This window comes from Pistacia vera, unplaced genomic scaffold, assembly GCF_008641045.1.
Source record: "Pistacia vera cultivar Batoury unplaced genomic scaffold, PisVer_v2 Contig478, whole genome shotgun sequence".
Classification (NCBI taxonomy): domain Eukaryota; kingdom Viridiplantae; phylum Streptophyta; class Magnoliopsida; order Sapindales; family Anacardiaceae; genus Pistacia; species Pistacia vera.
In genome coordinates, this window is record NW_022196310.1 from 457,578 (window position 1) to 529,666 (window position 72,089).

General features: G+C 34.3%; 3 protein-coding genes across 3 annotated transcripts in view; 1 reads left to right on the plus strand and 2 right to left on the minus strand.

The window, feature by feature from the left end:
• Positions 1-8,709: 8,709 nt before the first annotated feature.
• Positions 8,710-20,692, minus strand: LOC116146462 (tRNA (guanine(10)-N2)-methyltransferase homolog). Its single transcript, XM_031431860.1, has 6 exons — positions 20,337-20,692; positions 18,654-18,865; positions 10,999-11,316; positions 10,792-10,866; positions 10,311-10,385; positions 8,710-9,521 (listed from the first exon to the last, which is right to left on the minus strand). The coding sequence occupies exons 1-6, from the start codon at positions 20,539-20,541 to the stop codon at positions 8,967-8,969; spliced, it is 1,440 nt and encodes a 479-aa protein (XP_031287720.1). The 5' UTR covers positions 20,542-20,692; the 3' UTR covers positions 8,710-8,966.
• A 32,631-nt stretch (positions 20,693-53,323) lies between these two features.
• On the minus strand, positions 53,324-63,893 carry LOC116146405 (F-box protein At3g54460). The gene is made up of 11 exons (XM_031431809.1): positions 63,244-63,893; positions 59,589-62,198; positions 58,909-59,122; positions 58,523-58,810; positions 58,377-58,436; positions 58,159-58,289; positions 57,249-57,363; positions 56,267-56,413; positions 54,392-54,513; positions 54,165-54,271; positions 53,324-53,689 (listed from the first exon to the last, which is right to left on the minus strand). The coding sequence occupies exons 1-8, from the start codon at positions 63,723-63,725 to the stop codon at positions 56,273-56,275; spliced, it is 4,041 nt and encodes a 1,346-aa protein (XP_031287669.1). The 5' UTR covers positions 63,726-63,893; the 3' UTR covers positions 53,324-53,689; positions 54,165-54,271; positions 54,392-54,513; positions 56,267-56,272.
• A 5,849-nt stretch (positions 63,894-69,742) lies between these two features.
• Positions 69,743-72,089, plus strand: part of LOC116146412 (reactive oxygen species modulator 1-like) — a 3,509-nt gene continuing 1,162 nt past the window's right edge. The window contains exons 1-2 of the mRNA XM_031431813.1: positions 69,743-69,815; positions 72,002-72,039. Coding sequence (XP_031287673.1) covers positions 69,743-69,815; positions 72,002-72,039 — 111 coding nt within the window. The remainder of the gene's footprint in view (positions 69,816-72,001; positions 72,040-72,089) is intronic.

Here is a 72,089-nt window from a genome sequence, read left to right on the forward strand (position 1 = left end):
TTCCTGGCAATCTCATCTGAAGCTCTTTAAACTTTGCAGTTGTGTATGCACTTTGAAATTGTTTCTCAATGGGGTAATTAGTTATGCATGGTATCCAAGATTAAAAGATCTAAAATCAGCCTCCCTTTCTTTTTCCACTTTAGCTCACAATGCATTATCATATTGTTCCACAAATTGTTTCAAAGTGGTTTTAGAATTGACATAACCATCAAAAAATACATGCATACTTTCACTACGTTGGGTAGTAGACATACCTGCCCAGAAAGTATCTTTAAGAAATGCAAGCACCCATCGTACTCTTTCTTTGTACAATCCACATAACCATGCATTATCGTGAAGGTTTGCACATCAACAAATTGGTTCCACGCTCTTCGAACTCTTCACGCGTAAAGGAATCATACACAACATTTTGCAACTAAACTTGATAGTTTCATATTCCTTATACCCCCTTAACTTTTCAGGCAGTTTCTTCATTTATGCCACAAACACCACCCATGTCTTGTACCAGGGAAACAATCTCAATTGCATTTTGCATGGCCTTATCTGATCAGTGATTATTCCATTAGGAGCGACATCCATGCATTCAAGCCAAGAATGAAATAGCCATACAAATGTCTCAGTGTCCTCATGAGAAATTAACCCACAACCTAACAACGTTGAATGTCCATGATGATCAACCCCCACAAAGCAACAAATGGTGTCATACTTGTTCGTCAGATACGTTGTGTCGAAGGTGATAACATCACCGAATTCTTTATATGCACTCCTACATCTAGCATCAACCCATAACACATTCTGTGATCGACCTCTTCATCTACATCAATCATGTACCAGAAATTTGAATTCTCCTTTTGCATTTCCTAAACTACTCAAGTACTGCAGAAGCATCTCCAACTCCAAGTCATAACTTTCTCACTTTTCAATGTAGTTCCTACAATCTTTTTCTAGAAACGTCAAATTCTCTACACCTCTGCCTCAACTGAACATGACTGAAAATTCTTACACGGTTTAATCCCAGCCACATCATTAACTTCAAGTCGCCTTTCACATAAGGTTGTATCGTTCGGTTAACCTTGAAATATCTTCTTTTTGTCGGACTTGTAAGATCATGGTTATGTTCAAGTACAACTGATTAATTTCCCATTTGCATTCACCATTCAAAGCTGCACTAATCCGACTCTTACAATCTGTTTTGGCAACAGGTTGTTTTTTTAAGGTATTTCTGGACTTACATCTCTCCTTTCCAGAACAAGAACATGCCACTGTCACATATCTCATCTCTCTATCTTCGCCTTTCTTTGACGTACGTACCATTGCTTCAAATCCTATTTTGTTACCATACGCTTGTATACTTCACCAGACTATCAACTGAATCAAACATCATTCCAATATGAGGCTCTACTTCTTCCTCTTCACATCCCATATCTTCTAATTCATCACGTTCATTTTCCTGATTTATTAGTTTTATAATACAAATTAGAATGTACTAATACAACACATCAAAATAAATAAACAATACGATACAATAAATTTACCTCAATATCATTGAAATGAGCAAACTGGACTCTTCCATATTCTGAGGCAAACTGACTCTTCCATATTCTGAGGCAAACTGGACTCTTCCATATTCTGTAATTTAATGCAAATCCAATACTAGTGTTCACGTTCACGAAATTGATTCATAACAATCAGCAACAAATTTTCTGTATCAGTGTTTTTCTATTGTAACATATATTCAATCCAAAATATAATACAAAACTAAATAAATGGATAAGTTATATAAAAATGTTCACGGTAAAAAACTAAATAAATGTATAAATTATATAAAAATCGTTATTAACCTGCACAAATCTCTCTAATCTCCCTTTGAACAAATCTCTGTAATCTCCCTTTCCTGTATCTCTCTTTCGACTGTAAAAAATTGGCTATGGTTTGATGAAATGAAGTTTGATGAAATCAACAGATGATAGCTTTCGTTATTTTCACGGTAGCTGGAAAATGAGGAGAAAACGTTTGTTGCGGGAAGAAATGGCTGAGGAATGCAGACGCAACACTGAGACGAGGAACAGACGGCAACGATGAAGCAGAAGGGGACGACGAATTTGGCGCTGGTTTTCTTTCGCTTTAGCTCTTGTAATTGGAGAAGCTATTGGAGAAGCTAATGTAAACAAAAAAACAATTTTACTAAAACGTGAAATTTTTTTTTTTAATTTTTAATAACATAATGGACGCCGTCCACAATTAATGGATGGCCGTCCACAAGTTAGGGACGATCGTCCAGTGTTTAAAAAATTTTTTTTAAGAATTAATTTTGGACGGGCGAGCAAAAATTACGGACGCCCATCCAAAATTAAGGGACGGCCGTCCACAATTGGTGGACGGGCGTCCCCATGGAAATTTTTTTTTTTCATATTTGGGTGAAGGACGGGCGTCCATTATTTGTGGACGCCCGTCCAAAATTAATGGACCGTCCATAATGGATGGACGGCCGTCCCTAAGCTTTTACAAATTTTTTATTTTATTTTAATAGGGACGGGCGTCCATATTATATGGACGCCCTCCATATTTGTGGACGCCCTCCAAAATTAATGGACGGTCGTCCCTAAACTTTGACAAACTTTTTTATTTCATTTTAATATGGACGGACGTCATATATATGGATGGCCGTCCCTCGATATGGACGCCTGTCATATTTGTGGATGCCGTCCAAAATTAATGGATGGCCGTCCATAATGGATGGACGACCGTCTCTAAACTTTTATAAACTTTTTATTTTATTTAATAGGGACGGGCATACATATTATATGGACGGCCGTCCCTCGCATATGGACGCCCGTCCATATTTGATGGACGGGCGTCCATGTGAGTGAATGGCCATCCAAATTTGATGGACGGCCGTTCACTAGAAAAAAAATTATAAAGAAATGGGAGAATGCGTTCCAACTTCCAAGTCGGCCGGTACAAAAATTCGGTGCAAATATTTCGGTGTCCGTAGTGTATTGGCCCTGTCCAATTGCCTTCAAAAGGCAATTGGACAGGGCAAAGGAACACATGTTCTATAAGTCAAACCAGCCCCTACGTTTTCAATTCTACTATTTACAGGCATCAAATTGATAGAACAGCATCAAACTAATGCAAAGTTCTCCACCAACTGCATTTCATTTCAAGAATCAGGATGTGCTCACAATTTACTAATTAAACCTTGCAAATATTAAAAACAATTTTCATTGATCTTAACCAAACTAGACACAATTTACATAATTAAACCTTGCAAATATTAATACATTAGAAAAAGAAAAGAAAAAGAAAAATAATAGCTGATTCACAAAGAAAAGAAGTCTGTTACTGCATAATGAACTCAACAGACAATAGAATTTATCCAAAAGCTCAATCAAACTATAGAAACACAACTAGGTAAACAAAAAATGAAGACATACATATTTGTGATACATGCAAAGAAGTTCATTAAACCCAGAAAAAAATCTACAAAATGCCTGCATAAGATATAATCATAAGCTCAAAAACACACAGAAAACATCATCTGTCATAAACCCATCAAACACCAGACAAAAAAAAAAAAAAAAAAAAATTACTATGGAGTTGTCCTCTAGTGAATGTGCAACATTTCAATATGTGATTGCATCACAAGCAAACACGTTCTTGACTTCGTCAAAACTAAAAGGATGGGGAAAAAAAAAAAAAAAAAAAGAGAGAGAGAGAGAGGTAGAAAAATGTATTAGCAATACAGTAAGCAAGTACAGTATCCTATGTGTTTGATTACGGAAACAAATGTTTCAAAGGTATTCCAATGCATTAAAATATCATATTATAGCCATTTGCACTCAGATCAGTAACTCTAAGCATTTAAATAGGACAATTTCAAGCTTGATCAATCAATGCACATGCATCCATTGATTTCTAACTACAGGAATCACATGTTAACCATGACTCATCAACCTTCTCTAAACTACCAAACGCTAAGAGGTGTTTATCAAATTATTTTGTGCATAATATGTGCCCAAGTCAAAAGGCCAGAGTTAGATTCAATAAACAGAAACATTACACGCCAAACTTTACAGTTTTCATACACAAAGCATCCAGAATTCATAAATGCTTACAGTGCACCTAGACTTAGAAATTAATGACATTTTGGTTTCTTTAGGGACTAATCAGTAACCGTGTAGTGCAATAGTCAATTTGTGAGCTAATGAAATTTCTTGACATATCATCTGTAAGCTAATATAAAATATTGATAAGTGGCAATTAATATTGGCAAATAATGGCCTGCAAGAACAATGAACTCTAGCAAATGTCTTCATAAAGAAGAAAGAGTTTGCCTGTTCAAATACGACAGAAAAATTGCAAAATAAACAATGATGCAATACAATTGTGAAATCAAGCAACAAAAGAATAAACAATGAATTTCTGAGATATCATAAGTATTAAAGTTCCTTCCACATATTTAATGGCTAGGTACTGAGGCTTCTCCTAATCAGACATAATCAGACATTAAATACAAAAGAAAGACAAAAATATTGGGAGTGTGAATAGCCTTTCACACCACATCAATGGCATGTTTAAAAAGACACTTTCTTCTTTAGAAGCCAAGATATGATGCTGTGGCCAGAAATGATATATATTCCTTTTTGGTCTAGAAATAAGTGCCAAGAGAATTTAGGATACTCATCAGTCCTTTATTTAATAGTTTTAACCAAATTTGAGGCTAAGGGTATTTAATAGGTTACTGATTTTCTGGAACGGACTGTAGGTCCATTAAGTTAGATTCAAGTCTAACGTGGAATTTTAAGCGTTTATTACTCACAGGTACTATTCCATATCAAGGTAAAGCACATAGACTTGGTGATTTAGTATACACCGACTCTATTAATGGACCACAATCCTGCTAAGCTGTAAACAAGAGGTTTTTAATTTCTCTAAAATTCTTTTAAGAAAAAGGAGCCTATATCTAAATACAAGAAAGCATTCTATATCATCTCCCCTTCTCATTATTTGACCAAAATGAGAAGGTAATAGACTATCTATGGCAATGATATGCAAATCAGATTATATTGACAATATATGTAAGATAATATGGCTGTAAAAATTTGATATGTTATGGACCATTACTATTGTATTTATGGAATTAGAGCTTTAGTATATTCTTAGACTATCTATTAAAAATTTTAGCGCTACGACGGTGAGTACTAACGCTTAACAAGTATCTACTTTCATAATAAAATATATCTTGCATTATCAGGCTACTGTCTCTTATAGTTTTGGCGATTAAAAGAGCACCGCTGTGCTCAATTAACAATTTACAAGAACTATATATATCACAAAAGCTTTCTTCCTACTAAAAGCTCCCTGCATTTCCAAGCCTCTAAGAGATTCCAGGGAACTTTCAAATAGCTGCCTCTTTGAACAAACCAAAATGAAACTGAATCAACATGACATCAACATACTGTCCACACAGCGCAACATAAAATTAGCTGCAAATTATAAATTGTAATACAAAATTATATGAGTGACAGGAAAGATACATCATTTCACATTGTAACTAACCTATTAATTTACCATAGTGCTTCTTTATTAACAAGAACTAAATGAGGAAAGTGTATGCCAATATTATATTTTCAACATGTTAGTTAAAACCCTTACAAACAGCAAATGCAAACATAAACCAAGGATTCAAGTCAAGATTTATATATTACTGATCAGCATTGATACCAATGTCCCTACATTTTCCTATTTACAAGTCTAATACTGTCAAAGTTCTATAAGTCTTACACGAGCTCCACATTTCAAAATACAAATTACTGTTTTCTTGTAAGTTTCATGTCGCTCTTCAAAATCAATTTCAAAATCTTTTTGTAAGTTCATCCTGCAACCCAAAATATTTAAGACAAGCTATTCACACTCTCAATAATCAATTCAAGCAAACCAGCCCCACCGTTGGCTGGACTTATTCATTACAACCTCTAGTCATAATCAACTCTTTTAAGAGCAACCCTAAACCAAAAAACAAACAAAAAACTTAAAAACAACCAAACTGCAAAACCAAAAACATTCATTACACATCGTCATCACCTTAGTTCAGTCATCCTCCATCATTGTCGTTACCCCCGACCCTAAACCAACAAACACAAAAACTATAAAAACAACCAAACATGCAAGTAAGAAAAACGAAGAACAAATAGAAAAAACCAAAAACTTAGAATGCACTAAAATACGAAAAAAACCGAAGAACAAACAAAAACCAAGAAGAAACTTTACCCTCAGTTTTCGTTGTTCAGTCGTCGTCGATGATTTTATGTTAACAACGCCGGCCTTAGTTCAGTCGTCCTCCACGTCGTCGTTACCCCACAATTCTCTCGTTCAGTTTTCGTTGTTCAGTCTCGTCGTCGTCGTTGTTCAGTTTTCGTTTTCGTTGTCGTCGTCGTTGCCTCAGTTCATTTTCGTTGTTCAGTCGTCGTCGTCGATGATGGTCCCCAAACAATGGCGCTGCTTCTTTCACACCTTCCTTCAGAGAGTTAGAGAAATGAGAAAGAGAGTTATAGAGAAATCAGAAGTAAACGAGAGGCAAGCCAACATTTTTTCTTTTTTTTTTTTTTTTTTTTTTCTTAAAGGCAACTTAATGGGACACTTGTTAATTCTAAAGGAATCTTTCGAAAGAAGTTTCGTTCCAGATTTCGAGGAGATATTTTGAAAGTTAAAATTTTGGGACTTTAAAATTACTGTATTACCCTTTAAAAACGGACATCACTAAGGTACAAAATGGAAAGTACTTATTTGTCCATTCTAAACCTTTGGATACTCATTTATCGTACGGAAAACCTTGGATACCTGTAAGTCATCTGGCCCAAAATAAAAAATCTTTGGATCCCATTTATCGTATACGGAAAACCTTGGATACTTGTAAGTCGTCTGGCCCAAAATATAAAGAGTAGTGTTATTAAGTTCATTAAAACTCTTTCTAAACCTATTTTAAATAAAATTTAATAGTGAAAAATTATTTAAAAATACTCTATCTTCTTCATTTTTTTTTATAGTGGCATACGTATACAACTATTTTATACAACCCTAATGAGTAACTCGCGTTAGTCAGCTAGGTCCGTTTGCCAAATATAAATTGAAAATCGCGATCTCTACTTAGATTGTATAGTTGAATATATTTTATTGTTTATTCATCTAATCTTCAATTGATTCTAAATTCTGAAGATATAAACAAAGCATTGCTTAGATCAAAATAAAAGATCGTTATTGGATGGGAAATAATGCATATCGTTAATGAATAATAAGATATGAATTGATATTTATTTGATTGCTTTTTTAAGGATTTGGAAATTTGAGCAATATAAAACTCAAAAGAGACAAATAAAAAAAAAAAAAAAGGATAACCATATTATCTTAGATTTTTAGTAATTAATGATTTTAATTGATTCTGGTAAAGTTTATTTTACTTGTATCCATTTTATTTGGACTCCATAAATTTGATGCGAGTATGGTAAGAATTAATAAGAGAAGAAAAAGATAAGCAATTTGTAATATGAATATTGTATCATTTTATTATTAGGCTTGGAAAGAAGTTTAATGGAGCTCCTCAAATAACAACACTCAATAAAATAATTTCTATAATATATGACTTAAAATAAATAGATTATAGTAATAATAGGAAATTAATCTAATAAGAATACTCAAGTGCTTAAAACTTATAATCAAAATCCAAAATAATAAATGTAAAAGTGTTGTTATTTAGCGACACTTAAAACTCTTTATGAGTTTCTATAGATCGAACTATTAAAATAAATCATATTAATAATAAGATTACAAAAAAAAAAAAAAAAAAAAAAGACATCAACAATTTAAAGTGATACAATTCTAAACACATCTAAATCATTAGATTTGAATCAATTATCAATCACTATATCATCATATAATTCAAATGCACATAGCCGAAAGTGTATCACAAGGATCTTTTTTTATCAAAATGATCAAATATAGAGTAAAATAGTTTATTTATTTTACAAGGAAAAAACACAAACACAACCCAAAAGTGATATCACATATCACAAACAAAATGACCAATTCTTTATTTATTTCCTTTTTGTTTATCAGGGGAAAACACAATTACATTGAATAAATTGCATATATATTTGAGTGAGCAAAATAAGGTTTTAAAATAACTTGTAGAATACATCTTTATCAATTTAAATTCACTTTAAATCACACAACACAAATGAATCACATTATTTACTAAATGAATATAGATTAGATGTATAATTCATGAACTAAAATAAATGTATATATATTATTCATTATATTTCATTAATCAAAACTCTTGAAATGCTAAGATTCATGAATTCTATTATCTTCAAAGTTCATGACTCTCATCTAATAGAATAATGGTATTTATTTAAAAAAAAAATAATTTGTGAAACACATTCCAACACGACTGCCTAATTTATTGAAGATAAACAAATATTTGAAATTAAGATTTAAGAGATGCTATTGCTATGTATGATCAAGAATTTCAGTAATTAAATTAGCTACTATTTTTATATTTAATTTTGTAAGTCATCTTGTACAGACTTATATTGAATATTCCAAGTCAATCAAATGTAATATGTCATTTTAGCATTTTAATTAGTTTTTTCCTCTTTAAACACATTTCATTTCAAGTTGTTATAAATAAAAATATAGAAACCGTTGTATCTCAAAAGTCAAAAGCGTAGAGGAAATTAATTAAATTCTCAACACCAGAAATGGGAACTTGATTGCTACATATTCATACATGTTATATAAGGAGGTTACATGATGAAATCCAACTAAGTACATCGTACTCAATGCCAGGTAAGAGTCTTTTGATAAATAATAGAAAGTTCATCATATGAATCACTATCAAAATTTGTAGTCAATGCCATAGTTGCCGACAAATCAACTGCCTAAAACCTGCATCAAAATCAACACTAAACATATTTCCCTCTGTACTTCGGCTTTGGTTCTTTACTTAATCTGGAATCAGTGCTTGCAGTCAACTGTGCATCTGCCGGAGCAAAAACGGAAGAATGAAGATTACCATCTTCTAACCACTTTAAATGGTTCTCCCTAAATTCCAAATGTTTTATCCTAGCTGCCAAAGCATTTTCCTCTGAATATGGACCTATCTTCACCATGGTTAGTAAAATCCGACTATAACGTGAGCTTAGGATCTGTTCGGAAGAAGCAACCAATTTAAAACATGGGTGTTCTGGGAAACAGTCTTCCGTTGAATTATCTTCTCTTAGTACTGGGTAGAAGTACACAAGCCTGCCACCCATTACTAGCATCCTACCGGCCAGGTCAAGCAAATCATGAACGCACTCAGATAAGCAGTATGGAGCCGTCGATGGTATGTGGCCGACCCTCTTGTCATCAGGAACAGTATAAGGATCTACAGCCCCCTTTAGCAATTTCCGGCCACCTGATTTACGTCCACCAGCCCGAACTCCATAAGGTGGGTCACAAATTATGGCATTAAACACCTATACGACAGAAACATTATTTTTTAATGAAAGCACAAGATGCACAAACTGATGGTAATAAGCGATTATTGCAACTTATGAGTTCCAATGGTGATTAAATTTCCGAAAACTAAAATTCTGAAATGCCGCCATCAAGGTTTTTAGACAGAAATTCCATGCACTAATAGTTCAAAAGATAAATCCATGGTCTCCAATCTAGTAAGCTCTGGTTATTCAAAAATGATAAATTTGTACATGTCTAAAGAACATTGACAGCAACATGTTGCAATAAATTAGAATTGCATTGTATTCAACTCAATTTGCACCTCCTCTTACTCCAGCTCATTTGATTAATGCATTATACATTTACCCTTCTCAATCACTCGTGAAACAAAGAATCTTGGAAAACAAAAATTTAATGATTTGATGCTTTAAATCCAATAAAACTTTTATATATAACCAGAACCAAAAAAAGAAAAAAAAAAAAAGAAAAAAAGAAAACCTATTATAAATGCTTATGACTTTAATTTCCCAACTTTTGCATAGAATAAATAACACATAGTAGTACGAAGTAGTATTTTCTAGTGGTGCGATTACAGTTACAGTGTATAAAACAATTTTCAGACCCTCATGCAAGATGCTATCAAGTTTATTCTTAGTCACCACGTGCTATCAACAAAATAAACGAATAATAATTATTGGCAAAAACAAATCAATTCAAACTTGAGTAATAAAATCAATACAGAAACAGATATAGAAAAAAACACTTGTATTGTGCATAGCAGGAATAAGAAACTTTACAAGATGTACCTCTTTTAATCCAGGACGCCAGGGTGGAAGGTTATTATCTGCCCTTAACAAACCAACTGGCATTGGCAGTCCATACTGCAAAAAATCATAAACAAATGAGTAAAGTTATTATCTGCCCATAACAAACCAACAGGATCTGCAATCAATACTGCAGAAGTTCATCAACAGATGAGTGAAGTTATACAGTTCATTGCAGCTATTCTTTTATTTATTATTTTTAATTAAAACATTGCAGCTAAGTGGTAGAAACCTAGATTCCATTTAACTTGCCTCAAAATGGAATGAGCTAATATTATACAAGCAGTGAAAGCTAATAACCTCAATACTCGAGTTATTAATCACAACTTCATATAAAAGGATGGCTTTGATGGCGCAATGCATTGCTTGTTATACACTGTGGTCAGAAATATTTCAAAGGCAGGGCTACAAACACAACATTCAAATGAAGAAAAGAAAAAGAGTAACCACATAGCATAGTCACCTGCTTGAAATTGCTCCAAACATTACAATCAGGGCCACGCCCATCACGAACCACTCTAATGTCAATATCTGCACCCTGAATAATTTACATCAGGTACTGGAGTAAATATAATAAGCTACAGAAAACAAACAGTTCATACAACTTCCAAAGGGAGAAGTACCAAGTGAAAAATAATTCAGAGTAAATAACAGAGCATTCAATGCAAACCATTGTCATTGCACCAAAGTGTGCTGCAGCAACAAGAATACTCCCAGTGCCAACAAAAGGATCATAAACAAGTTTCCCAGGTTCGACGAGAGCTTGGTTGGCCATTAAGAAAGCCATTTCTGCATCCATTGCTGTGGGACCAAGATAAGTGCGACTTTTTAACTGATATGTGGGTAAAAGCTTCCTATCAGCAGCACCAACTTCTCGACCAAAAAAGATTCTCCTTTGGACTACTGGTGGAAGCCCATTATTAACTCCATAGTCATCAGTTTCTATGAGCCAGAACTTATGCTCTGGATTTTTTAAATTAACCCGGCCCTGCAATATTAATTAGTCATAACATCAGGGATGATAAACAACCACTGGAAATCATCTACCCTGTAAATTAGGGTGTCAAATTATAATCCCTCCACCCAATAAACTGTCTCAAAGTTTCACTTTCACAAGCTTTAAGGAAGTACTTTAAAAAACTTGAATTTCCAAATCTAACTCTCTTGTAATGTTGTGAATAAAGGAAAGCGAAACAACTAAGATAAGGATAGCTTTGAAACTCAATGGGCAAGATGTTGATAACTTTAAAATTGGAGAAAAAATAAATGTCAAATTTGAATAAAGAATTTTTATTTTTTATTTTAAATAATTAATAAAGAAAATTAAACAAAAACATTGGGATGGAATAAATATCACAAGACTAAGAAGTACATGAATAGGCCTGATATATCCTAAATGCATTTAACGTAAGGGAAACTTTTGCTGACCTGCCCCACTGTATGACATTAATACACTTAAAANAATTGTGAGAGTTTAGGGCCAATTTATAGGAAAAAAATGGGAAAAGAAAATGACGAAAAAGACCCCTCCAACGGCTATATTTCAAGGGTAAATGGGTAATTTGAAAAAAAAAAAATTTCAATTTTTTTTTATTTTTTTCGGCCAACCCGCCAGGTTGACAACAGCCAACCCGCGGGTTGACAACAACCAACCCGCGAGTTGTTTGTCCTTTCTTTAGAAAGGACAAACAGCAACCCGCGGGTTGGCGGGTTGCCATTTTACAACCCGACCCGCCCGGGGGTTGCTGCCGGGTTGGGTTCAACCCAACCCGTCTTATTGGCGGTTCGGATTCAACCCTCTTCATTGTGTGCTTGGTTAGGGTTAACCCGTCTAACCCGACCCATGTTCCACCTCTAGTCCCGACCACTGTTTTAAAATTTGGACTGGACTAGATCAGTAACCTCTTCGGATTGGTTTAGGTTCTAGGAGGGTATTTGCTATATTTCAAAATTATAGGGACTAACTTGTTAGGGCTTTTTTTATAAATTAAAATTTTAGGAACTAATTTACAATTTTTAGGGGTGTTTTTGTAATATACTATACTTTAAAAGACTAATTGAAATTTTAAAAATATTTTTGTTGCTGGCGTCACTGGTCCAACCGATTAGATCGGTCAACTCGTGACCAATCACTTTGTCGGGTCTTATAACAGTTCGGATTTTAAAACAATGGCCTCAACTTTGAGATTTGATCCGTAGTACTCTTGTCTAACAAAAATAAAACCAATATGATAGAAATTGGGCTTATAAAATAGCGCAAAATATAAGGAGAGTAGTGTTATTTAAGTTTCATTAAAACTCTTTCTAAACCATATTTTAAATAAAATTTAATAAGTAAAAAATTATTTAAAAAATACTCTATCTTCTTCATTTTTTATTTATGAGTGGCATTACATGTACAACTATTTCATACAACCCTGATGTGATAACTCGCGATTAGTCAGTTCATAGGTCCCGTTTGCCTAAATATAAATTGATTAATCGCGAACTACTACTTCATGATTGTATAGTTGTGAGTATAATTTTATTGTTTATTCATCTAATCTTCAATATGATTCTAAATGTTCATGAATGATATATACAAAGCATTGCTTAGATCAAAATAAAAGATCGTTATTGGATGGGGAAATAATGCAATATCGTTAATGAATAAATAAGATATGAGATTGAGATATTTGATTTGATTGCTTTTTTAAGGATTTAGAATTTGAGAATATAAAAAACTCAAAAGAGACAAATAAAAATAAAAATAAAAAAGGATAACATATTATCTTAGATTTTTTAGATTAATGATTTAATTGATTCATGGTAAAGTTTATTTACTTGTATCCAATTTTATTGGACACTATAATTTGAATCGAGGTAAGTGGTAAGAATTAATAAGAGAAGAAAGATAAGCCAATTTTGTAATATGATATTTGTATCATTTTATTTTAATTTTAGGCTTGGAAAGAAGTTTAATGGAGCTCCTCAATAACAACACTCAATATAAAATAATTTCTATAAAATAGAATTAAAAAATAGATTAATAGTAATAATAGGAAATTAAATCTAATAAGAATACTCAGAAGTGCTTAAAAACTTATAATCAAAATCCAAAATATAAATGTAAAAGTGTTGTTTTTAGGACACTTAAAACTTTTATGAGTTCATAAGTCGAACTATTAAAATAAAATCATATTAATAATAAGATTGAAAAAAAAAAAAAAAAAGACATCAACAATTTAAAGTGAAACAATTCTAAACACCTAAATCATTAGATTTGAATCATTATCAATCACTATATCATCATATAATTCAAATGCACATACCGAAAGTGTATCACAAGGATCTTTTTTATCAAAATGATAAATATAGAGTAAATAGATTACAAGGAAAAAACACAAACACAACCCAAAAGTGATATCACATATCACAAACAAAGACCAATTCTTTATTTCTTTTTGTTTATCAGGGGAAAACACATTACATTGAATATAATGCATATATTTGTGTGAGCAAATAAGGTTTTAAAAAACTTGTAGAAACACTTATCAATTAAAATCACTTTAAATCACACCAAAATGAATACATTATTTACTAAATGAATATAGATTAGATTATAATTATGAACTAAAATAAATGTATATATATTTATATTTATTCATTAATCAAAAATCTTGAAATGCAAGATTCATGAATTTATTATCTTCAAAGTTCATGACTCTCATCTAATAGAATAATGGTATTTATTTTAAAAAAAAAAAATTAATTTGTGAAACACATTCCAACACGACTCCTAATTTATGAAATAAACAAATATTTGATAATTAAGAGATGTATTGCTATGTATGATCAAGAATTTCAGTAATTAAATTAGCTACTATTTTTATATTTAATTTGTAAGTCATCTTGTACAGACTTATATTGAATATTCCAAGTCAATCAAATGTAATATGTATTTTAGCATTTAATTAGTTTTTCCTCTTTAAACACATTTCATTTCAAGTTGTTTAAATAAAAAATAGAAACCGTTGTATCTCAAAAGTCAAAAGCGTAGAGGAAATTAATTAAATCTCAACACCAGAAATGGGAACTTGATTGCACATATTTATACATGTATATAAGGAGGTACATGATGAAATCCAAATAAGTACATCGTACTCATGCCAGGTAAGAGTCTTTTGATAAATAATAGAAAGTTCATCATATGAATCACTATCAAAATTGTAGTCAATGCCATAGTTGCCGACAAATCAACTGCCTAAAACCTGCATCAAAATCAACACTAAACTATTTCCCTCTGTACTTCGGCTTGGGTCTTTACTTAATCTGGAATCGTGCTTGCAGTCAACTGTGCATCTGCCGGAGCAAAAACGGAAGAATGAAGATTACCATCTTCTAACCACTTTAAATGGTTCCCCTAAATTCCAAATGTTTTATCCTAGCTGCCAAAGCATTTTCCTCTGAATAGGACCTATCTTCACCATGGTTAGTAAAATCCGACTATAACGTGAGGTAGGATCTGTCGGAGAGAAGCAACCAATTTAAAACATGGGGTTCTGGGAAACAGTCTTCCGTTGAATTATCTTTCTTTAGTACTGGGTAGAAGTAACAAGCCTGCCACCCTTACTAGCATCCTAACGGCCAGGTCAAGCAAATCATGAACGCACTCAGATAAGCAGTATGGAGCCGTCGATGGTATGTGGCCGACCCTCTTGTCATCAGGAACAGTATAAGGATCTACAGCCCCTTTAGCAATTCCGGCCACTGATTTACGTCCCAGCCCGAACTCCATAAGTGGGCACAAATTATGGCATTAAACACCTATACGACAGAAACATTATTTTTTAATGAAAGCACAAGAGCACAAACTGATGGTAATAAGCGATTATTGCAACTTATGAGTTCCAATGGTGATTAATTTCCGAAAACTAAAATTCTGAAATGCCGCCATCAAGGTTTTAGACAGAAATTATGCACTAATAGTTCAAAAAAATCCATGGTCTCCAATCTAGTAAGCTCTGGTTTTCAAAAATGATAAATTTGTACATGTCTAAAAGACATTGACAGCAACATGTTGCAATAAATTAGAATTGCATTGTATTCAACTCAATTGCAACTCCTCTACCAGCTCATTTGATTAATGCATTATACATTTACCCTTCTCAACACTCGTGAAACAAAGAATCTTGGAAAACAAAAATTTAATGATTGATGCTTTAAATCCAAAACTTTATATATAACCAGAACCAAAAAAAAAAAAAAAAAAAAAAAAAACCTATTATAAATGCTATGACTTTAATTTCCCAAATTTTGCATAGAAAAATAACACATAGTAGTACGAAGTAGTATTTTCTAGTGGTGCGATTACAGTTACAGTGTATAAAAACATTTCAGACCCTCATGCAGATGCTATCAAGTTTATCTTAGTCACCAATGCTATCAACAAAATAAACGAATAATAATTATTGGCAAAAAAAAATCAATTCAAACTTGAGTAATAAAATCAATACAGAAACAGATAAGAAAAAAAACTTGTATTGTGCATAGCAGGAATAAGAAACTTTACAAGATGTACCTCTTTTAATCCAGGACGCCAGGGTGGAAGGTATTATCTGCCCTTAACAAACCAACTGGCATTGGCATCCATACTGCAAAAAATCATAAACAAATGAGTAAAGTTATTATCTGCCCATAACAAAAAACAGGATCTGCAATCAATAGCAGAAGTTCATCAACAGATGAGTGAAGTTATACAGTTCTTGCAGCTATTCTTTTATTTATTATTTTAATTAAAACATTGCAGCTAAGTGGTAGAAACCTAGATTCCATTTAACTTGCTCAAAATGGAATGAGCTAATATTATACAAGCAGTGAAAGCTAATAAACTCAATACTGAGTTATTAATCACAACTTCATATAAAAGGATGGCTTTGATGGCGAAGCATTGCTTGTTATACACTGTGGTCAGAAATATTTCAAAGGCAGGGCTACAAACACAACATTCAAATGAAGAAAAGAAAAAGAGTAACACAATAGCATGTCACCTGCTTGAAATTGCTCCAAACATTACAATCAGGGCCACGCCCATCACGAAACACTCTAATGTCAATATCTGCACCTAATAATTACATCAGGTACTGGAGTAAATTAATAAGCTACAGAAAACAACAGTTTACAAATTCCAAAGGGAGAAGTACCAAGTGAAAAATAATCAGAGTAATAACAAGCATTCAATGCAAACCATTGTCATTGCACCAAAGTGTGCTGCAGCAACAAGAATACTCCCAGTGCCAACAAGGATCATAAACAAGTTTCCCAGGTTCGACGAGAGCTTGGTTGGCCATTAAGAAAGCCATTTGCATCCATTGCTGTGGGACCAAGATAAGTGCGACTTTTTAATGATATGTGGGTAAAAGCTTCCTATCAGCAGCACCAACTTCTCGACCAAAAAAGATTCTCCTTTGGAATGGTGGAAGCCCATTATTAATCCATAGTCATCAGTTCTATGAGCCAGACATATGCTCTGGATTTTTAATAACCCGGCCTGCAATATTAATTAGTCATAACATCAGGGATGATAAACAACCACTGGAAATCATTACCCTGTAAATTAGGGTGTCAAATTATAATCCTCCCCCCAAAACTGTCTCAAAGTTTCACTTTCACAAGCTTTAAGGAAGTACTTTAAAAATCTGAATTCCAAATCTAACTCTCTTGTAATGTTGTAAAAAGGAAAGCGAAACAATAAGATAAGGATAGCTTTGAAACTCAATGGGCAAGATGTTGATAACTTTAAAATTGGAGAAAAATAAATGTCAAATTGAATAAAGAATTTTTTTTTTTTTAATAATTAATAAGAAATTAAACAAAAACATTGGGATGGAAAATATCACAAGACTAAGAAGTACATGAATAGGCCTGAATATCCTAAATGCATTTAACGTAAGGGAAACTTTTGCTGACCTGCCCCACTGTATGACATTATACAATTAAAACTTGGTAGTAGAAAAAAAAAAAAAAAAAAAAAAAAAAAAAAAAAAAAAAGAAAAAAGTTATGAAGCTCTCCAGCCAATACTACCATTATTTAGGATTATATCCCGGCTAAAATAGCCTACTTAAATTCCAAAAGTGCCTCAATTATTTGCAAAAGATAAATTATAAACAATACTTCATACAAAATGACATAATTTTAGATAAATCCTTAAAAAACCATTTTCTGGCATTGCAATAGAGCTACAAGTTCTATCAAACTCCACAATAGATTAAAACTACATGTTTTATCAAACTTCATAATAAATTAAAACTATGTGTCACTGACATAAAGACGGATATAACAATCTGGAGCAGATTATGAGAATCCACTCCTACTCTAATTATGGTGGTAATTGATCTGCAGTAACCAAACATACCATTGAAAGTTAAGACCATAACAGCATTAAGGTCCAAGTGGCAATACAGATTCTCATAAAAAATAACCCATCAGCAAGACAACAAAATCAAATGACGGCCAGAGCGCACCTAGAGAAATGAAGATAATATCATCAGCTTAGAGCCAAATTATTAGCCTTGACCGTTATTTAAGGTAAGTTTTAAAATGAGGGGATTAACAAATTCAGTTTTTGATGATGACTAAAACATAAGCATTTATTCTTTATTTTTTTTCCTTAATTATTATTAGAAGTATCAAGGGGTTGTAGCGTATAAGGCAAGAATATCATTAAACCAACTCTGACATAGGATACCAATGACTAAGAGGAATGGAGAAGCATGCCTCTGTAGTACTAAATCCATTTTTATTCATTTATTTTTTTTATGGGAAATGAAATTGTATTGTGAGAGAATATGTTTACAAAACATGGACAGGTAGTCAACCAGTATATATAGGCCTATATCATCCCTGTATTGTGTGTGTACTAAGAATTCTATTTAGCTGGCTGAAATTAGATATAGCCTGGAAGGCGCATGCCAGTATTTATCATCCAAAACCCTCAACATGCAATAAAATTTCTACTCACGTGTTTATGTTTTATTAGTTGATAGTAGATAGAGGGCCAAATGGTCAGAATCTATACTGGCCATGAAAATGAAACAGCATTTCCAGTATTTCTGTGTTCACAAATTTAACACTGAATATCATAGGAAAAGAATACAGTATTGCTAAAGGCATACAAAGGAAACAAGAAGAGAAAAAGGGAACAAGTTGTAACATCAGTAACTCATAGGAAACAAATCTAATCCAAATTTAAAATCAACCTAATCCGAAGTCTATGACAAAAAATTTAATAACACAGCTTATCTAAAAACTCCAATGTGAAACTACTAATATAAGAAGAATTGCACCTTGAAAGGAATGTAAGAAAGTCCCTTAATCCGATCATTTTGTTCCTGGAAGCTGATGACCTTCCCAAAGCTATCAACAGTAATCTTGAACGTGCTTTCAGGGCTCAAATATGGCAACTTCCGCTCTTCTGGATAATTTCTTATAGCCTCCTCCAATTCTTCATAGCTGCTCCCTTCTCCCCAAAGTTCATAGATTCCCTTAACAAGTATACCTATAATTGCATTTGCAAAGTAACAATAAGCTCAACAGCATTACAAAAAATTCTAAATTGATGAGAAGTGAGAAAATCAATCAGTTATTCTAGAGAGATTAAATGATACTTATTATTTGTGCCTTGATAGGAACCCATCCCAACAACTCAAACAATTTGGCTGGGACATGGGTCTTTCATGGGCTTGGGTAGAACTCTCCTTGGAAAGCTGGCTTGCCAAGGGAGTGTGCCCAAGCCTTTATAACCCACATGCCCACCATTTTCCCTTTCAATGTGGGATCCTAACATTCCACCACGCTTCTGCAATTGACGTCCACGTCTGCCTCTTTACGCTTTGAGTGACTATGCAGATCCCCTTTCTCTTAGGCCTCCATGTCCTTTCTCAGGGTAGCAGCCCGAGCCCAAGGTCAACCTGCCAAGCGTGCGCTGCCATGTAGGCGCAATGCTCTAATACCAATTGATAGGATCCCACCCCAACAACTCAAACAATTTGGCTGGGCCATGGGTCTTTCATGGGTTTGGATAGAACTCTTCTTGGAAAACCGGCTTGCCAAGGGAGGGTGTCCAAACAATTTCCTCACATTTTATATCGTATAAAAAAATATGTGATTCACAATTTTCTCAGCAATTACTCTCGTACTTTATCTCATTTTCTCACATTTTCTGTTTGTCCAAACAATCCCAATCATATGAAACTAAGATCATCCATTGGCTTTAAAGTGGTTAAATGATACTTATAAATAGCCCATAATGGAAGAATTAAAAACATTATGTGTGATTACAATTTTTCTTAGCAATTACTTTGTATTTCCTCTCATTGTCTCACACTTTCTCCACGTCCAAACAATTCTAATCAGGGGAACTAAGAATTTGTGATTACATAGTGATATACTCTATAAATATCTGAGACGAAAAGTATAAAACATAATGTGTTAGTACAAATTTCTTAGCAATACTTTCACAATCTCTATCATTTTTCTCAGACTTTCTCCCCATCCAAACAATTCTAATCAGATGAGTAAAGAATTAGTGATTACATAGTGATATACTCTGTAAATATCCCAGCAGAAACATATAAAAAAATCATGTCTAAATACAATTTTCTTAGCAACACTTTCGCATTTTCCATCATTTTCTCACACTTCTCACTGCCCAAACAATTCTAATAAGATGAGTAAAGAACTTGTGATTACACAGTGATCCACTCTATTAATATCCAAGATGAAAAATATAAAACCTTATGTGTAAACTTTCACATTTTCTCTCTTTTTCTCATACTTTCTCACTGTCCAAACAAGTCTAACAATATGAGTTAAGAATTTGTGATTACATAGTGGTACACTATAAATATCCAAGACAAAAAAATACAAAACATTATGTGTAACTAAAATTTTCTTAGCATTCAAATTTTCTCTATTTTTCGTACTTTCTCACTGTCCAAACAAGTCTAATAAGATAAAATGAGACTTACTTCGATTGGCAACGCTACGGGCGACATCTTCAGAGGGAAGATTGACGAAATGAAAGGGAGAGTCAGGGTGGTGATGTTTGGGAATTTTCCACTCTAATGCAAAATTACTGTAGGAGTTTTCTTCACCAAAAAGCTGAGCTAGAGATTCAATTTCTGGCCTTCTGTAGTCCAACAATCTGTGGTAGAACACGCACAAATACCACATCTTTACTTTACACCTTTGCTTTTCCCTCTTTTCTTCCTGCTTTCTTCAAAGACAGATTCAAATTGTCCCCGGTGAAGTCACAAAACCCTAAACCCCTGAGCTGCTGATTTGCTATTAACGACAGCGTCTTCTTCTAATTTTTTTTTTTTTTTTTTTTTTGTGTTATTTGTTCTGATCTCCCTGATGTTCAGTGTAATTTAAAAGCTCCCTATAGTTTGCGAATTATTCATTATTTGTCAATCTCTTTAAGGGCGTAAAAGGTAAAAACGAGTTGGTGTGTCATAGGGGTGTGAGGAAAAAAAATCCAAAAACCGAATCGAATCGAAACCGAATAAAAAATTAGGTTTTTTTACAAACCAGTTCGGTTTTCGGTTTACAAAATGTAAAAAACTGAAAAACCGATTCGGTTTTCGGTTTGGAGAAATATCACAAACCGGTTAACCGAACTGGTTTTTCAAACCGGTTATACACTTATACCCTAAGTAAGTATATAAGCAAACCCTGATTTTTTTCAATATTCTCTAATCTCTACTTCTCTTCTCTGCCTCCAAGCTCTAATCTTTTGCACAGTACACACTACACACTCCAGCAATCCTCCACATGGCAGACTCCACTCCACTACATTCCATCTTCAAGTCTCCACACGACAGCACCCAGCAGCTCCACCCACAGTGAGTTGATAGTCCAGCAGCAACAACTACAGCACCATTTAGCATCATTCAGCATCCATTTCTTGTTTCGCCGACAGTCCAGCGGCAGCACCATTCAACATCCATTTCTTGTTTCACCGATAGTCCAGCAACAGCACCATTAAGCATCCATTCGCGTCTCACCGACAGTCTAGCAGTAGCATCATTTCGCGTTTCGCCGACAGTCCAGCAGCACCATTCATCATCCATTTCGCTGACAGTCCAGCAGCATCCTCAACCTCAAGCTGCTTCCTTGCTCCACCACCAACATCTTCTAATTCAACAGCAGATCCAACTCCAATCAATAAATAAAATAAAAGAGAGGAGATCTGATTGGATGGCGGAGAGAGAAACCTCTGCTAATCCCAAAGTCACTGCTTGCTTCGCCGTCATCCGAGGAAACAAATTTTCGTTTTGTCTATTTGAGAAAATCTGGTTATGGCTTAGGTGTTGTTCAAGTTGGCGTACTTGGTTAAACGAAGAGGAAGAAAATCAGTTAAAAAACCGGTTAACTGGTAACCGAACCAAAAATTCGGTTCGATTTACATTCAGTTTTTAACCGAAACCGATCCGGTTTTCGGTTTTGATAATCCAGTTCGGTTAACCGAATTATCCCACCCCTAGTGTGTCATATCAAATAGTCATTAATTTGAACTTCACCTATTAAATTATTTATGTTTGGTACACTTTTTTTTAATAGCATTCTATTATAAATATGATTTAAACAAATACGATAAGATTCTGAGAATGTGTTTCATATATTTTTTAAAAACATTTTCTAAAAATATTTAAATTATTTTTTAACCCCTACATTTGTAAATTTAACTAAATACCTCATACAACAAAAGTTTATAAATTAACAAAAATACCCTCACCTACCCAACTAATTGTTGACAATCAACCACCACTACCGGACGGTGGCCGGAAGTCATCGGGATGGCGTACGACTGATAGGATCTGGTTGGTCTTGCATCGATCTAGCATTTTTCGGCTAGATCCACTATAGATCTGACCAAAAACAACCAGATCTACGGCTAAGATATGGCCGTTGTTTGATTAAAAAAACGTGTATATATGTATACCTATATATGTATGTATATAGGTATACATAGATGAATGTATGTATACATATCTATGTATATGTATGTATATAGGTATACATAGATGAATGTATATACATATCTATGTATACGTATGTATATAGGTATACATAGATGAATGTATATACATACTTCTATGTATAGACATATGTACATAAGTATACATACATAGGTATATACATAGGCATACATATATACCTATCTATGTCTATACAACTAACCTAATTGCTTTTATTTGGTTGGTCAATGATAAAAATAGAATTTTTTTTCTGTGAACCACCTTGTATCTAGAATGTGTTAGTGTATGCCCAAGGAACCAATTGTTTTGTTGGTTTCAAGACATTATATCTTGTAAATGTATTATGAATAAAAGAAAGTGTTCTTATTTCACATGTTGATTTACTGCTTCATTTATATTATATTTAATATTGCATGTGAAATGTCCAGATGACACGGATCTTTAGAAGATCAAATTATCGAAGAATTTCCTACACAAGTAATGTTAATTGGGCAATAACATTGCATAGTAGGCATGCTGAATGTCTCTATTGAATATCATGTGATGGTATGAGTGTGAGTGATTATAAGAGGCATGTCACTAAGGCATTAGCATGGACAAACGATTAGTGAACTGTTTATCAAATACGACCAATTACAATGAATCACATGGATGTGGTTAATGATGCATCGTAGGATCATGCTAGTGTACCACTGATCCTTAGACCTGAGACATTACGGTTGGATTCAACATATGATGCATATGGTTCATATGGTGTATAAGCACAAGCCTACTCATGTCTTATATAATAAGCCAATTTAGTCATATGTTATTCATGTGCGAGGACAAGTGATGGTCAAGATGAGATCCATTAACTCAAAATAGTCCAATCTTGAGTTCTTAGACGAATGTCAATAAACATTGAAAAATGAAATATCTGGCCAGAGTATAATGAATGTCAGATGAAAAGTAGTTTCATGTTGACGAGTTTCATTGTATTGATTAACAATTCGATTAAAGATTAAGTTAAGGGTTTTGACATACCATGAACCATTCTTAATCGGGATTAAATAACGGAGGGATTTTACTACATGATACGTACGATTAGAAAAGGTTCATTGAAGTTTACACTTCATTGTGGTTTAGGAGTTATGGAACATTGTTAGACGTCTACCATAATTAGTGGGAGTTTCGATTATAAAGAATAATAACGAAACATATTCGAAATCCGATATTGGGCCCATGGCTAGATCACAGTGAACCAAAATGGTCACACATAAAACCAAGCTCAAGGAGAAAGAGTAATATATATCATTAATCAGATTAATGATGTTCGGACGTAAATGATTGCATTCGAATTAATGTATTGCTGAGAAATGATTATCCATGGATAGCTAGCACTAACCAAGAGTAATAAGGATTTATTAAATATTATTATTGAATTGGATTTAATGATGAGGGCAAAAGTGCATTGGTTTTATTCTAAAGGGTTAGAATATTTAATGGAATGCAAAAGTGGCACCAATGGTACATGCTTGTGCTTGTTGTTTTTTTAGGATCTTCCATGTCTACATGATAAGACTTCAAAAAACTCACATGGAAGACTAGGTGGAAGTTAAGTCTTGAGGGTAGCCCCAACTGATAAGCGACATTTGCAATCCTCTTTACAATGGGAAATAGGCCCTCATACTTCTACAACAGTCCCTTATGAAGTGAGCGTTTGAATTTGCGTTGACCGACCAAAATCTTCACAAATGCCATGTCCCCCACAAAAAACTCAACATGTCTTCGTTTACTTTCCAACAAATTTTTACACATTTCTATTGGCAACAGCCATATACTACTTTATAATAGCTAAGACAAACAGCTCTTAACTTTTAAGGTTGTTACTTTCATCTCAATATCTCTATCATTTGTTTCATTTTTATCCATTATAGTTGGACGGTCGTTTGGTAACATCATTTTGATTGCGTGGGCTTTTCTTGACTACTTTTGTTGCCTATAAACATTTCAACTTAACAATATATAAAGAAGTCTATGATTGGATTGTCCAGAAGATTAAGGAAATCGACTATTTATCTCCTGAAGTTAAGGATACTTATGAATGGATTCTCCATAATATTAAGGGCACTTGTAGTTGGCTTTACTAGAAGGTCTATCATATACCTATGTATATAAACCTACATATACAAAGATATATTTATGCATACTATGTACATAGGTATACAATGTCATAGATAAAATATGTATGGGTAATGTATAGGTATATATAGATGAAATATGTATAGGTTTCATACCTATGTATACATAGGTATGAGTATAGGTATACATTCCTATACATACCTATGTATACCTATAGATGAAACATGTATAGATGAAATATGTGAAGTGGAATTGTTCTTCAGGAAATTGAAGGAAGATGAGCACCGATTTGTATTGACCTACTTCAGAAACTATTTTTTCTTCCTTTTTCATGCAATCACTTTCTTTTTTGAAAGTATCGGGCTCCACTCCAGCCCTAATGACTTCGCTTTTTCTATTAAACCTAATTTTTTTAATGCTGTAATAGGGTAGGTAAGCATTTAGGTCTAGAAAGATGTGATCGTAGAATTTTGATAAATTAAGTTCACATTCAAACCCTAGAGCTGACACTTGATCAAAATCAATCTCCTTTGTACTAAAACTACTATCTTTAAAGAGAAACTTTGAAACCATTGTGTATTAACCTAGCTTAGAGGCAATCATTCACAAAACCTTTTATCAAACATCTTTGGATGAAATCATGTAAGTCTACAGGCAAAATCCTGTGAAAACTATTGTATTGGCAAAATCTGATTCTAGTGAAACTTCAAGGAGGTTGCCTTGAGGAAGTGGATGTAAGGAGGCTCGAGATCAAAGCTCCGCACAATTATAAAATCTTTGAGCATTTCTTTTCTCTATCTCTCATTTATTATTTGTTATTAATGATTCATTTATTGCTCATCATTGAAGTTAATTATTGTTCAGATCTTTGGGTAGTTGGAGGTTTTTATTATTCTGCATTGAATTTTTTACAAATACTCATTATCATGACTCCTGAAAGGACAGTGTTATTTAGATTAGTTGATTTGTATCAAAAAAAAATTTGGGAAGGTAGATTTACAAATTTATCCTTTAGTAAAATAAAATTATTTTTGGCTCCTAAACCCTGCCTTTTGGAGGGAAAACAATTCACTCAGTTAAAAATAGAAGGATGAGAGAAAAGTAATGATTATTTCAATATTTCCAAGAATAGAAGTTAGAAAGTAGGAAAGTAGGAATTAATTTATTGTAATAATTAAATTTCTTTAAAAAAACAGAACAAAACATGTAAAGGTACATTGTTTTATCACCCAAAGTTGCAAATGTAATCCCAAATGCAAGTGCATACTTTTTTCTTGTGTTAGAATCGGTTGCAAGTGTAATCCCTTAGAGAAGCACCCAAAGTGAAACACATTGATTTTCAACTCAGTTTCATACAAAGGTATCGCCAACAAATGAATATGCTAGTTCATATTGTGATAAAATAGTTGCTGGATAAAAAATGTTTTCTATAATTGATCTGAATGTTGTGTGGATAAAATAGATAGAGCTGGATAAAAAATATCTTATGTATATTGATCTGAATGTTGTATGGATAAAAAAGAGAAAGCTGGATAAAAAATGTTTTTTATATATTTATCTTAATGTTGTGTGGATAAAATAAAAGAGCTGTATAAAAAATGTTTTCCATATATCAATGTTTTATGTATATTGATCTGAATCTATTTTGTATATTGATCTGAATATTGATAAAATAGAGATAGCTAGAAATGTGTGTGTGTTTAATTACTAATTCAAGGGTTATACCATTCCACCAGTACCTTCTCTACCAGCTTCTCCAGCTGGTCTGAAGACATTATACAAAACCAAAAAGTACCAACTTGACGAGCTCAAGAAAGAACTGGATGGTCTTCTCTCACGATGAAAAAACATTTCGAGATGGAATATATTCGAGTGACTCTGCTGAACCCGTCCCCCTTCATCAAATACTACCATACTTTTGAAGAACTCAATGAAGCCCAGTCTGCAGCCCCTCCAATAATTGAAATCTCGGATGATACATCAAGTTCTAGGGTATAATAGTTTAAAAATGTTGGATTTAATTGTTGCAATTTTATGTTTTTGTTTTTGTTTAATCATGTCGATGGTTTAATGAAATATTTTCTTTGTTTATAAAACCAAGTGTTAAAGTTTGGCCATTTGATCTATATCAGATTTAACATTAATTTATGTTTTATATTTGACCCTTTAAGTTTGTAGTAGGACACTGAAAGCATATAATATATTATTTTAAATTCCAAGTCCTAGCACTTTGGTTTAGGCAGTTAGATTAAAGCAAAAAAAAATTGATTCTTTAAACAAAGAATATTAAAGAAACCATCGGTGATCAACTTTCTGATTTGAAATTGACATTAACTTTTGAATTTACAATAAAAAGCGTTGACACGAACTATGCATTTCCAAAAGCAAGTGCTTTTCCTAATGGAATAAGATTTTGTTTGAAATTGAATTTTTATCCCAAATGTTTTAATTATAATTAAACTTATAATTGTTGGTAGGGTGTTCGGTTCTGGGTACCTTGTATTTTTTAAAGGAACCGGAACCGAATCGAAACGATAGTTCTGAAATTGGATCGGAACTAGAACTGCGGTTCGTCTCTGGGTACCAGAATCTAACCTGTAACAATGGTTCTGATTCTGTTCCGGTACCCTGTAAATTATTACCCCCAAAAGTTTTTAAAATGGCAAAAAAACCCTTAAAATTTACAAATACCACCACGCCACCCCCGCGCACTTGTTACAAAAATAAAATCAAATTCAAAATTACAAACTCCATTATTTGTAAAGGGGATTCTCAAAAGCAAACCAACTTACTTTAAATGTTATGAAATATAAATATAAATGATTCACATTACTTTTCTACAAAAGTTTTTCTAACACCCCCCCCCCCCCCCCCCCCCCCCCAACTCTTTAATTTTATTTTAATTAGTCTCGGTTCCTAGTTCCAGTTCCGGTTCTTGATTGTAAGAACTGAAACCTAGAACCGAAATTTGGAACTGGAACCGCATAGTGAGGGTTTCCGAATTTGGAACCGCAACCTACGTTGACGGTCGATTCTGGTAGGAACCGGAAACAAACCCGGTACCTTCGGTTTGGTTCCAATCGGTTTCTTTGAACACCCTATTGTTGGCATGAGCACGTGTATAGAAACTATTATCATATAGTAAGCCTTAACCACGACGTCCACAGAGGACATGCTTTTTTTTTTAATTTTAAAAAAAGCATAGTTGCTTTTAGAGTTCAAATGAACTAGAAATTGACTTAATTATGTTGGTGAATAAATTAATAATAAGATGCTAAGATGATTTCAAAATGATAAATACAAGTTGTAGTTTGTGCCAGTAAAATGGGACTTTCAAACTATTTTAGATAGATTTATATAACATTTAAATATTTGATAACAAATCCAATATTTTAAACAAATCCAAATTTTGAAAATATTTCCTGGAATTTGATTTCTAGACTTAATGATGAGAGAGAGAATGAAATGAAATTTTCATTTCATTCTCTCACTCACCATTAACACTTTTCTACTTCTTAATTCACTAAGGGCAAATAGGTTTTTTATACTGGATCACCATGAAAGTCAAATATATCCCTATTTGAGCCGATCAATTGATCCAACAAGCATTATTGATTTGTAAAATTATATGATAAACTTTGATTGATTCATGTCATTGTCATTTAAAATTTTAAACTTTATCATTGAAAATTATGTTATGATTATAGGTATACAAAGATACATATTCTATGTATACCTATTTATATCTATGTATACCTATACATACCTATGTATATCCATACCTAGGTATACATTGGTATATATCGTATACATAACAATGTGCATCTATGCATACCTTTTATTCTTATACATACATATACATATTATCATATATATATACAGTAAAACCCTCTATAGTCATAATGGTGGGACTAACTAATTTATTACTATGAAGAGGTTATAACTTAATAAGGTGTAGTTACAAAAATTCTATTTCATAATTCATGTTTTAGTAGTACAATATTAGGATTTCAATTTATGTTTATATAGTATTAGGGTTTCAATTCAGCGTTTCAATGCTACTTTTGAAACAGATAGAAGATTGTGTCTTGGAACCAATAAAGATAATGTCTTTGATGGAATTGTAAATGCAATTGATGCATGGTCAATTGATGTGAAGCCACAGACAATTGCAATTGTTTAAGCATTACAAAATTAAGACCCCCGATGTTGATGAATTGGAAGTTACAATTGAAGTGGATGAGGGAATCAAAGAGTCATTGTAGAATTGAGTGATCAATCACAACTTCACTACATTAATCAAATGGATATTAATGTCTTCCTTAATCATCTTAATGAGCAACAAGTCATATAGCTTTAACAGAAATAAATCATTGCTACAATTAGACAAGAAGGAAATGAAATAATTATGAGGATGAGTACGAAATACAAAAAGTTTTGTACCAAGAAGCTCTAAACATGCTTGAGAAGCTAGAAATGTTTTGGCTTCAACAAGAAAATTCATGCTAGCCAGTAATGTACCGCAAGTTAAAAGATGTAGTAACAACTTAAAGCATAACTTATTGTCTAAACAACTTTAGATAAATATATTATTTCTAAACCTTTAATGTAATATAGCATATATTTTTTTACAATATACATATAATTATTACTATGTGGAGGCAACATTTCCTTAAGACGGGAATTAGAAAAATTATAACTTATTATATGGGAGTTTATTCTTATTATAACTATCCCAAATTGGGAATATTTTTTTTATAACTAGAGAGTTTATTCTTATATAGAGTATCACTATAAAGAGGTTTTACTGTATATATATATACACCATAGGTATACTTATGTATACTTATACTTACGATATATACCTATAGATTAAATATGTATAGATACATATATACTATGTATATACATACACATACCTATACATATTTCATCTATACATACTTAGACCTATAATACCTATGCAGATGAAATATGTATAGGTATACCTATACATACCTATGTGTAGGTATAAATAGGTAACATAGGTATCTATAGGTATACATACATACCTATACATATTTCATCGACGTGTACTTTATATACATAAGTATGTATATCACGTGTATATGTATATATAGGTATACATATATGATATTTATACATAGATGATTGTATATACATACCTATGTATGATACTTATGTACATAGATATACATAGACATATGTACATAAGTATACTTAAATAGGTATATGCATAGGCATACATATATACCTATGTATACCTATACAACTAACCTAATTGCTTTTATTTGGTTGGTCAATGACAAAATAGAATTAGTATGTAAACCACCTTTGTATCTAGAATGACCTGGTGTCCTTGTTGTAAGCGAAAGTGGTGCCAAATGGCACACACTTGGGATCATTTTTTTAAGGATCTTTCATGTCTGCATGATAAGACTTCAAAAAACTCACATGGAAAACTAGGTGGAAGTTAAGTCTTAAGGGTAGCCCCAACTGATAAGCAACATTTACAATCCTCTGACAATGGGAAATAGGCCCTCATACTTCTATAGAAATCCTTATGAAGTGAGTATCAATTCGGCCAAAAACTTCACAAATACCATGTCCCCCACAAAAACTCAACATGTCCCCTTTTACTTTCCAGTGAATTTGTACACATTTTTGTTGGCAACAACCATTACTACTTTATTATAGTTGAGAAAAACAACTTTTACTTAATAAGGTTACTACTACTTACACTAGCTTTCATATCAAGATCTCTATCATCGGTTTCATATCCATTATAGTTGGACGGTAGTTTGGTAACATCATTTTGATTGCGTTAGCTTTTCCTGACTACTTTTGTTACCTATAAACATATCAACTTAACAGTATATAAAGAAGTGTATGATTGGATTGCCTAGAAGATTAAGGAAATCGACTATTTATCTCTTGAAGTTAAGGATACTTATGATTAGATTCCTTAGAAGATTAAGGATACTTGTGATTAGATTCTCCAAAGATTAAGAAAACTTTTGATTGGATTCTCCACAATATTAAGGACACTTGTAGTTGGCTTTACTAGAAAGTCTATCATATACCTATGTATACAAACCTATGCATACAAAAATATATCTATGCATACTATGTACATAGGTATACAATGTCATAGATAAAATATGTATATATATGTATAGGTATACACAGATGAAATATGTATAGGTATTTATACCTATGTATACATAGGTATGTGTGTAGGTATTCATACCTATATATACCTATGTATACATATAGATGAAACATGTATAGATGAAATATGTGAAGTAGAATTGTTCTTCAAGAAATTAAAGAAAGATGAGCACCAATTTGTATTGACCTACTTCAGAAACTACTTGTTCGTCCCTTTTCATGCAATCACTTTCTTTTTTTGAAAGTACAAGGCTCTACTCCAACCCTAACGACTTTGCTTTTTCTATTAAACCTAATTTTTTAATGGTGTAATAGGGTAGGTAAGCATTTGGATCTAGAAAGATGTGATAGTAGAATTTTGATAAATTAAGTTCACATTCAAACCCTAGGGCTCACACTTGATCAAAATCAATCTCTCATTTATACTAAAACTACTATCTTTAGAGAGAAACTTTGAAACCATTGTGTAATACCCTAGCTTAGAGGCAATCATTCACAAAACCTTTTATCAAATATCTTTGGATGAAATCATGTAAGTCTAGAGGTGAAATCCTGTGAAAACTATTGTATTGGTGAAATCCGATTTTAGTCGAACTTCAAGGAGGTTGCCTTGAAGAAGTTGATGTAGGAAGCTCGAGATCAAAGGTCCGAACCACTATAAAATCTCTAAGCATTTCTCTTCTCTCTCTCATGTTTATTATTTGTTATTAATTGCTCATTTATTGCTTATCATTGAAGTTACTTATTGTTCATATCTTTGGTTTGGCGAAGAGTTTTTATTATTCTGCATTAATTTTTTTTACAAATACTCATTGTCAGGAGTACAAACACTCATTATCATGACTCTTGATAATGAGTATTCGTAAAATTATATGATAAACTTTGATTGATTCATGTCATTGTCATTTAATTTTTAAACTTTATCATTGAAAATTATGTTAATGATTATAGGTATACATAGACATGCATATTCTACATATACCTATTTATATCTATGTATGCCTATACATACCTATGTATATCCATACCTAGTTATACATAGGTATGTATATCTATGTATGCCTATACATACCTATGTATATCCATACCTAGTTATACATAGGTATGTATACCTATTTATACCTATACATAATTATATGTATCTATGCATACCTTTTATACTTATACTGTTATATATACATATACATATTTCATCTATGTATACTTATATACACTTACAATTTATGTTTTAATAGTATTAGGGTTTCAATTCAGCGTTTCAATTGCCTACTTTTGAAACAGATAGAAGATTGTGTCTTGGAACCAATAAAGATAAATGTCTTTGATGGAATTGTAAATGCAATTGATGCATGGTCAATTGATGTGAAGCCACAGACAATTGTCAATTGTTTTAAGCATTACAAAATTAAGACCCCCGATGTTGATGAATTGGAAGTTACAATTGAAGTGGATGAGAGGAATCAAAGAGTCATTGTAGAATTGAGTGATCAAATTCGACAACTTCACTACATTAATCAAATGGATATTAATGTCTTCCTTAATCATCTTAATGAGCAACAAGTCATATATGCTTTAACAGAAGAATAAATCATTGCTACAATTAGACAAGAAGAGAAATGAAATAATTATGAGGATGATAGTACGGAAATACAAAAAGTTTTGTACCAAGAAGCTCTAAACATGCTTGAGAAGCTAGAAATGTTTTGGCTTCAACAAGAAAATATTCATGCTAGCCAGTAATGTACCCGCAAGTTAAAAGATGTAGTAACAACTCTAAAGCATAACTTATTGTCTCAAACAACTTTAGATAAATATTTTATTTCATCTTAAACCTTTAATGTAATATAGCATATATTTTTTTTACAATATACATATAATTATTACTATGTGGAGGCAACTTTCCTTAAGACGGGAATTAGAAAAATTATAACTTATTATAATGCGGAGTTTATTCTTATTTATAACTATCCCAAATTGGGAATATATTTTTTTATAACTATATAGAGTTTATTCTTATATAGAGTATCACTATAAAGAGGTTTTACTGTATATATATATACACACATAGGTATACTTATTTATACTTATACTTACTGATATATACCTATAGATTAAATATGTATAGATACATATATACCTATGTATATACATACACATACCTATACATATTTCATCTATACATACTTAGACCTATATATACCTATGCAGATGAAATATGTATAGGTATACCTATACATACCTATGTGTAGGTATAAATAGGTATACATAGGTATCTACAGGTATACATACATACCTATAAATATTTCATTGATGTGTACTTATATATACATAAGTATGTATATCGATGTATATGTATATATAGGTATACATATTTATGTATATTTATACATAGATGATTGTATATACATACCTATGTATGTATACTTATGTACATAGATATACATAGACATATGTACATAAGTATACTTAAATAGGTATATGCATAGGCATACATATATACCTATGTATACCTATACAACTAACCTAATTGCTTTTATTTGGTTGGTCAATGATAAAAATAGAATTATGTATGTAAACCACCTTTGTATCTAGAATGACCTTGGTGTCCTTGTTGTAAGCGAAAGTGGTGCCAAATGGCACACACTTGGGATCGTTTTTTTAAGGATCTTTCATGTCTGCATGATAAGACTTCAAAAAACTCACATGGAAAACTAGGTGGAAGTTAAGTCTTAAGGGTAGCCCCAACTGATAAGCAACATTTACAATCCTCTTGACAATGGGAAATAGGCCCTCATACTTCTATAGAAATCTCTTATGAAGTGAGTGTATCAATTCGGCCAAAAACTTCACAAATACCATGTCCCCCACAAAAAACTCAACATGTCCCCTTTTACTTTCCAGTGAATTTGTACACATTTTTGTTGGCAACAACCATATACTACTTTATTATAGCTGAGAAAAACAACTTTTAACTTTATAAGGTTACTGCTTTCATATCAAGGTCTCTATCATCAGTTTCATATCCATTATAGTTGGATGGTAGTTTGGTAACATCATTTTGATTGCGTTGGCTTTTCCTGACTACTTTTGTTACCTATAATCATATCAACTTAACAGTATATAAAGAAGTGTATGATTGGATTGCCTAGAAGATTAAGGAAATCGACTATTTATCTCTTGAAGTTAAGGATACTTATGATTAGATTCCTTAGAAGATTAAGGATACTTGTGATTAGATTCTCCAAAGATTAAGAAAACTTTTGATTGGATTCTCCACAATATTAAGGACACTTGTAGTTGGCTTTACTAGAAAGTCTATCATATACCTATGTATACAAACCTATGTATACAAAAATATATCTATGCATACTATGTGCATAGGTATACAATGTCATAGATAAAATATGTATATGTATGTATAGGTATACACAGATGAAATATGTATAGGTATTTATACCAATGTATACATAGGTATGTGTGTACGTATTCATACCTATATATACCTATGTATACATATAGATGAAACATGTATAGATGAAATATGTGAAGTAGAATTGTTCTTCAAGAAATTAAAGAAAGATGAGCACCAATTTGTATTGACCTACTTCAGAAACTACTTGTTCTTCCCTTTTCATGCAATCACTTTCTTTTTTTGAAAGTACAGGGCTTTACTCCAACCCTAACGACTTTGCTTTTTCTATTAAACCTAATTTTTTAATGGTGTAATAGGGTAGGTAAGCATTTGGATCTAGAAAGATGTAATAGTAGAATTTTGATAAATTAAGTTCACGTTCAAACCCTAGAGCTCACACTTGATCAAAATCAATCTCTCATTTATACTAAAACTACTATCTTTAGAGAGAAACTTTGAAACCATTGTGTAATACCCTAGCTTAGAGGCAATCATTCACAAAACCTTTTATCAAATATCTTTGGATGAAATCATGTAAGTCTAGAGGTGAAATCCTGTGAAAACTATTGTATTGGTGAAATCCGATTTTAGTCGAACTTCAAGGAGGTTGCCTTGAAGAAGTTGATGTAGGAAGCTCGAGATCAAAGGTCCGAACCACTATAAAATCTCTAAGCATTTCTCTTCTCTCTCTCGTGTTTATATTTGTTATTAATTGCTCATTTATTGCTTACATTGAAGTTACTTATTGTTATATCTTTGGTTTGGGAAGAGTTTTTTATTCTGCATTAATTTTTTTTACAAATACTCATTATCGATACAAACCTCATTATCATGACTCTTGATAATGAGTATTTGTAAATTATATGATAAACTTTGATTGATTCATGTCATTGTCATTTATTTTAAACTTTATCATTGAAAATTATGTTAATGATATATGTATACATAGACATACATTCTATATATACCTATTATATCTATGTATGCCTATGCATAACTATGTTATCCATACCTAGTTATACATAGGTATGTATATCTATGTCGCTATACATACCTATGTATACCATACCTAGTTATACAGGTATTATACCTTTTATACCTATACATAATTATAATGTATCTATGCATACCTTTTATAATTATACTGTTATATATCTATACAATACATATTTCATCTATGTATTATATACCTAGTTAGTATACGCGTTTTATACGCAATTATACGGTCAGCCGTATATCGCGTATAAACGCGTATTCACGTACTTTTTAATGGGTGCCGTATTATTCGCGAATTTTTGGGATATCCGTATAATTTTCGCGAATTATACGCAATTATTCGCGAATGATTGAAAAAAATGGAACCATTGAAACGACGTCGTTTTGATGGGAAAGAAGAAACAAAAACCAATGGAAATTAGATAGCCGTTAGAAGAAGAGTGGAATGGGACAAGATATAATTGTTTGTCCAAATTCAGAATCCCAAGCAATATCTGACGTATAGTAACATGGGATTTGAAATCCAAATAAATACTAATTAACCCAACAAAAAATATGGGTTTCCTAATAATAATTATTATAAAAATACAATTATTGTCTTCTTTTGTAAGGGAAGAGATTGGAAAGGGGTTTTAGATTGATCAATGATCTACATTCTTATTCTTTATGTTAAATAACCTTAAACAAGGTTAAATAATAATTATTATAAAGAATAACTGATATTCAACCTAGTAATCCAGTAGTCTTAACTTTTATTGAATCAAAATAAATAAATAAATGATAAACAATTAAAGTCATATATTATGGGTATTGTAACACTAATATTTTATATAGATTTGTGATATAAAATTTTAGTTCTTGATTTAATATAATTTAATGGATTAATGGGAAGTTAAAATTGGTTGCATTTAATATCAAACTTATCAAGTTTTAAATTAGTAAAGAATCATTGGCTAAATATTGTGTTTGAGTCTAAAACCTATAATTTGAATATCAGTTATTTTTTATAATAATTATTATTTAACCTTATTTAAGGTTATTTAACATAAAGAATAAGCTTATTTAACCAGGTAATCCATAAAAGTATTAAAACTAAGATTGATATTGCCGTATTTTTCAAAACGTATTATTGACAATGCACCGTATTAAACCCGTATATACCCGTATCGTATTTTTTCCGTACCCAAATTTTATGGCCGAATTTTTATAAACGTATTTTTCACCATTTACCGTATTATACCCGTAAAATTCCCGTACCGTTTTTTTGCCGTACCCGTATTTACTAACTAGGTACTTATATACATAAGTATACCTATGTATACTTATACTTACTGATATATACCTATGCATATTTCATCTATATATACATACACCTATATATACCTATGCAAATGAAATATGTATAGGTATACATAGGCATGTATAGGTATACCTATACATACCTAAGTGTAGGTATACATAGGTATACACATTGGTAGGTATAGGTATAACTAAGTATTAACAAGTATACATAAGTATGTATATAGGTATACATATCTATGTATGCATAGATGAGTGTATATACATACCTATGTATGTATACTTATGTACATATACATATATATTTATCATTGAAGTTATTTATTGCTCATACCTTTGGGTAGTTTGAGGTTTTTGTTATTCCGCATTAAATTTTTTAATCTCCTATGTAACATCTCTCTCCTCCTCCTCCTCCTCCTCCTCCTCCTCCTTCTCTAGGAGCATTTACCATATTAAGGTTTTACAGTTTTTCCCTACTCCAAGTCAACTTAGAGATCGTGTTGAGCAGTGATTATCCGTTCAAGGATGGGCCCACTCGACATCATTTCATTTTTGCCTATAGCATTTCATATGTTATGTTTGGCTACAAGACTTACAATTTTTGGAAATATGTTTGTCTCATGCTTTGTTGTAAAAGATATGAGACCAAACACCATGTCTTTTCAGATTTGTAAAAAAATATTTATATATGATGAAAAACAAGAGAAAGAGTTTATAAAAGTTTATTCGGAAACAATTTTACAGTTTTTCACCTTTTCCACATGACGTATCTCGACCACCCAAGTCTCATGGGTGCGCCCAAAGCCTATATGATAAGAAAGGTTAGGACGAGCTGTGTCATACAAAGAGTTTTAGATGACAGATATTGGGCTCATGTGATACTATCTGGGCATAGAAGTCAAGCAATGAGATAAAGGAATCTTTATCTTTCTAGAAGGAATTGCAAGGGAAGTGCTCAAGAAATTTAACATGGAAAAATGTAAGCTAGTAGACACACCTATGGAATGCGTAATCAAGCTATCAAAGCATGATGAAGAAGTGAAAGTGGATCCAATGACTTTCAAGAGCTTGGTAGGAAGCTTACGATACTTAACATGCACGAGACCAAATATTTTGTATGCAGTTGGGTTTGTTTTGGACTTATTAGTCACTACATGAAGATGCCAACTATCCTTCACATGAAGATGACCAAAAGGATCCTACGCTATATCAAAGGAACACTTGACTTTGGCTTATTTTACTCATCACCTAAAAACTTCAAGCTTGTTAGATATAGTGATAGTGATTGGGCGGGAGACTTGGATGAAAGAAAGAGCACTACTAGGTTTTTGTTCTTCATGGGAGATACAACTTTCACTTGAAGTTCTAAGAAACAATTGATTGTCACACTGTCAACATGTGAAGCTAAATATGTGGTCGCTACTTTATGTGTTTGTCATGCAGTTTGGCTACCAAGTGTGATGAAAGAGCTTAATATGCCATAAGAAAAGCCTACATAAATTTATGTGGATAACAAATCAGCGCTTACAATAGCCAAGAATCATGTATTCCTCGACTAAAGCAAGCATATTGATACAAGATATCATTTTCTGAGAGAACGTGTGGCAAATACAAAGTTGCAGTTGAAGTATGTCAAGTCTCAAGATCAAATTGCTGCCATCTTTACCAAGCCACTCAAGCATGATCAGAAGGCTTAGAACACAACTTGGAGTTATGGCCAAATCAAGTTTGGGGGGGTGGGGGTGTTAAATATTAAACTTATTTGGGCCCAAAAATATTTTGGTTTATCAATTAAACACATATAGATTGCTAGCTTAATATTTCTTTCTAAGCCCATATTTGGCCCAAATAATAGGTCTTGTAACTAGAAAGATCTTGTAAAAAAATCTAATTTATTAGGGAGTTGTTAGGTAGCTATTAATTATGGAAAGTGATAGACGATATTTATTAGGGTGGGTGGTAGCTAGGAGTTGGAGTGTAGAAGGTTCCCTTTAGCATTATAAAAAGGGGTGACCCTAACCATTTCGTACAAGCCAAAATTTGAGAAGCAATAGTAATCCTCTCTTCCAAAATACTTCTCTTCTCAATTCCTCCTAATTGGCCTTGAGCTCAAAGCTCCTCTTCCAAAAAAGTTGCTTCAAGCTTTGGTATGTTTTTATGTGTAATTTTTCTACTTTCATTGCATTTTTCTCCTGTGTTAGCCCCAACACATGCAACAACGTCGGACTATGATTACATATCCTTACCTTTGACACAGTTGGCATGGTGGCAATGCTTTGATATCATTTTCGGGCATTGCGGTTTTCCTGTGGTGTTTATTTATGTAATTCAATAAATACAATATATCTCTAAATATGTTGCAATATCTAGCCATCTTTATTTGCAGTTTCATTAAGTCCTTCTTGCTTGTTGTGCACCCCACAATTAATCAAGTTTTATTATCATTTCTTTAATTTATTCATTTGAAAAAGTCATCTTTGTTTCAATAATAAAATCAATATATAGTACATAAAGTCACTAAGATTACAATACTATCTTAGAAAATACAAAGAAATAATTATTAGCTAAAAGGGTAATACTACGTTGACAAACGAATCTCACAAACTTTCTCTCACAAACCCGACGTCACACCTGAGTTGGCATTACCACGTGAATTAACGACTTTGACTAAACATGAACGATTGTTCCTGAGGGACGAACGACCATTCATTCATAAGGAACGGTTGTTCCATTCATAAGGAACTGTTTTTCCTTCATAAGGAATGACTGTTCCATAAGAAGGAATGGTTGTTCCATAAGAAGAAATGATTGTTCCATAAGAAGGAATGGTTGTTCCATTCTAAGAAATGGTTGTTCCATTCGAAGGAATGGTTGTTCAATTCATAAGGAACAGTAATTCCTTATGAATGAACGACTGTTCCTTCATTGGCCGTTCGTCCCTAAGAATGGTTGTTCATTCCTTCATTCCTTATGAAGGAACGACCGTTCGTTCCAAAAAAACGACCATTTACATTTAGTCAAAGTCATTTAGTGTCTTGGGTGTGGTGGGAGCTGCTAACTTTGCTACCACATTGGGTTTTTGTTGATGAGAAAGTTTTGAGATTAGTTTGTCAGCCTAGCTTATTCTTACTAAAGCTCAATGTTCACATCTAAGAATTGAAGAATTATATTATACCATTATATATTTCTTTTTAATAGACTTTTGCCCAACTCAAATACTAAGATTAATTAAGGAATATAATTTGTTATGAACTTTTTGATATATCTCATCATAAAGGAAATTATCAATTTAAGATATCTTTCAAAAACAATAAAAAAGAAAAGAACAACAAGTTTAAAACAAAAGAAAACTAGAAAAAGACCACTTAGCAACCTTAGATTATGTTTAGGAATGAGAGCCGAGCCGAGCTCTCAGGGGGACTCGGGCTCGACTCCAAAAAAATTTAAACGGCTAGGTCAGCAAGTGAGCCGAGTTTGAGCACCTTAATACTCAGCTCGCCAAGCTCGTGAGCCAAGCCAAGCCGTCAAACTATATATAAAATATATTTTTTCTTTTTTTCCCCAATTCCCCATGTCTCTTTATCTCTTTTGCCCCTTGAATTCAAATCTCTTCTTCTTCATTTTTCTCAGATTTTTTTCTTTCTTTTTTTTCCTTTTTCTCCTCTTTCATTCTTTCTTTTTTATTCTCTCTAGTCTCTTCTTCTTCGTCTTTCACTCTTCTTATATTTTTCTCAATCCTCTTCTTTTCTTCTTTTCTTTTTTCTCCTCTTTCATTCTTTCTTTTTATTTTTTCTCTAGTCTCTTCTTCTTTTCTTTCATCTTTCTTATTCATTTTTCTCAGATTCTCTTCTGTTCTGTCTTTTTTTTTTTTCATTTTCTCCTCTTTCATTCATTGTTTTTTATTTTCTCTCCAATCTTTTCTTTTTTTCGTCTTCATTCTTGTTTTTATTCTTTTCGGTGATTGGAATGGTGGTATAACATGCTCTCTTCTTCTTGGTTGCAATTTCCATCAGATATTCAAGAAGCTCACGAGCTCCAGTTTTCAAGCTCGATTGTGCTGCAGCTCGAACTTCAATTGTAGCTCATAAACCGAGCTTGAGCCGACAGATACTCAGAGCATATACACCCCTAGTTATGACGTCAAGACATCGGAAACCCCAATCTTAGCAAGGTTGAAAACCCACTATGGCGAGAATAGCCAAAAGGCCACCTTAGTTAGCTAAGCCAAGGATAACTAAAATCTCAAAGAGGAAGAGAAAGCAAATGCTTTAACTCAAATATATCTAATAAATTCAGGGATGATTACAAAGGACAAAGGAAAGCTTTATTTATAACTTCCAAGTGAAAAGTTAAAGCATATTTCTCCCATGTGGGATAAAACAAAGTCAACAAAATATAATTAATTTTTTTTTGTTTTTTTTTTTAGTTCCCGCATCATTCTTCTGAGGTTGGAGAGACTCGTCGTCGAGTTCCAAGTCTTCATCATGTTCTCATAGTAAGAGATAGATCAACAATGTTGAAAGGAGCAGAAACTCCATAATCTCCAGAAAGCTCAATCTTATAAGCTTATCATTGATATGTTTCAAAATTCAAAATGGTCCATCAACTCGAGCAAACAACTTCGTACGCGACTTAGGGAAACATTCCTTCCTTAGATGAATCCACATTAAGTATCCTTCCTTGAATTTAGTCGGCCTTGTGTTGTTGGCTTGTTGATACTTAGCATTCTGATAAAGAATCTTCTCTCGAACCTCTTCATGAAGCTTCTTGATCTATTTGGCACACCTATTAGCATCAACATTGAATTCAGAGTAGTAGGTAATGGCGGGAAGATCTAAAGGGCTAAAAGGATGTCTGCCATATATTACTTCAAAGGGACATTTTCCTATGGTTTGGCTTATAGAAACTATGTAAGAGAATTCTGATTGTGCTAATACAAGATCCCTTTAGCGAATATGTTTCCCCACAAAGCTTTGCAATACATTTCCAAACTTTGTTGACTACTTCAGTTTGACCATCAGTTGAGGGTGGTTGGCTAAGCTGAACTGTAAGTGTGTTCCCATTTTTTCCATAAAGTCCGCAAAAAATGACTCATGAACTTGACATCTCAATCTAAGGGGACGGTCTTGGAATTTCATGAAGATGCACAATCTCTTTGAAGTATAAATCAGCAATGTGAGAAGCCTCATCAGTTATGTTTTTTGTTTTTTCTTTTTATGCTCTGCATCAATTAGTTTGGGGACCGGGAGAACTCCTAGGATGACATCTTAAATGAATTTTGTCTCGGCCCATGTTGTGGATTTTCAAGGATTTGACTAGTAATCCCAAGTCCAAAAATTAAACCTGAAGTAGTGGGATTAACAATCTTACCCATACACATGGGTTTAACGTGGATGGGATTAGGGTTGTAAACAAGCTGAGCCAAGTGAACACCACCTGCTCGAATTGGTTCGTGAAATATTTCAAGCCGAGTTCAATGAGCCTTGGAAACCAAGTCGAATTCGAGTTCGTGGGAGGATAGGAAGTTCGAGTTGGCTCGTTTGGAATCGAGCTCGAGCCCAGGCTCGTATGGAGTTAATTCGTAAATTTGCAAACACACCCAAACAAATTTAGAACAATCTGAAATTCATCATCAACAAATCTGCATACACAACATCAAATAATGATGGTGATGAGAACAAAATTAGGCAACCAAAATGAAAACTGAATTTTAAAAACATAAAAAACAAACTAAAAACATGAAGATTCAACCAAAACGTGGTGTTGACTATTGATAAGAATAAAATTAGGCAACCACAAATGAAAAATCAAATTAATAAAAAACAAAAACAAAGGAAAGGAAAGTTGTGGACCTCATGGTGTTGAATTACAAAGAACCCACCTCTAACCTGACTTAACGTGAGTAACCTAGCGAGAAGACGCCGAAATGAAATTGGAAGAGAAAATAGAAGGTTAGCCATGAAGAGATCGCAGATTCAAGAAAAAAACTAACTTGATACCTCTACTTTTGCAATTACTTCTTGAAAGAGAGAGACAAGAGAGAGAGAGAGAGAGAGAGAGAGAGGAGAGAGAGAGAGGACGAATAAAATAATGGTCCTCATTCGTGATTTGGGGGGCAGAGAAGGACGGTAACGGCAATGATTGACTGGTGACAGCGATGACGGTAGTGATTGACTAGAAGTAGAATGGGAGTGAGTATTTTTCAATATTTTCAGACTTTCATTCAATTTGGTGAGTGTTGAGACTGTTGACAGCGAAATAGGGGTAGAAGTAGAATAATATTTTGGGGGGAGGTTTTTTTTTTTTTTTTTTTTTTTACACGAGCCTATTTAGGCTCGTGAACATTGTTCGAGCTTGAAAGCTCGTGTGAGCTGTGAACCATAAAAAGCTTGTGAGCAAGTACTAGTTCGGCTCGGTACTTGGTTCGTGAACATCTCAAACTGTTCATGTTCGAATTCGAGTTCGGCTTGAACTGAGTTGAGTCGAATTCGAACATCATTCGAGTCAAGCTCAAACAATTATGATCGGCTACAGCTCCACTTGGGTTGGAGTAAAGAACTCCAAAATTAAATACTGTACCTATATTTGAATTTAATCATTATTTTTTTAATTTTTTTCTGTTGTTTTAATGAAAATAAACATATTTTCATTTTATTTAAAGGATAGTTTAAAGCATCCGTGTGTAAATTTAATTGCAAATAAAAAGTAAAATTTTGTTATTTAATAATAATTAACTATAAACATTAAATTGTAGACCCAATTTATATTTTTATAAAAGAAATGAGAACTTATAAACATATTCTTAGTCTAATCCCATACTACGTCAAACAAGAGACGATATAATAGTCATAGATAGTCCAATCCAATCTAGTCTAAAGTCTAAACTAGTTCAATCTTAATCCCAAAAAGTAATCCAATCCAATCCTGCCTCTCAAACGCACCATAAATTTGTTATGTTTAACTATTGAAAAGTACATTACTAAAATAACCTTGATTAATAGATGGGATAAATTGGGAGTAAACGACATGTTCCCACCAAAGGTTTAGCTAAATGTCAAGTTTCCACCCCTGGTTTTATAAATTCCAGATTCATACCCTTAAATTAACAAAAAATTATTTTTGGTAATAGTTAAAGGGTAAAGTGGTAATTGAACCCACTCATTCCAAATCACCACCATAGCCGTCCCACCCCTCTCTCTCCCTCCTTTATCTCCCATATTCGGTTAACCACCTACCATCACTCTACCACTACTGCCTCTTCTTTTTCTTCCACCCATTCTTTTTTTTTTTTCTTCCTCCTCTTCTTCTTCTTCTCCTCCTCTCTTTTCTTCTTTTCTTCCTCCTACTCTCTTTCTTCTTCCCTTTTCTCCCTTGTCGGAATAGGCTCCGAGGCAGCTGGATTTGGCTGTCGTAAGGCCATCACGCTGTGGCCAGATTTGGATTGCTGCTTTTTCCTTCTTTACTCAACAAAACCTCAGTTTCATTTCTCTCTCCCAGGGAAACTCCCGCGTTTCCATTCTGGGTTTTTAGGTGGGTTTGTGACTGAGTTTGTGGTGGTTTTTGGGTGGGTTTGCGGCTGAATTTGTGAGTGATTTGGTGTTGGATTTTGGGTGGGTTTGAGGTTGAATTTGTGAGTGATTTGGTGGTGGATTTTGGGTGGGTTTACAGCTGAATTTGTGAGTGATTTGGTGGTGGATTTTGGGTGGGTTTACAACTAAATTTGTGAGTGATTTGGTGGTGGTTTTTGGGTGGGTTTGCGGCTGAATTTGTGATTTATTTGGTGGTGGTTTTTGCGTGGGTTTGTGGCTGAATTTGTGAGTGATTGGGTGGTGGTTTTTGGATGGGTTTGTGGCTGGATTTATAAGTGATCTGGTGATGGTTTTTGGGTTGGCTTGTGGCTGAATGTGTGAGTGATTTGGCGGTGGTTGTTTGGCGACGGGACTTTGGGGTTTAGAGGGATTGCGATGGTAGTGGATGAGTGGAAAGGTGGTGGGGACTTCGAGGGGTTTTGGTCATAATGGTGTTGAAAGGTGGTGGTGGGTGGTGGTGAATGGTGATGGCGAGATGGTGGTGGTGATGGTGATTGGGTGGCGGTGTGATAAAAAATAAGGGCAATATGGTAATAGCGTGTTTTATAGTTGTGTCAAGAGTAAAACATACTAACGATGTGAATTTAAGGGTGACAATCTGGAATTTATGAAACTAAGGGTGAAAACTTGCCTTTGTGCTAAACTTAGGGTGGGAAAATGTCGTTTACTCGATAAATAGGTGAAAAAAGATAAATGATTTGGTCTAATTAATTATTGACACATTGCTTTGGAAAGAAAGCCCCAAAAAGAAATTGAAAGCCCTAAATCCTCTTTTGCAAAAACTAACAAATCTTTTTAAAAAAGTTGAAGAATTGATTTAAAAAAACAATGTTTTGCTTACAAATGAGTCATACAATTAGAAAAAAAATTACGTAAAATTTATATAAAATGATTATCTTGTCCTTTATTTTTTGTCTGGTTTTATGACTCAGTTATAAATATAATATTGCTTAAAAAAAAAAAAAAAATCGTCGTAACGATTTTATTGGAGAATGTCGTATACTTGTGCAATCTTAACCGACCTTGAAATATTTCAGTATCAGTTACCTCTTTGAAATGACATAAATAGAAAGCCATTGAGTTGAAGACATGTGGCTTGGTTTTTATCTTTTTTTTTTTTTTTTTAATAATCCAGAAATAGTCTAAAATTTGCTTCACAAACTCGGTTTTTTTTCATTAATAATTCTTTATTTAAAATCACATTAAGATTATAAATATACAAAAAAAAAATTATTACCTGTTTAAAATTAATTTTGTTTAACCAATTAATTAATTTCATACTGCACCTTGTGAATAAGTATGCAGATGAACTGCTTTTTAAATGTTTGATTATTCTTCAGCATGAAACACTTTTCTGTGCTATGAATTAGCTTAAGTAACGCAGTAATGTTATAAGTTTCATCTTTGCTTTTTCTATGTTTGATTGTTCGATCAATTTAGTATTTTGGTACTACCTTTTGTATTGAATTTATGGCCAGAAATTAAATCATATTGTTTGGAATTCTAAAGCATAAATCTCAAATGAGAATTTTATAATCAGCTTAGTGCAACGAATCTCTCATCGGAAACGTATTTGGGAGGTCTTAGGCTTATAAATGGGGGGAGTTCATCCACCTAATAGGTTAGCCTTTTGGGTGTAAAACTCTCAATCTGTGACAAGTCGTATCAGAGCAGACCCAGTTCGTCTTTCGATGTCCTGCCAAGCACCCACGTAGGGGCGTCCACATATGATTGTGAGTTCACACGAGAGTGAGGTAAACGGGTAGCAAGGGGACCCCACCTATAACGAGAGCGTCACAAGATTGGGTGGAGGAGAATGTAACGAATCCTACATCAAAAACGTATTGGGAAAGTCCTAGACTTATAAATGAGGGGAGTCCCTCCACCTAATAGATTAACCTTTTGAGTGTAAAACTCTCAACACGTGACAATAAGCATTAAAAGCACAAAATGGCACTGGAATTTGGCAAAAACAAACGGTTGTACTGTGGTTTGATCATTGTTTTAAAAGTCAGACCGAAGGGCAACCCGCTCAGCTTCCCGTGTCACGGTTCAACCAGTCCAACTGGTTGGACCGGTGACATCATCACACATCATGATGACATCAACACATTTTAAAAAACATGTTAATGCCTCTTCTTGGATGAGTTTCGCAACTCAAAGCTCATTGTAAATTATGATAAATAAAATATAAGGCCTGATACAACATTGAAATCATTGAAGAATGATGTTCAAGTTTCTGTATCATGAGAGTGAGTTAACCCTATTCATAGAGATTAGAGATGTTTGATTCTTAGGTGAAAGACCACAGTAACATTACATGTGAACTTTCTTCATTCTAAATTTGTGTGGATTAATCTTATAAAGAAGTAAATAATAAAAGAATGGATGAGATGGCCACTTATCCAACTTCACTAAGATATTAGTACTGAACTATTAAATCAAACTTGTGGGGGGTTTTCTATCATTATACCTAGCAAGTTTGGCATATCACTAAATTTTAATTTTATGAAGGCATCAACCATTGTGAATGACTCCTAAATGAATGAATCAAGCATGAAGCAAATAATTAAAAAAAGAAACGACGTCAAAGCGAGTCATATCATAGCATTTGGATTTGATTTGGAGAGGAGTCTTCTGGAGGGGAGTCTTGTGCATGTGCTGACATAGAATCAGAGAGAGAGATAGAAACAGACAGAGAAGCGATCAAGCAAATCGGAGTATGGATACGACTAAAGAAGAGAAAGTAGACGATGATCAGCGGCAACAACAACAAAAATATGTTGTTAAAAAAATTCCAAAGGCAAAATCTTGTAAGGGATATCTCTATTACAATTCCGTTCTCAAATCCCATCATTGCAACCCTCGTTGCATCGGCATCCCTCGTACTCTCCCTCAAGGTTACTAATTTCTTTTTCACGTTTCAACTTCCATTCTCCTTGCTTTCTTTTAACGTTTTCCAATTTGCTGCTAATGTGTTTTTTACCTAGATCGTTGACGAGTGGAGGAATGGAGCTATCATCGTCCGGTCGTCGTCGATTTCCGACAAGAGAGGAAGGCGTCATCGCAATTTCAAAGACTGGAGTTGCAATCGATTTCAGCAAGATTGAGTTTTGATTTGTGTGGGATTTCAGATTTTCGCGATTTCATTCAAATTTTTTCAGAGAATTTTGTTCGTAGAGAAAGAAGAAACTGCGAAATGGGAGAAAGTGAGAAATTAGGGATTTTTTTCCCTTTTCAGTGTTGAGCCGGTTTTTCTTGCAGTCCGACTGGACCGATGGTTTTGCACTATTCACACGATCCATTGCCAGGTTAAAACGGGTTATTACGCAATACCGGGTTTTATATTGACTCGAACCGGACATGTGATCACTCCCTTCATCAGCAGTCTTCAAATCGAGGAAATTGAAAAAATTAAGAAACATATCTGTGGATTTTCTCCTGCTATTTTCCAACTTGGGTAATTTTATTTCAGTTACAACGCAAAATTAATTTAAATACTATAAAAAAAAAAACTTAAAATAAGGTGTCAAGGACTCAAGATCAGAGAAAATATATAAAAATTGTTGACTCAATTCTGTAATGCAAAAAAGGGATCACATTAACCATAAAATTAAGTGAAAAAAACAAACGAACTTATATGTATATTATATATAGACCACATCAATTTAAAAAAAAAAAAAATTAATTAGTCATTGCATACTAAAGACAGTGATAAACCTAAATAAGAAAAAAAAAAAAAAAAAAAAAAGCATCAATAAACCATGCAAAGTAATGATTTATAGCCATTAATAAACCACTATATAACACGTAAAATAATTTGTCCATCATGAGTTATTGTTCAAGAGGTTGTCATTCATCAAGAATCTTCAACAAGATTGTATTGTTGCTGTGATAAAACCATCGTTCACCAAGATTACCATGAATGAACCAATGAGAGACAAAAAAGATAGTAATAAATGCTTGCTTCTTTTCATCTCCTTTGTCTTTTGTATACGTTTCAAAAGGTGAGAAAGTTGAAACAGAGATTCAGAGTACAAATTTATTGATGTAAACAAGCTAAAAACCAAATATGTTAAAGTTTGAGGCACGGAATTATATTATGTTAGGACCCCGCTGTTTCGTTCAATCTCTCCTGCTGTTCCACTGCAACAAAACTTATAACACTACAAATCCAGCAACAGATCCACGGCCACAGCACACACACACTCACTCAATCAATCAATCTGAATATTCTCAATAAGTGTATTAATAATCAAGGGTTCAGTACAACTTTCTCAAGAGTATCAAAATGTAAAAGCAAAGATGAATAGAGAATAACAAGGCTGATTTTCCACAATAGATGAAGACACAAAAACAATAATTGCTGGCTTCGAGGCCCAGTACCTCCCAGTCCCAATTTCCCCTTTTTTCTTGATAACCCACAAATATCCTCTGTCACCCTTTTACACCCAACTTCATTTAACAGAATTATTCCCATTCCAATCCAAGGATGCCACCTGTCCTTCCAAGGATGCCACTTGTCCCCTGCTTGTTGAGTAGAAAGTACCATTTATCCCTTCTGTCCAAGCTTTTTCCTGTTGAAAACATGCACCAGCGGGGTCTCATCATTACCTTCCCCAAGGAGAGCCACCTGTCCCCAAGGTGGAAGAAAGGAAATTGGCTATCAATGGAGGTGAAATCCTCCCATGTGTTCTCATAGTGGGTAAGCCCTTCCCTTTGATTAAGACTTCCAAAGTACCATTCAACAGTTTGCGCTTACGTAGAACCTCTTCAGGTTCGACTTGCAATACCAAATCCTCGTCAAGTGTTGCAGGAAAGGGTTGTGCAGTGGGCGGCGGGTACTTTGTTTTCTTGAGTTGTGACACATGGAAAACATCATGGATGCATGCCGAAGGGGGTAGATCCAAACGATAAGCCACTAATCCAATCTTTTTCTGTAACTTCAAAAGGGCCATAGAAGCGGGGGCTGAGTTTCTCATTGTATCGACGAGCCAAGGAACAAAGTCGGTAGGGTTGCAACTTAAGGTAAACCGAATCTCCCACTTCTAACTGAACTTCTCGTCTCTTTGCATCGACATAGTGTTTCATTTGGGTTTGGGCTTTGAGGAGATTATCCCGTAACTCAGCAAGGATGATATTGCGAGTTTGTAGTTGACAGTTCACTTCGTCAACTGGTGAACCATGATCCGAAAATTTAAGAAGAATGGGAGGATCACGCCCATAAAGTGCTTTAAAAGGGGTCATACCTGTGGAGCCGTTGAAAGTCGTATTGAACCAGAACTCGGCCCAAGAGATCCATTTAGGCCATTGGCAAGGCTGGCTACTCACAAAACAGCGAAGGTACATTTCAACACATCGATTGACCACTTCCGACTGGCCATCAGTTTGAGGGTGATATGCCGAGCTCATGCGAAGCTGCGTGCCCAAGTGTTTAAACAACTTCTTCCAAAAATAACTGATGAAAACTCGGTCGCGATCGGATACAATGGAGCGGGGAAACCCATGTAGCCGAACAATCTCCTTGATAAAAAGGTGGGCAACATCCGTGGCCGTGTAGGGATGCTTAAGGGCCAAGAAGTGGCTATACTTAGTTAGTCGGTCAACCACGACCAGGATGGTATCGGCAATATTTGTTTTGGGAAGCCCGGTGATGAAATCCATAGATATGTCTTCCCAAACCTGCTCAGGAATGGATAGAGGCTGCAATAACCTTGCGGGACTCAAGGCCTGGTATTTATTTTGTTGACAAACTGCACAGGAATCGACAAACTCCTTGATATCTCGTTTCATGCCCTCCCAGTACACCACACTGCTGAGTCTTTTAAAAGTGCGAAAGAAACCCGAATGACCCCCAACAGGAGATGAGTGAAACTCATGTAGAAGAAGTGGAATGTGGGCCCCTTTCCTTGGTACAACTAGGCGACCATTACACAAGAGATGGTGGCCAACTAACGTGAATGGTGGGTGGCCATTGGGATCCAACAACAATTTTTGACAATTCCACGCAATTTGTCATCTTGTTGAATAGCATCCTCTAATTCTTCCATACCTACAAAATATCTGACAGACAACCCATCAAATTCCACCTGTTCACCTCTTCTAGACAATGCATCAGCTACCCGATTCTCTGCCTCTGGTTTATACTGGATAATAAAATTCAACCCAATCAGTTTAGCAACCCATTTCTGTTGATCTTCACCTAGTAACCGCTGATCCGTTAGAAAATGGAGGCTCCTTTGGTCTGTCCTAATAATGAAGCGACGCCCCCATAAATAATGTCGCCACTTCTGAACTGCCATCACAATAGCCATTAATTCCCGCTCATATACTGATTTAAGCTTCGATTGAGATGATAAGCCTTTGCTTAAAAAAGCCAACGGTCTACCCTCCTGCATCAGGACAGCCCCTAACCCACTCCCTGAGGCATCAGTTTCAATGATAAATTCCTTAGTAAAGTCTAGCAAAGCTAACACCGGAACTGAAGTCATTATCCTCTTAAGCTCATCGAAGGCCTTTTGGGCTTCCGAATTCCATTGAAATGCATCTTTCTTAAGTAAACTGGTGAGAGGAATGGCGATTTTCTCGTAATCCTTGACGAACCTTCGGTAGTAACCGGTCAAACCCAGAAATCCTCGTAATGCCCTGATATCCTTGGGACTTGGCCATTGTAAAACACTGTCAATTTTGGAAGGATCAACTGCCACCCCACATGCTGAAATGACGTGTCCCAAATATTCTAATTCTCACTGACCGAAGAAACACTTCTTCCTATTGGCAACCAAGTGGTGTTCTTCAAGGGTGCTGAGGGTGATCTCTAAGTGTCGGATATGATCCTCTTTAGTGTGGCTGTAAACCAATGTGTCATCAAAGAATACCAAAATGAACCGATGTAGAAAAGGCCGAAATATGTCATTCATCAAGGCTTGGAAAGTGGCTGGGGCATTAGTCAACCCAAAGGGCATGACTAAGAACTCATAATGTCCTTCATGTGTCCTAAAAGCGTTTTGTGGGTGTCCCCCTCCTTTACTCGAATCTGGTGGTAGCCCGACTTCAAATCTAATTTGGAAAAAATGGAAGCTTCTCCTAATTCATCAAACAATTCGTCAACCATTAGGATGGGGAACTTATCCAGAACCGTGATCTTATTAAGAGCCCTGTAATCCACACAAAATCGCCAACCACCGTCTTTCTTTTTCACCAATAACACTGGGCTAGAAAAGGGGCTAAGGCTGGGCTTAATGATACCGGCAGCTAACATCTCACTCACTAGTTTTTCTATCTCATTTTTCTGGTAGTAGGGATAGCGGTAGGGTCTAATATTTGGGGTTTGGGAGCCAGGGAGGAGGTTAATGGAGTGGTCTTGGGTCCTTGGCAGTGGTAATCTTGGAAGTGAAGAGAAGATTGACTGATACCGAACCAGAACTAGTAGAATGTCGCTGTCCTCTTCAACTTGTGATTCACCTAGCTTCTGCAAATTACCAAATTCCACAAAACACCCATGTCCCTCGCGTTGAATTGTCCGCAGCATAGCTTTTAAGGAAATCAGAGTTTTGCTCCGAGAAGGGTCACCCACAAATTTCACAATTCTGTCTCCTAGTCTGAACTTCATTACCTGTGTTTTCCAATCCACCGTTGTTTCCCCCAAAGTTTCCAACCATGCCACACCCAAAACCACATCTGCACTGTTCATCTCAAATGGAAAAAAATTCTATATAATTAGAGTCCCCTGAATGTCCAACTGTACCTCCCTACATTCTCCCTCACATCGCACCCAATATCCGTCTCCCACACGTACCCCAAAGGTTTGCGTCTGCATCATTGGTAATCCCAACTTCTCAGTCACACCCTTGCTGATAAAATTATGTGATGCTCCACTGTCGATCAACATTATCACTTCAACCCCACTGATTTTTCCCTTTACCTTCATGGTTTTCGGACTTGAGATTCCCACGACTGAACTAATTGAAAGCTTCGCATCATTTGGTAGTTGCTCCTCCACGGTCTCACTCAGATCGGCCTTAACGTCATTTGGCTCATCTTGACTCTCATCCTCATCAATCAACACGACGCGGAACTGCTTGTCTCCACACCGGTGGCCTGGAAAAATTTTTGCGTCACACCGAAAACAAACCCCACGCGCCTTTTTTCTCTAGATCTCAAGTTCTGTCATCTGTTTGAAGGGAAATTCTTTTCTGAAAACTAAGCTGCTCGGTTGCTGCTGGACAGAGTTATTGCTGCTACGTTGACTAGCATTTGGAGAAAAATGGCTGGTTCTCTCGTTCCATTGGCGGCCTGATTGGGCAGAAAAATTTTGATGTTGGCTAGAGTTTAAATTCGCGCTACCTGAAGGAACTAATGGATTAGAGTTTTGTGCAAGCTTTGACCCATTTTCCTGCTGCCAAAAACTTTTACCCAGTCCACCACTATAGGCCCAATTTATCCTACTAATTCCACTGCCCATAACAGACTTAACACCCTTATTTAGCCCATGTTTTAATTCTTCCAAGGCCCTATTTTTTTTTTTCTATCTTCTGGGCCAGTTCAATTAGCTGAATAATGGAAGTGGGCTGGCCCAATCTAACCTCAGCTTTTAATTCGGGTTTTAGCCCATTCAGAAACGCAGCCCAAAGTAAATCCTCCTTCTCATCCTTCAATGGAGCTGACAGGGCTTCAAACTTGCGGCGGTAATCCTCCACTGTTCCGGTCTGCCGGATTCCCATCAACGCCTCATACGGACCACCATCTTGGGATCCTCCGAACCGCTGAAGCAGAGACAGTTTAAACACTACCCAAGTCGTGACTGGAGCGTGGATTTCCATCCACTAGAACCAATTTATGGCGTCTCCCTCCAAACACACAGCCATCGTGTTCAACCACTCCTCTTCTGCCACTTGATACACGTTGAAGTACCTCTCTATCCGGAACAACCACCCATACGGATCCTCTCCGACGAAGACTGGCATCTCGATTTTCCGGCCAGCGCATCCTGGACATCGTCAGCCATCTATTCCGTTTTCGTCATTCATATTTGCATTAGGGTCCTCATTTTCCCCCGCTGTGTTGCCTGTATTGTTTATGGGTGTCTCTGTCGAACCACCCCTTTCAGCTCTTCTAACTTCTTCTTCATCCTTACGCCTAATCCAAGCTTGGATTTCCAGCAAACAATCTCTCATGGTTCCCATGTCCTTCTCCACAACATCTAATCTGTTTTCCATCCTTGTTCCAACCATTCCCCAAACGTCACCTGCTCTGATACCAACTTGTTAGGACCATGCTGTTTCATTCAATCTCTCCTGCTGTTCCACCTGCAACTAAACTTATATACACTACAATATCCAGCAACAGATCCATGGCCACAGCACACAACACACTCACTCAATCAATCAATCTGAATATTCTCAATAAGTGTATTAATAATCAAGGGTTCAGTACAACTTTCTCAAGAGTATCAAAAATGTAAAAGAAAAGATGAATAGAGAATAACAAGGCTGATTTTCCACAACAGACGAAGAACACAAAAACAATAATCTGCTGGCTTCGAGGGCCAGTACCTCCCCAGTCCCAATTTCCCCTTTTTCTCTAATACCCCACAAATATCCCCTGTCACCCTTTTTACGCCCAACTTCATTCTAACAGAATTATTCCCATTCCAATCCAAGGATGCCACCTGTCCTTCCAAGGATGCCACTTGTCCCCTGCTTGTTGAGTAGAAAGTACCATTTTATCCCTTCTGTCCACGCTTTTTCCTTCTGTTGAAAACATGCACCAGCGAGGTCTCATCATATTACTTTCTAAATCATCACCCATTGCAGTATGTTCTGTTAATGCTAGCAACAAATGCTTCTTCAAAACAAAAACTAATCCAATATAATCAACGAAAGATTTGCATACTATTGTTCTATTGCCAGACTCCAGTATCCAGAAAGTGTGACCAGCAGAAACGATTTGCAAACATTTCTCTGAAATATGATTTGTTCATGCAGAAATGATTGGCAAAAAATTTCTCTGAAATATTATTTGCGAACATTTCTCTATGACAGCAAAAGAAAATCAATGAAAACTACATGTTTGGATGGTCAAGAAAGAATTAAGCTAAATCAACCTCTATGGTGACAATGAAAATGCAGTGAGTACGTACCGAGCAATAATAAATGGCCACAAAAGAATGCATTAATAAAAATGTTCTTTCATATAATTTTAGCATGAACTAGTTTCTGCATTCACCTCCTTCGTGATGGTGATCCACTACTGATTACAGCACCACGAACAATGGATCCTGTGTAACAACCAGATTTTCTAATCAATTAAGGCACCATGGCTGGGATTGGAAACTGTACAAAAATAGCAGCTCAGCATCAGATACAGTGGTGTTTTTAACAAATAAATGTAAGAAATTTATGGACACATCCAAACTTATATAATAAGCCAATCAATTCCAGATTAGTACCTACCAACCCAGATTAAATCCAAGTATTCCATTTAAAACTTGGAACTTGAACTGGAAGCTCCTTCCCTTTAATTTTTGAGGAAGAGGACCAACCTTCAACTTGATTCCAACTTAGAGTATAAATTCCTACCAGAATAAATAAATAAATAAATAAGACAACAAAGAAAAAAAATACCAGAATAAATAAATAAATAAGACAAGAAAGAAAAAAAATTGAGTTGATAACAAATTAGCAAATTGAATTTCAAGGGAAAAAAAAAGTTGGTACATGCATTTAAAAGGTTTCTTTGCACATACATGTTACTCTTAAAACATGCTTCTATAGTACTTTAAATCAGCAGAAGCACTTACAAGAAGCTATTTCAAAAAAGAGAAATTTTGTAGTAGAAGCACCAAATAATAAGCTGTGCATGATTTAGCAGATTCCAAAATCCATTTAAAAGAAAATATATCAAGCTTATTTTCCTTTGAGGCAGCTCAAAGCGACCCAAGTTAGGGATAATGGAAAAACTAGTCATACATGGCAGAGGTACTCCAATGCACATGCAGAGAAAATGGGCTAGTCATATAGATAGACACATAACAGGATATAGTAAGCTTGTTCAGGTGGCTGGAAAATATTATAATTTTCCTTACCTGGCAGCTTACAAAGCTACAAGAATCGGGTGAGAATCAACAAACTTTGACCAACAATTCTAGCTAAATTTCAGGGAGTTAACAACCTAGTCAGCCATCATTTTCAAAATCCCTTCATCTTCTTTTCCCTCTTAACGCAATTTAGTCTTCTCTTTTGCTTAAAATTTATATATAAGCAATGAAGAAGCATTTGATTCACTTTTTGGCCACTTCTCAAGCAACCACTACTCAAGATCTCTTCCTCTACTAGTTCTCCACAAGACATAAACTTCTGCTCACCAAGAATAGTCTCATTTAAAAGATACCAGTAAAGGCACCTTGGAGCTCAAGCGAAAAAGCTGGCCACCACTCTCCCACCTTCAATTTTCCTTTTTCAAATTTTAATTTCACTCTATTTAACTTTTAAAAGCCAATACAACTTGACTAACACAAAGTTTAAGTCCAAGCCTAACGTATCCAATACACACATAATATTATATTGTTAATTGTGTGAGTATGTAAGCTCGTTTCTAGCCTTCTACACGTGCTTTCAAGTATTCCTATCATGTTTGACCCCCATTGATTTACTCCTTCAAGTGAATTGAGCTAGCTCTAGAAACAAATGACCTATATTTGCCCATGAAACTTCTATGTTGTTATGCTTTTATAATATTAAAATTAGGTAAGTTTTGGTATTACCTTCAACTTCAGTACAATAGCTCTATTACTTCTATATTGAATGACAATTGTTAATTGTGTAAAATAAATTTACTCTATCTTGTCTATAACATCCAGGATACCCCTTATGTTGAAAATTTCTATTACATTGATATACAACTTATCCTCACACTAGGCTTAGACTTACCTTTGTTTTCTCCTTGTTTTCCCTCCACGTCATAGTTGAGTTCCTGATTCTTCTTAGTTGAGTAACAAAGACTAACATAAACCAAATTTCTATTTTGCATGTATTCAATTGCATATAATAATGCTATAAACCACATGTTACTTTAAACATTGTGCTTAATATCTAACTTTGTATCCCTACATATGACCAATGATGGATGCATAGGTCTGTGGCTGCGCAGGTTATAGGACCTACATTTTGGATAGAATAACGTTTGTATCTATGTTGGTTTGAATGTGAATGGGTACGATTAAAGATGTGAACCATATTAAAGTTAATGGCCATATTAAATGCAAACAGCTCAGAGTTATGAAGTATGAATTACTGCCAATTACATAATATGAGGCAAAACATATATACCTTTGTTTATGAATTTGTCCGCACAAAACTGAGCTGAGCCAAATAATTGCTCTCAGCTAAATCATGAAGTGTACGATGAGAACGTGTCCCTTCACGATCAGGTTTTCCAAAATCTTCTTTCAAGAATCTTCTACATTTATCAGTATCCTACAGTAAAAGGAAGCCAACCGTTAAAAAAAGACCAAAATGTAGTGTATAGTACAATGATCTGTGTGAAGAACCATAATAATGCAAACATTGCCAATCTTTGATCTTACAGAAAGACACAAAACTGAGAAAGAAATTTTATAAAAGGATCCGAACAAAAGGTAAATGCCTTCACATAAATGGCCAGTCATTCAAAATCAAATAAATAGTATCTTTTAGTTTTGCATTCTGGTAAATTAATTTACAAGATAGGTGCTTTGTGGCCAGCTTGACTTCTATTATGTGCCATAAAGATTATGTGAAGGAGGATCTAAACCAGCTCAGTAAACCTGTGGTAAATATTAAAGATGGAAGGAATCTCCTATTTGTTGACATATGACATGAAATGTGAAACATTTTCACTAAATGCAATTCTCAATATATGAACATTTACTTGGTATGCCAATTTTGATAGTTTTTCATTCTTTAACATGCTCTTGATAAAGATTTAAGAATCATTTGGCAAAAGTTCATATCTATACCTTTTTCCTATTCTTTCCATTCTTTTACATATCATTTTCAAATCATTATATGCTTTATTCTATCCAACATCCACCAATTCAGAGAAATTTTTAGATTAACAAAAAGAAAACGAATAATTTTTAAAAAATGCTTTTATACCAGTAAGCATATAACAAGTCAGTTTTTCCTTTAGAATTTTGATAAAACATAAAGCTTGATGATTGATATGCACATATTAACAACTGGGTATGTAATATAATAAGGAAGCTTTCATACTAATGTAAAAGTACTAATGTTTCAAAAATTAAATCATTATTTTAGGAGAAAGCTACACCTGCAAGAATTTCAGCATTTGTTCTTCAATCGTACCACGCATTGCTAGAGTTTCTACGTGAATTGGACGACTAGCACCCATCCGATGAGCACGACTAATGACTTGTTCTTCCATGCTAATAAAGTTTCAACAAAGAAAACAATTTACACCACTTTGGTTAGAAAAAGGGTGTTCGATATAATTTCAAATACAGTAGTTAAAAAAAGAATCATGGCATCAAGACATTTTTCTTCTCGAATATTCTCATCACAGATGGAAGAAGTGGGGGCAAGGAAAATGGCATGGTACTTGAAATAAAAATGGATGAGGAAGATAACCAAGCGTGTGTTTGGTTATGATTATTTCATTTTTTGAGAGAAAAGTCAATACAATGAAAATAGGTGAATTAAAATTTTGTAGTTTTAAGATTCAAAAAAATGTTTGGGATCATAGTTCGAAAATATTGAATAAAATATTTTAATAATTAAAATATTCTTAATTATTATTTGCATGTATTTTAATGATGAACCACATTAAAATATTCTCAATTGTCATTAAAACATTTTTGCATTCAGTATCAGTGAACAGGTGGCACATACTTATTCAAAAGATGTCATAATAACTGTTACAGAAGAAAAGGATAAAAGTAGTTTTCTCAAATCAGTTTTCTCAAATCTTTCACATTTCACTGATAAAGCAAAACACGAAAGTTTGCATTCTGCATTATTGAAAATGAATACTTGTCTTATGTTTCATGAAAGAGAAAATCGCAAAACATTTTCCTGAATGATAAACAAACACATCCTAAAATTTTAAGGAGGACAGAAACATTTAAAGAAAACTAAAAACCAAGAACTTGGGCTATCCAAAGAATTTTATTTTTCCCCTTCTAAGAAAAGTATTATATCAAATCATAATCAAATAACATTACCTTCTGTCCCAGATCGGTTCCATTAAAAAAACATGAGTTACAAAGCTCAAATCAAGACCCAATGCAGCACTTCCATCCATTAAAAGAGCCAGACAGCTATGATCGTGCTGGAATGTGGCCAGTGACTTAATCTAAATGATTAAAAATTAATTAAGTTGAAGCACACAAAGAAAAATTTAAGATATAAAATATCTGGAAAAAAGCTTAAAGAAAAGTACCTTGTTGCTAGAATGCATCGGACTATACATACCAGCAAATTTGATACCAGCAATTGTTAACTGTCAAACAGGCAAGCAGTTCATAATCCATTATTTGCATGAAATAACCACAAAAAGACATGTCAAAACAATGATAAAGTAGCTACCTGCTGCTCAATCACATGTATATGCTCCAGAAACTGAGAAAATATAATAACCTTCTCTGGTAGTGCCTTGTAAGACTCCACACTTGGTCTATAGGAATCCTGCTCCAACAATACACTCAAATTGCTCTTCTGAGGTGGACAAACTAGCTCCTTGGCGTGGTTGATGCAATTATCTTCATCCATAGGATTATCACTCTCTCTATCAACCTCCTGTAATGTTTTCAACTTCTCTACTAGATATGTGACTTTACTGCTAGAAGTTGATTGCCAATCAGGATTCCAGTCATCCTAAATATAGATAAAACCAAAAGCATAGATTACTAAACATTGTTTACATATAAGTATGTAAAAAAGACAAAAGAAATTCCACTTTGAGGAAAGCCTACCTGCCTATACGAAGGTTGTAACTCAATAAGATCTTTTGGGACAGGCCACTTTGGGTTGGGGTTTTCAGGGCGGGTTAATATTTCAGGAGACTGCATCTCATATAAGTTACCACAGCCGGGGAAAGTACACCTTTCGCTGTCCAATGCAACACAACCAAGGCACAAAAGATGCCTACAAGGGGTAATGACTGGTAGACGGCACCATTCCTTGCATCTAACTCATAAGAATAGGGATAAAAGAAATTTCTTTAATGTGAAATCTAGACACTTAACAATAATTCAGTAGTTAAAAAGTTAAAAAAAAAAATCATTAGCAAAATGTTACCTGAGACAGTTACCTCCATAGAGGAGGTTATATTTAACGAAAGCATATTCCTCTGAAGCAGGATCAAGACCATTTTCAACTAACATATCCATTGTTTCTTGAATATCCTCGCCAGCATCTGTTACTTTANATATAAGTTACCACAGCCGGGGAAAGTACACCTTTCGCTGTCCAATGCAACACAACCAAGGCACAAAAGATGCCTACAAGGGGTAATGACTGGTAGACGGCACCATTCCTTGCATCTAACTCATAAGAATAGGGATAAAAGAAATTTCTTTAATGTGAAATCTAGACACTTAACAATAATTCAGTAGTTAAAAAGGAAAAAAAAAAATCATTAGCAAAATGTTACCTGAGACAGTTACCTCCATAGAGGAGGTTATATTTAATGAAAGCATATTCCTCTGAAGCAGGATCAAGACCATTTTCAACTAACATATCCATTGTTTCTTGAATATCCTCGCCAGCATCTGTTACTTTAATGTGTCCAGCTACACAGCATGATAACCTCACATTCTTAATGGTAGTAATTCGAAATTTCCACTGCTTTGGATTCAGTAAACTTTCAACATGGGAAGGATCATTCCAGTCAGCCATTAATATATTGCGTCGTACTGTAACTACCAGTTCATTATAGCTTTTTGCATGCTCCTCATTGAAATCCAGAAATGTTACCACCTTGATGCATGGAGGAATAGTTTGCAAATCTATCTTTCTAGCACTAATCATGCACCTATGGAGCAACTGAAACAAACGTGATCGACCCTCCTCCATTTCTAGCTCAAATGGCCTAAGAATGCCAGCCTCCCATGACTTATGATTATTTCCATATGCTTCTTCATGAAGGAACTTCAGCATTGGTTGAAGATGAGATAACTGACTATTCGGAGTGTTTGGAGTAGGGGTTCCAGTTAATAGCCAACGATTTGAAGCAGTCAATGAAACAGCCATTTGCAATTTGTTTGTCAAGTTAAGACTTGACCCAAGGGTGTGTCCTTCATCTAACATGACCCTAAGCCAATGCACTTGCATCATTGGACTTTTCTTGCGGGGCCCCCATTCTGCACTTAAACGGTTAAAGGTAGTGATAACAATATCATAGTCCCAAGCTAGACTGTGAGCAGAAGGCTTTTTATGATCAGTCCAAACAAAAAGCCGCAACTGTCCAGGTCTGACATGTTTCTGGATTTGGGTTTTCCAGTGGTCAACTAAATAAGGAGGAACAACCACTAGAGTTGCCCTTGATAAATATAACCTGACCGAATCTAGTGGTTCACAGAGAGCAATTCTAAGAGCATCCAAATCAAATGCCAAGTTTTCAAGAGTCCGTGGATAATACCACCTACTAGTACCCTTTTCCATTCTCCTCACAAGACCAAATGCTTGAAATATTTTACGGAACCCTTGGGCATCTCCCTCACCTAAAATTGGACTTGTCAAACCAATTGTTTCCATTTCAGCAAGTTTTTCTGGAGAAAGTTTAGTCAGCCAAGTTAACGCTTTCTTAGTTTTAGAATTTATCAGGGCATAGTGTTCCTTAAGCACACTGATAAAAAATGACACATTTTGCTTTTTTCCGCCAGAAGTTCCTTTAATGTGAAATCCTGGCAGGTATGTGATAGACTGGCAATTATCCCAAGCTTCTTCTGGATCCCTACAACTCTGATGTGTAAGGTCTGTGTTCATACTACAAAACCATGCTGCTGTAGCATCAGTAACACTTGCATCTTCAACCTTTCTCCACTTATGACAGGCATCACACTGAACCCAAGTTTCATTAAATACAAAATGGTCAGCATTAGCCTTGTCAGCCCTCTTGCAATTGTTCGACACTAGATATGATAAACCAATTTGAGATCTCTGAGAGACATGGTTAGGGTGATTAGCACGCTTCTTTGTGGATGACTTTGTTTTAGTCCTGCTATAGTCAGAATAACTAGACTCTACATCATAAGCATGAAAAAGGTTCTTCCTTATTCGACCCAAGCTCCTTGTGCACCTAACTAAACGCGAAGCAGGTTCAGAGTTTGCATCTGATGGTGTATTCATTACTATACCAGGAAAAGAACCAACTCTCTCAATTTGCTTGCCTGGATCCATTAACCTAGGTCTTTTAGGGAATGGGTATTTTAAATCTTCCATGGAAGTAAATTTATCTAAAGAAAATTTTCCCCTGCAAGCATTCTGATACACAAGTCTTTTCCCTACAAACATATTGTTACAGGTGAATTTATCACCACTAAGGTCATAATACCCACACCTCTTGTCACCATTATGAGTGCACCAGATAATTTGAACTCCATCTGGAGGGTCAGCCAGTGTTCCTTGCGTCTTCAGAATAAGAGAAAGAGCAGTTATAGTCTTACCTAGTCCAGGTTCATCACAGAACATTCCCCCACGAAAATCTCTGATAGTGGGGACTAAAGCAGTAACTATATCACCAGAAACAGCATTAACATAGAAAGGAAACCCATCTTCAGTCAAGAAATCCATGTACAGAGGATGTTGGAGAACTTCAGAATTCCGCTCCCGGTGCAACATCCACTCAACTGCAGCCTGCTGATGAGGAAAAAGCCTGAGTTTCATACATGGCATAATTGATGCAGCTAAGGTTCTTAAATGGCGACAAGTTGCAGCAACCTTGACCAGGTCCATTGGACCAAGCCGAGTTAGTATAGAAAGCAGAATATCATTTGTCACATCTGACATGCCAGAGCTGCAAGAATCAACCTCTGGTTTTACTCTAGAAGAATCAAGCTTACCCCTATTTGATACACTAGGCAAGCTCTTAAAAACTTCATGCAGTTCAAAAAGCCTTTTCTTAGAGGAATCCTGGGCACCACAGTGCAAATTGCAGTGGAGAACATGGCAATCAGAAATATTCCAAATTCTACTTCCATTTGAATCTTTACAATATTCACCACTATCAACAAGCATTGCCTTTCTATGCGCCCAATCACAACTGCAGATTACTTAAACTGCATTAGCAAGGTAGATAAGACTAATGTAAAATAGAAAGACAAAATGTCACTTCTTTTACAAGATAACAAAATTACTAATATAACTAATGGAGTCAGCAAATAGAAAACTATAACTCAGTATCTGCAAGATTAAATTTCAAGGGTGTTGCAGCAAGAATACAACCAGGACTAGCAAAAGTATAACCTGGACATTTAAAACTGTTAATGTAAATTTGGTAGGTGGAAATAGCAATTTAAAATAATTTTTTTGTACATATAAGTTTCACTATATTGGTTAAAGCTCTATATCCTGAAGGATCTGAAAGCTGAAGGTTCTACGTCAAGTAATAAATACTTACAAGGTCAAGCTATAGTAACTTAAATTTTTAACTTAATTTGAAAAACTAATTTTTTTTTTTTTTTTTAATTTTGTTTAATTTAGTTTTGCTAAGAAACAATTTGAAACTAATTAATAGCCATTCAGGTATCATGATCCAACGGCTTAAAAGGTAATAAGGTGACACATAAAATAACTACTTGAAACTACCCATTCACAACCATTAGATTAAAGCAAATAAAAGATCGAAAACTTGTATCACCAATTTAAGTCAAAAAATTAAGTTGATATAGACTGACCCATAGTTAAATATGAAGATTTCTAAATTATTATTTATAAATAAAAAGGTACACCAAAAATGAAGTACTAATAGCTCTGGTTCAACCAAAATGGCGAATCTAGGGATTAAGTAACGATCTGTTACCAGAAACAGTTATGGAGATTTTTTATGGGGGTAATAAATTTCTTATGGCACACATTTATAAGAACCAAGTATGAACCTCCCAAGAAGGGATGAGACTACAGAGAGGTGATTGAGGTCTTGTTGATGCCCATGGAGATTAGATTAATTTATTAATGTTTAATTGAATATAAAAAATAATAATTACCGTTAATATAAGTTTATAAATTCAACTTTAGCGGATACTACAGTACCGGCTCACTGTAACCTCACCGGCCGTTTTCAGTACAAATAGTATTGGAGAATGTACCTCAAATGTCTGAACATAGCACCGGCAACCGAGCCGGACTTCGGAAACTGCCAACCGGACCACACGGCAATCGGCAAATACACATCCACAAGCACGACAGCTCTGGCTTCCTGATTTTCTCCAATCTCCACACGCATCACTCGCGCGTCGATCTTCACACACTTCTGATTCACCAACGACTGCAGCTGGTGCACCACACTCATGCTCCCATTAACTAATCCCATCCTCCTCAGCCTCCGATTTGAACCTGCACTCGAATTCCCCTTCGAAATGCCGCCGTGCTCGGGAAGTTTGGTGTCAACTAGGGAGAAAACTACGCCGTTTTCGGATCTGAAACCCGTTTCAGATCCGTCATAGAAGATGTGACATGGAGTGTTGAAAGGTATGGTTTGTTTGAGGTTAGAGCGAGGGGAATCAACTGTGAGAACTGCACAGAGGTAACCGCATAGTTTGTGGTCAGAAAACGATGACGTGTGGTCCATTGGATTGGCGAAATTAGGGTTTCGAATTTAAACGGCCTGAAGATGAAGAAAGCGCACCGGAGAGAGGAGGGCTTTTCTCGTAATGGTTTAGGTAGTTACGATACAGTTTTTCTTACGTTTCAGTTATGTTTTGTGGATCACGTGGTTCGTGGTAAGGTTATTGGGTGATTTGTCAACGGTTTGATCAACTTAGATATCATACTATGATGGCTGATCTTGATCGTACGGTTAGCAATCATGCAACACCGGAACTTTTCTTCGTGTTTTCTTTGATATAAGACTCGACTATTTAGGAGGTCAAATTTTCCATTTTCCATTTTTCATGGTTTGTTTCAAAAATTTTTGTTGCTTGTGTTTTGATTGTAGCATGATTATATATATATTATACTCTAAACATTGGATTAAGGATTTGGATTAACTCAATTTTAAGAGAAATTAACACAAACATTAAAATTATTTAATTAAATAATTAATTGCCATTAATTAATAATATTTAAAACTAAAAAATAATGAAATAAATCAAAATATAAAATCAAAATTATTTAAAATATATTTGGAATTTTATACATAGAGACAAAATCTTTTAATTTGAAATTTGACTTAAATTGAGATACAAATTTTCAACCATAGGTATTTTACAATCTAATGGATATGAGACGGTTTGGAAATACTTGTTTTGTTTGCCACATCAATAAGTCCTACACCATTTACCTGTATTGAATTTACAGCTGAAAAAATGTATACTCATCACTCAATTTAAGTTAAAAGTTTAAGTTACAAGGATCTCATTCCTTATATAAAACTATAGGTGCGTTTGGCTTATTATTTCTGCCCATATTCCCAATCTTATTCTCCAAATAATGTTTAACATATTATTCCATTAAATACCCCCTGAAAAAAAGTTTAAAAACTAACAAAAACACCCCCCGGCCCATACTTGCCAGATTTCAGCAACTACCGTTGGTGGTAGCCGGAATCTACCACAACAGTGAATTATTGATCTGAACTTGCCGGTAATTCACCGATCTGGCCTTTTCCAACCAGATCCACAATAGATCTGGCTGGAAAAAGCCAGATCTGGCTGTCAGTGACGGCCAAATCTTAGCCATCGTTGATCGACAACGACGGCCAAGATGGCCTTCTTTGGCCTTTTCTGACCGTGACGGCCACATATGGCACTAGAACTGGCCTTTTCCAGCCAGATCCGTGATGGATCTTGCCGAAAAATGTCATAGCGACGCCATAGCGGCCAGATCCGGCTGGTATATGTTGTTACACAATTTTTCGGCCAGATTCCAGCGGTGGTGGCCGGAATCTGGCACTGCGGGTGATGGGGGTCTTTTTGTCATTTTACAATAGTTTTATATATTGGGGTGTTTATTAAATTAGCAAACTTAGGGGGTTTTTTTATAAATTTTTAAATTTTACCTCGTAATACTCTTATATTCAATTATCCAATGCTATCCCCAAAATCCTATCCAAAACAATAAACCAAACGCACCCATAATATTTATACTAATACATGATTTTATATTTATACATATTATAAATACTATTTAAAACAAGCAAGTCATTTTCCTTTTTGCGATTTTAAAATATTGCTTTCAAAAAAAATATACCAATTGTGTTTTTATTTTGTTCTTAATATTTATCATTTAAATTAATCAATTTTCAACTTCTTCTAAAACATAAAATCCATTCATAAAAGAAAAATACACCCATTATTTTTATCATTATTTTAAACTGCTATTGAATCTAAATAAAACAAAGGTGCATTTATAAAGGTTTAGAAGATAAAAAAAATTGTTTTTTTTTATTTTTTAATGGGAGAATGACATTTCCCACCCAGGTTTGGTGAAACACCATTTCCCACCCTTCAAGTTTCAAATGACACTTTTTTCACCACTTCTTTAGGTTATGTATGTTTTTAGTAATATTTTATTGAAAACAAAAATAACTTTATTATTTTTTAATTAGTAAAAAAAAAAAAAAGTTAACCCCACCTAAAAAGTTAAGAGTAATGCTATGGAATTGTTTAGTTAATTAACCTTAATATTATTTATTTATAAAATCATCAATATTCAATCACTATTATTCAATAATCTACTAAATTTAAATTTTTTCATAATATAATGTTTTTTCATTTTTATTATTAACAGAGAAATAAATATTCTAATTAATTAAATAAACAAAAGAAAAGTGTATTTTACATTGAATTAATAAATAATCGGTAAACTTTACTTAATTAAATTTTAATTTATAATAACTGATTAAAAATAAACTATTTAAAGTATTTTCGTTTTTCAATCAAATATTAACAGAAAACTTACAGAATCTGACGAAGGTGAAAAGTGTCATTTGAAACTTGATGGGTGGGAAAGTATCGTTTCTCAAACTTGGTGGAAAAATGTTGTTCTCCCTTTTTTAATATAAAATATATATAAAATAGAAAAATTGTGTTCTTTAATATTTATATCATGTCCTTTCAAAATTAAAACCACGGTATGACAATTTTTACAAGGGTTGGTTTGGGCCATTTTGCCGTATGCTCTCCGGGACTTTAAAAAAATAAAAGATACAATAGATCTAATGGGAAGAAATAGTTTTAATAAATAGGCGGCGGTTTACAAGTTGGACGAGGAAATTTAACTCCCAGGCCACCCAATTTTCATTTAACAAAATGACCATGAAAATCTTTTGATTTTTTTGGGTTAAAAAATATGACGTGGCACACTTAAGTGTAATTAAAGCAGCAAAAAAGATTATGGTGAAAGGATTAAACATTTGTGGGTTAAAGTATAATAAGAGAAGTTGATTTAAATTTCAAAGGCAAAACACATTTCTCTCAGCTTCTCTTTCTCACAACAGGATTCAAACACCTTTCTCTCTCTCGTTTTTCTTCTAATTTTCTGCAATTTCTCAATTTTTGCTTTTTGCATTTTTGTCATTCCTTGTCATTCCCGATTAAGTTATATAGCTGAGATCCTTAAAAACAGAAAAAACTCATCTACTCCCCAAATTGTAGGCACCACTGGGTCTACCAAAAATGGAGAAGAAGAAGTTGTGGTGGAGTAACTTCCGATGACTGAAGTTACTCCACCAGGAGAGGAGACGGCGTCGACGGAAGACATTCTATTGGCAAACAAGGGAGGGCAAGAGTTAAAATTGAAACTGAGAGGAGGATGCCGACGCAAATTCCAGCGTCGGACATGATCGCTTAAGTGATTTAAAATCGCTTAAGCGACCAAGAGTAAAAGCAAAGGATCGCTTAAGCGATCTGGTATAAGCGATTTTAGATCGCTTAAGCGATCATGCATCTGGGCAAAGTTGATTCTGCTTCGGACATGATCGCTTAAGTGATTATAAATTGTTAAAGCAACCAACGTTAAAAGCAAAGGATCGCTTAAGCGATCATGCGTCTGAGCACTTTTTTTTTGTCTTGTTCATGATCGTTTAAGCGATCGTAGATCGCGTAAGCGACCAATAGTAAAAGCGAAGAATCGTTTAAGTGATACATTTAATCGCTTAAGCAATTGTGCATTAGGCAGAAGTTTATTCTGCCTCGACATGATCGCTTAAGCGATTACAAATCGCTTAAGCGACCAATTAAGCAAGGATCGCTTGCGATAGAATAAACCGCTTAAGTGATCGTGCGTCTGGGCACTTATTAATTTTGTTTGTTCGTGATCGCTTAAGCGACCAAGTGTAAAAGCTTAAGCGATAACATAAATACAACCAGATCTCTTAAGCGACTAAGTCTAAATACACAGATCGCTTAAGCGAGAAATGAAATCTCTTAAGCGATCTATGTATTTGGATTATTTTTATTGTATTTCACTAGATTGGTTAAGCGATTAACGCTATCTTAGACATATAAGGTGGTCGATTCATTCATTAGTAACCATGACCATTATTATATTTTAATTAAATTATTTCTTTAATGGCTATATTAAACTATATGGTGTAGAATGTTTACGTCTATATTAACATATCAAGTGTACGATTCATTCAGTGGACCATGATCGTTATTATATTTTAATTAAATTAGTTCTTTTACAGCTTATAAACACATATGGTGTAGAATGTTTACATCTATATTAAATATATCAGGTGTATTCATTCAGTGGACCATGACCTTATTATATTTTAATATAAATTAGTTCTTTTACGGCTATATTAAACATATGGTGTAGAATGTTTACATCTATATTAAACAATCAGGTGTACGATTTGTTCATAGACCATGACCGTTATTATTTTAATTAAATTAGTTCTTTTACGGCTATATTAAACACATATGTGTAAATGTTTACGTCTATATTAAACATATCAGGTGTACGATTCGTTCAGTGGACCATGACCGTTATTATATTTTAATTAATTAGTTCTTTTACGGCTATATTAAACATATATGGTATAGAAGTTTACATCTATATTAAACATATCAGGTGTACGATTTGTTCAATAGACCATGACCGTTATTATATTTAATTAAATTAGTTCTTTTACGGCTATATTAACATATGGTGTAGAATGTTATGTCTATATTAAACATATTAGGTGTATGATTCGTTCAGTGGACCATGACCGTTATTATATTTAATTAAATTAGTTTTTTACGGCTATATTAATATATATGGTGTAGAATGTTTACGTCTATATAAAACATATCGGTGTTAATTCATTTAATGGACTATGACCGTTATTATAATTTAATTAAATTAATTCTTTTACATCTATATTAAACATATTCCATAAACTGGAAAATAAATATTGAAGTAATTACCCTTAATCGTTTAGCGATCCCGTCTATTTGGCCTTGGTCTACAGAGTGTAGAGCAGATGTGTGCAGAGTTCAATTTTAATCAATATTATATTTTTTTTATATACTTTCTTACAGAACTAACAAATAATAGAATAACATATATTTTTCAGTTTTATGTACGGTGCTGTTGACAAAGACCGAAGTGTTCTTTTCACATTCTATGAAATGAAAAAAATAATTAATAATTAAAAAAAGACTAAATATTAATAAACATTAGGAATATATTTCTACCGAAGTATTAGTTTACTGCATCGCTTAACGATACAATTATTCGCTTAAACGATCTAGTACAAATAAGCCTGATCGCTTAAGCAATCTACTGCCATATATCTGATCGCTTAAGCGATCTGCTGCCATATACCAGACTTATACTAGATCGCTTAAGCGATCTTCTGTCATATACCAGATCGCTTAAGCGATCTGGTATCATATACCAACTATACCAGATCGCTTACGCTCTCTGCCATATCCAGATCGCTTAAGCGATCTATCAGATCCAAAACACATTTTCAGACCATCTCCACCTACAATCGTGCTATCCACCCTTACCTACTCACAATGCAAGAAAATATTCTCAAATTTCACTCCTTTCACACTTGCATTACATCAAACACAACCCAACAACCAAACAACTAATCAAAATCATAACCCAAACCCCATCCATTATTAAATCTTTGTAAATCTAAATATAAATATAAAAGGAGATACACATACTTAGATGAAATTTCAGGAGGGGGAGGAGGGGATCTTTGCGGAGAAGATGTTATTGTGAGGAGAAAAGTGTTAATGGCGGAGGAAGAAGAAGATGTAGAGGAAGGAGGAAAGGAAGAGAAGATGCGACGAAGAAGAAGATGTAGACGAAGCTAAGAAGAAATAGCAACCAAGGTGGAGATGCGTTATATGGCGGGAGGAAAAGAAGGTGTTTGGGTTTGTTTGCAAGATTTTAGGTTTTTGGGAATATAGTATAATTTTAAAAGATTACATAATACTTCTTTAATCATAATTAACACTAATCAAGTTTATTTACCCTTATCAATAATATGGCTATTTAGTTAAAACTTTAAACTTGATAGCCTTTAATTATATTCAAACTTGAGAGGTTGTTTTAATAAACTGCCCCGGAGTTGGACACACTTCACAGTAAAACAAGAACAAGAACAAACAGTGAAGAGAAAGCATGATATTAACACAAATGGCAAGAGATAGCTGCTTAGCCCGTGTTGGCGCCGGAGTTGCCGTCGGCGGTGCTGTCGGCGGTGCGGTCGGTGAGTTCTTTCGTATTCATATACCTTTTTAATCTTCTTTCCCAAAAGCCTAAACCCTAATTGACACTGACGAATATTTGTCTGTTGATTGTTCGTTCTGGTTTAAAATAGAAGATGTTTTTAATTGAGTTGATTTTGATAAGTACAAGATTATAAAATTCGAAGTTGAGTTTTTCAACCTTTTATACTTTCTCAGCAACCAAAAGGAGACTTAGTTTTCTTTCTCAGCATTGTTAAATTTTCTGTTAGACTAATAATAATGTTGCATTTTTTCTGTGGTTGTTATATGGTAACATGATAGTTGGCTAATTAGCTATTATTTATTTTGTGGGGATTTAACATTGTTTTTAGAAATTAATTTTGCGAGAAGGGTAGAAAATTTGTGCAAGAGTGTATATAGGCTTCTATGAGAAGCTATTTAGTAGCTTTTGCTTTGCTGTGAAAAAAATTATATTTTTTAGGTGGGCATGTAAAGTGTGGCCATCATTATTTTTATTGGTTAAATATGCAGAAGAAACAATATTTGGGGAAAGATTTTTTCTTTGAGCTTCTAGTTTTCTATAAGAGGATTCAGACAGTTTTTGAGGATTTTTTGGATGAAATTCTGATGACTAGTCGAAGGGATGATGGTAGAAAGCTGGTGATGGCATGTGGTATCTGGGTTATATTGCTTTTTAACTTAATACAATATGGGATTAAGATATCTCTTCTGCTTTGGGATAGTTTTCATTAGACCTAGCAAATAGGCGGGCCGGGTGGGTATGGGTACGGGTCGGGTAGTTACGGGTACATGTCCACAGATAAAAAAGTTTGCAGGTAAGAAAATGCATAGGCGGGTACGGGTCAACATCACCCGCAAAAAATGAAGTTTTTCAATTATTATTTTTTCCCTACTTTTTGTTATTCAAATTTCAAACTAAAAAATGTATACTGTATTAATTTTGGGAAAACATTAAAACATCGGAAGATTTGGACACCAAAACAAAACCAGGTTCAGCACCGCCACCATACCATTACTAGACAAAACCAATGGCTCTTATGAATAATCAATGGGCATGACATCCCCTGTTTTTTTTTCCATTTATTATAAATGGCCCACATCAATCAATAAGTCTCAGATAACTTAAATCTTTGCTTTTGTTTTTTAAGGCTACTCATGTTCTTCTGGTGACTCAACTTCTTCATCTCAAAAACCAAAACTTTGATTCTGTGAAAACAGTACTCAATTAGTTCCCCTCCTCAACATATTTTGCTGACCAGAACCAATTGAAACTGGAGACTAACAGTTATATACAAGCAACTGTGGATGATGAAGATCTGGCGGAGTCAAGGGTCTGCCTGGACACGCTCTGGCCTTAAATACTCAATTTCTTTATTGCAAGTTTTAATCTTGTAATCGTTTATCTCTAAGTCTTTCTTTTCGTTTGTGTTTTCCATTTTCTTCCTGTACATGCACAAGATGTGCATACGATTTATAGAAAAAAAATATTTCATCAACGAAATTTAATAGAGAAATTTCATACTAGCTCTCTCCTCTTCTCTACCAAACCCAACACCCAAAAACAAAGATTGAGCTAAGCCCTTGACGGCGTGAGACGATGAGAGTGAGAGAGATTGTCAGATTCAGAGCTGTTGTTGTGTTGCGTGAGACGGCATGACCGTGAGAGTGACAGTGTGAGACGTTGTTCGTTGGAGTGAGAGAGATTGAGAGCTGTTGTTCGTCGGCATGAGTTTGAGAGCTGCTGTGCTGCGCGTCGGCGTGAGTTTGATGGAGTTTCAATCGACTTTTTTTCACTTTAGGCTTAGGCATAGGGTTTTGTTTTGTTTTTGCAAATTTCGTATTAAGCTTTTTTTTTTTTTATATTTAAATACGGGTAGCTGCGGGCATTAACCAGCTCACCCGCTTTTTTCACAGGGTGGGCCAGGTATAGGTAATTTTCAAAGGTACCCATACCCACCCGTTTGATGCAGGTACCTGATGACCCGCGGGTGCAGATACCTTTTTGCCAGGTCTAGTTTTCATAGATCCATGGAATTGATGATTACTTAAATCTTCATTCCTTAAAATTTATATTTTTGCCTTGAATATAGTGTTTTTTTTTTTTTTTTTTTGGTATAGAAGCTTTGCCTTGCTTTTATGTCAAAAATTCTAATCTATTTATGTTCTAATATGTTTAAACATTCAGGTGCTGTTTATGGGACTTATGAAGCTCTTAGGTATAAGGTACAGAGTTTGATTTTTCCCCCTTCACATGAGACAAGGTGGAATTTTAT

Coding starts and splice junctions, on each gene's coding strand:
- LOC116146462 (XM_031431860.1), bottom strand. CDS start 20,541: ATGTGGTATTTGTGCGTGTTCTACCACAGATTGTTGGACTACAGAAGG. Junction 10,867..10,998: donor ACTTTGGTGCAATGACAATG/GTTTGCATTGAA, acceptor TAAATTATTCAG/GGTGCAGATATTGACATTAG. Junction 9,522..10,310: donor GGCGTCCTGGATTAAAAGAG/GTACATCTTGTA, acceptor TCTGTCGTATAG/GTGTTTAATGCCATAATTTG.
- LOC116146405 (XM_031431809.1), bottom strand. CDS start 63,725: ATGGACCACACGTCATCGTTTTCTGACCACAAACTATGCGGTTACCTC. Junction 58,811..58,908: donor TACAACCTTCGTATAGGCAG/GTAGGCTTTCCT, acceptor ATCTATATTTAG/GATGACTGGAATCCTGATTG. Junction 57,364..58,158: donor GAACCGATCTGGGACAGAAG/GTAATGTTATTT, acceptor AAACTTTATTAG/CATGGAAGAACAAGTCATTA.